The sequence below is a fragment of the Tigriopus californicus genome, chromosome 10 (genome assembly GCF_007210705.1).
Source record: "Tigriopus californicus strain San Diego chromosome 10, Tcal_SD_v2.1, whole genome shotgun sequence".
Taxonomy (NCBI): domain Eukaryota; kingdom Metazoa; phylum Arthropoda; class Copepoda; order Harpacticoida; family Harpacticidae; genus Tigriopus; species Tigriopus californicus.
This window is the reverse complement of record NC_081449.1, coordinates 6,087,451-6,159,539: the sequence shown is the minus strand read 5'-3', so window position 1 is coordinate 6,159,539 and position 72,089 is coordinate 6,087,451. Positions and strand designations below refer to the sequence as shown.

Below are 72,089 nucleotides of genomic sequence, written 5' to 3'. Positions count from 1 at the left end.
TTGTTACATGAGAGAGTGGTCAGTCTGTGCCTTGAAGTAGATACTTGAAACGAAGGTATTCGTCGGAGCACTTTTGCATGAAAAAGTAGAAAAAATAGGCGATGGTTGGTGGCTACGCCCTCCCATTTGACAGCGCTCTACACCCACTTAAATAGGGTCCAATTGTGTCATTTGCCTAGTTGGGATCTTTGTGGAAAATGAGACTGGTCTCACTTTTCCCAACCCCTTCACTCCTCTGCGAGTTTCACGCAGCCACGGATCCATTTTCCCCCTATCTTAGAACAGTTGGAGGTAACACTGGACTTCTAAAATACTCCTGTAATTGGAGCTTCTTCTAGCAATACCAAGAATGTTTCATATTTTGAAAACTGTCCAAGAGAAATTACTACTCATTGAAATGGGAGTCATGTTGTTTGAGTACCACATTTCATATTTAGGACCGGATACTGATGAATGTGATTGCTACCCCAAGATTCCTGTCCATCCAATCAAGCAGTCCCACGATCCGGGTTGGTATAGAAGCGGGAGATTTCGAAGGCTTTCAACGCTCTATCACAATGTTCCTGATCCACTATGGAACCAAATGGCAAGTAACCAGCACCCTTCAGGCTCTCACCCCTCAGTAATGCATAAGAGTGAAGGAGGAAGAGTTAACATCCACCCCTCCATTCCGTCACTCTCGCTCCTCGAACAAATGAATATTGGCTTCCTCAGAAGGATCCAAGTCAAAAAGAATCCCGCTTCAGCAGAAATCTAATGTGGCACCGAGCAATGGGCGGATATCCCCGTGAAGGGATGAAGAGGTCGAGGAACTGTGGAACGGTGGATGGGATCTCATTTGGCCTATAGGATTTTTGAGGACCTCTCAAAAAACGGAGGGGTGTGAGGAAACAAGAAAACGAAAGGGGGTTGTGGGGTGGGTAGGCTAATGGATCAAGTTTTCCACTTCTCCTATTCCCAAGTACAACTGTTTGGTTCTAAATTGAGATTGGATCATAACTCAGCTCACCTTCATGGCCCGATCCAAGATTTCTTCCCAGCTCTGCTTTTTGCGTTATAAATTAAGGTAAAAGGTGGAGCTAATCCCGATTTATGGGCCTCGAGGAATCCCATGGTTGGCCTTCCGTTTGTACCAAAGTGTAGAATCTCACCTCATTGAAAGGTGCACTTCCTTCTGTAATGCCCGTTAGAGAGCGTCCACGCTGCGGTTGCTCGGTTCTCAGCTCACTTGGTCGCTTGGGTTGGGTTGGTTGGTTGGTTGGTTGGTGGTCGGTGAATGGTCCTTTGGTCCAGCTGGATTTTATGGAACAAACACTACCGGATCCAGTTTTATATCCCGCAATATCTCAATCTAACGGCCCCCCCTTGGCGAGTTGATATTGCGGAAAGAAAAGGGAACCTGGATTGACCTTGAAGGTCACGAGCAATCCTGAGTTTGCATTTGCCTCATCATGCTTAGCCGTGAGACGAGAGAAGCTCCTATTTACTGCCTCAGCAATATGAATGAGTTACGAGGCGAATTGAGGCGAAAACGGAAAGGCATTTCATTACTGGAGAGACTCAGCGTTTTGTCATTCTTCTCTTCTCCACCCCAAGATCATTTATGCTGATTATACGACATGCTATAAGAGTGATGATTGCTAATAATCCAGCCATGAGTATTCGACAAGATTCGTAAATGAAGAGAAACGCCCCGACTGAGTTATTTCTTTTCACCCTAGCTCATTATTTCAAGAGGGACCTCGCTCTGGGTTAGTTCAAATGAAAGTTGCTTCATTATTCACTCTTCTGGGGTTGTGGAGCTTTCCTCGCAAGCATGGAAATGAGGACTTGACGTGTTTCTTATTCTCCCACGAGGTTCCCTTGGTCACCTCGAAACCTTGAAAGTTATCTCACCGACAACTTTCGTTGTCCAGCAGGACTATTTTTCCTCAGCTCTTAATAGACAGTGAGTGAGGGAAAGAACGGCCAAGAGAGAGTGAAGAAGAAGAGTCCCCCCTAGTTTAGTTCAATAGCCCTTCTCACGTTGCCGTTGGTATTGGTAGTTGGGTATTATCCTCACCTCGAAGTCGTTATGGCCCTAATGGTAATCATGAGGTTCCACGGCGACCTTGATTGCTGACAGAGATTCATATTCTTGAAACAATTTGGGAACGGAAGTGGAATTAGCCCAAAGGAAGTTATCCTTCATTGGCCTCGGTTCAGAACCCGAGGCTCTAAAAAGGACCTTAGAATGGTACCATGCTGTGTGTTCCAAAGTATCAATGCCAACCGAAATAGAGCACGAAACTTGATTGCGTTCTCCAATAAATCTCTATGATCATAAAAAGCGCTGCGGTTTTTCTGCCATTCGGGCGCAGGAAACGATTGCCTTGGCTGGGGTCTTAACCCAACCCAGGAGATCATCACGGAAATGAATATTTTTCCCCAAGTTCCTTCCAGGAAAGACACCGAGCAAGAAAATGCTCTTTGCTCGTCTTTTCATAAACCTTCTCGGCCTTTTTGTCCTTTCATTCCATAAGACGGGGAAGATAAAAGATCCCTTTCTTCCTGATTGACTTGGGGACTCTCGATTCGAAACGAGTCATTCCAGGCCAATTTGATGCCATTCGCGCCTTATTGATGGTTTGAAACGTAAACAAGGCCGAAAATGGAACAAGGACCATCAACACCCAACACCCTCCCAAATTCGGTTCTCAAGTCACTCACAAAAAGCATCCGTTAAGTTGCGGTGTTTTGTCCGTCCCTTATCGACATATCCGCACCTGCTTCTTGTTCCAGGTCCCTTCTCGCCATCTCGCTTGTTCCATTGAGCCACAGAGTAACATGGTCGGTCGGAACAAAAAACCCGTAGGAGTGAAGTCGCTGGAGGGGAATAGCTGAAGGAGGATCTTTTTACGGACATGGTGATTGAGGTATCTCGTTTTCTCCACAAAGTCTTTGGGCGGATTATTGGCAGATAGAAATGGGAAATGGCCCCGGTTGTTCAGTGGAGCTGAAAAATCATTCTTTCCTCAGGCTGATCTCATTAACTTAACTAACGAGCGAATATCGGACAAGGTTGGATCCCAATTCTCGCAACACATCACCAAGGATGAACTCGACTCCATGGGCAAGGAACCAAGGAGGAATGAGGCAGGATAAAAAAGGAAAAGTTTTCCCCGTCTCGAGATGTGCAATCCTATAATGAATTGGGATCAAACCAGAAAGTGGAACATGACCTCGATTCAATAAACAATTCATACTCTGGGAGGTGGAGGAGGAGAGGGGGGGGGGGTATTTCCTTTATTTTCCTTGTATTTTATCTTAGCAATCAACCCAAATGAGTTTAGTTTTCCAATCTAATTTTGAATGCAACAATTTTTCACGAGAGCAAGCACGAAAATTGAACCCTGAAAAATTCATTATTATTTGCCATACATTCAACACATCGAATTCTGGTGCCTTGCGATGTGATTCAGATTTATTCTGAAGTTCTTTGAGTTCGATTTGAATATTCGAATGGTGTGAATTCATTCGCCCGAGTAAAAACAAAGATGGGAAAATCTTTTCTCTCTCTCTCTGTCTCTCTCTTTCGGCATTTGCATCTGCGAGTAGTATATAGAACAAAGGAAGTGCTGAATATTTTTCCTCCTCTGTTGTTTGAGCTTGCTTCAGCTTCACCTTTATCCCATCATGTAACCTTCACGAGTGCTGCACCAAACTCGAGAAGTTCCACGTTCCAATTTCCATTTTTCTCTATTTTAAACTAGAGGCCGGGCTTGGCAGAATATCATGGTTGCATGTTCTCGCGGTGGTCCGCACAACATGATCATCCAAAATAATGTCAGCCGTTAGGGTAATGCTGACTTGGCCGTGTTCTCATAAGACCTCACTCATCCGTGTACATACAGCTTGATACAGCTTATGTATAGATAGATAAAGTGCGCAAGTGCGTTGAACGTATTTGTTGGTCGAGGACGAACAAAAGAGCTCGAGAGTATTTGTTCTTTCTGGGAGGTTGTAACCGCTCGTTCGTACATAGAATCAGTCCACCTACCCACCACTATCTTGAGTGTCCTTTGCATGGAAATGAGGGAGAGGCTGAGCCATTATTATTTGTATGAAGTCATTTTCCAGGGGCCTTTCAGCTCGTTTCCGGATTTCAGAATCTTTGGCATGACTAAGCATATATCCCACGGGCATCTACTAGACTAGCCTGACATGAAAAATGACTCAAATATTCCGTAGGGCTAGGGTTGGGGGTCGGTCGGTCAACTTGCGAATGGTGATAACTGCGAGGGTGGAATTATTCCGTGTTTGCTTTTCCCACCGACCACTTTGCTTGAGAAACAATGGAAAAACCACTTGAGATAGTCTGAAAGGCAAACGAGGCAGAGGAGTTCGCTTTCGTCACATTTGCATTTCCAGTTTTACACTCTCAAGTGTGTGTGTGTAAGTTATATCCATCCCACCCACTTCGTTGAAGGGCCCTCTTTACTTTGCGTTTTCACCTTTATCTTCGGCCTTTCATCTTATCGATAAAAGCGAGTATTATTTCCCCACAATATCGCCTTGAGCAAGATGATCTCTCCTGGGTGAAGCCTGACTGGCTTTGCCACACATAAAAGGGCTAATCATTAATGGGATCATTTGGATACGAACTCACTTGGCTGTTCTATACTCCAACTCTATGAATGTATTCAGAACAGAAGTAACAACGTCCGTTGTACCGGTACATTATACTACATACTACATGGCTGCAAGCTTGTCTGATGTGCCCGATAAATGACATTTTGTGGCCTCGTCCCGCACAAAATATCTGGCTTAAACCAACAATCAAGCTAATGATCCCAACGTCCCAACGAGTCATTACTACAAGTAGCTACTGTAGACTGTCGTATTATGTTTCAATACTTGTTCTTCTAATCCAAATTTGGGAAACGTACCTCTCACTGTTGCCTTTGTTTTTGATAGGAGATGTTATTACCCCAGCAGAACACATGGGTATTTGTTTGTGAATGAGATTGAACGAAGATCTATCAATGCCTCACAAGCAAGCAGTCGATGAAAGGGATTCTTTAAGTTGGCATGTAATTATCGCATTGTGCCCAATTTACTCTGTCCTCGCGAGACTTGATCGGGTTGGCTCACTCCGTTTCCTCGTCTTCGTGTATTCTTGTTTGGCCTTGTGGAGCATGATTATTGAACGGAGGTCTGCCATTGCGGTGGTGAAGTTGGCGGTGGCGTTGGCGGTGGCGGTGGTGGGTGCTCTGCTCTCAGAAGGTTCAAGGCTCTCACTCTCTATTCCGACTTATTCTCTGGCTCTCGTGTGCTAAGACCAAAAGTGGCCTTGGTGGCCCGGCTGGATTGGATCGCCCGTTTGGTCTCTGGTCTTGGTGGAATCATGTCTCGGTAGTAATTACGTTGTCTTTCATGACATCTGCATAACTGGAAAAAGTTGAGAATAGTTCCAGATGAGCTCGCTACTTATTTACCGAACCACTCTGAACTTTTCCTTTCGCCTCGCCTTCACTTGGACTAGGTGAAATTGGACGATCCACTTTGGTGGAACATGGAATTGGTTCAAGGATCAGGGTGGAGAGAATATCCTCGAGTAGCGAGGCGACCCCTCACTTTTCAATGTTCCATGTCCCTCCTTGGTCCACCTTTTCCATCCAATGGATCGAGTCGAGGGGAAAGGCTAGATGGACTGAACTAGGATGTCCTCGGTTGGATCGCAGTTCTCTCACTCACCATCCGTCTTGTTCCATAGTTTGACAATTGTTTTATTGCATGTTCCATGATTTGGTCCAAGTGAGGCTTTTGGGAGAAGCAAGACCGAATCTACAACGTCAGCCCTAGACTGTCGAGCATACAAACATTGAAGGGAGGGGACGCCATTTATCAAGGTTGAACATGCACTTGTGTTCACTCACCACTAGCACTTCCCGGCTAACGAGAAAATTGAGAATTGAGCTGAAATCCACATCCCGCCTCTTCGGTCCATATTTACACCCCTCCTCTTTACTCTCTGAATTTCCTGGAAGGGCTCTCAGTTCGAGGGCCAAAATTTCTAATAACACATCTCCTTCCACTTTCTTGCTCGCTTGCACGGTTGGACCGGCGCCATTGTTCCACAAAAGGAAAATACGGGTCCTTGGAACAAGGCCAGTTTTGGCTCAACATAAGGGAATACTCTTCAGTCTTTGCCTACTTGAAAATAATTGTCATACCAAAGTTCGCTCTTCAGCTTGGACAGGAAGCACCAGAAACCATCGAAGCCCTCGGAATAACCCACGAATCAGAGAGGGGGATTACTGGGTAAATTATTGCTTTTAGCAAGGCCCCCCTTTTCAACATCAAATACAGCCAAGTCTTGGAAAGGACACATATACAGTAACTACAAGCTAGTCAGCGTTTGAAAACGGTCACTGAATAAGAGTAACCCTGTGCTGGCCATTACTGAACCTGTAATTAAAGCATGAACAATGTTTATTCTATGCCAACATGGTGTTCCAACAACAGATGGCCGATGAACGTGAGGGAGCGCTCCTTTTGCACATTTACATTGTGGCACAGGCATGTATACCCCTTGAGGGAAGACTGAAGCGAACGAAAGGCTTGTAGGAAACGTGCCACGGGCTTTTGCTAAGGCTTTATGAGATTGCTTTCCACTGGTACAGCTTTCCCGGTCCATGCTAATGATTTTGTATCCTCCGCGAGGAACTTTTTTTTTCAAACTTACCTGTTAGATATGGGTCTTATTACTCTTCTTCTGTAAACTCCCTATAGGGTTGTGAATGGGATCCAGCTGTGCCTCGCGAAGTCAACAACCTTTAGCGACAATGTATGCCAAAGAATGGGACGAAGGATCTCCATTTCCTAATCTAGTCACATTTGCATTTGCTTCATAAATTACCCCTCAGAGACTTTCTATCATGTGAAACCGGGGCTCTTTGGTCTTCTTTTTCTTTTATCCACTCTCGGCCTTCGTGAGAAGGACCCGCACCATACAATTTGTCGATTCAATCGACTCTCTAACTACAAGTAGTAAACGAATATTCAAGACCTTGATGCTCACACAAGAGGTCGAGGATTTAATCAAAGCAGTGGATGGCCATTTCTTTGGAGAAAAGTAGAAGAGCTGGCTTTCCTGCTGAATTGTTCTTTACCCATTATGAGCCCGACTCACTCTCTCTTTCTCTTCCCCTTTTCGGGAAAGGAATTATTAGCCTGGCTTTTCTGCCAACCAACCATTTGGCCCTTTTTAAGGGGTTCAGGAGGGGATACTTCGGTCCTAATTTATTAATGGAGAGCAAAGTTCCTGACTCTCTTGCTTGAAAACGAATGGCTTAAATGGCACCTAGCACATCACAATCTCAGAATCACCGTAGATGTAGGTTGAAATTCTCAAATTAAATCTCGGCTCATCTTCATTTAAAAGAATATTTGACATTTGAAATAAGATCCTATCGGAGCGTGACTTACTAGCATACAAAACTTCAAACTTTATGAGAGAGTTCAACACAGGGAATGAGTAAGTGAGGCAAGGAAAAAAAAGAGAGCTCTGAATAATCTAAACGATCCCGAGAGGTCGCCCAACTTATTTCTTGCTTCCCACCACAAAAACGCTCTTAATTCCCACCTCTCCGGCAATTTGAGATGCTATGTCACGATAAAATTGTTGTGCCCTGACAAACTGCTCGTGAGCCCGTAGTTCAGTGTATGAGGTACCTCTAAAGCGGAGGCAAGACTTGCTAGTATGCATGATCTAAACTGGGAACTAGTTAGTAGTTACCAAAATGTCTATGTAGTTGCTGCAGCACTCGCATATAAGGTAGGGAGATATAGAGCTAGTGAGGCAATGCAGTAAGTTGCGGGTGAGAATAGGGCTTGAAAGATACTGATCTTGAAATATGTATAATATTCTCGAATGCTAACTACGTGGCACACACGTGAGGTCTCGTAATAGCTTCATGTATGAGAAATGGTCGGGTCACAAATTCAATATACTCTATCTGCCCTTAGTCCATGGGAATCTCCAACGTTTCAAATCTGGATAGGATTTTCTTATTGGAGTGTAACCCATTTAAATTTTCTTTATTTCGTGAAACATCAGCAATTTGAGTTTTAAGGCTGTTTGAAACAACGAAGCACAATTCTCTGATTGAGCACTTTTCATTTTGACTGTGATTTAACAAAAATGATAAGGAGGTTTCTCAATATCATCAAAATTCGGTGTTAGCAATAGTGAATAGAACCCCACCCATTTGTCAAATTGATTGACATCGAGCGATTCTCAATTGGGACAGAGCGAATTCACGCATTCGCTCGCGAGGCACTAATTAAAGGGGTGGAAAATCAGGTGCAGGGATCTGTCGTTTGCCTCATGAATCGTGATTGCCACCGTCCGGGATTGCATTTCAGTCCCCAATTTTCTTGGCTTTCAAGATGAGAAATTAACGAAGCGCATCGTGAAATAAAGCGACTCGCCCATTTCTACAGCAGTTCTTTCTCGTACTCTCTTAGTCAAGAAGAGGGTTTCATTTGAGTGACAGCAGGGGGAAGTAGTGGATCTCAAACCGTTCCGCTTTCATGCTTGCCAATGAGCGGGATGGGGTCTCCCGGCTCCCAAAATCTCCTCCCAACTTTTTTACATGTCATGGGAATTTTCAGACCACTTCATTGAGAGGATGTTGTCTTGCTTGCCGTTTGTACACACACCTAATTCAGTCAACTTCAGACAACTTTAAAGGCCACTTCGTCACCAAGTACGGATTCCTTTCGACCTCGAGGCAAATTCTCGGAAGTTGTCGACGTAACCGGTGAACAAGAATGAGATGGCCAAAGCAAAGGACAAGCACGCTTTAATCCCCTTGATCCCGAGGATAAGACGAGAGCGTTGCAAAAGATGAGTAAATCCGGGTATCTTCTCGCCCACGAAACGAAGAGCACGATATCGTAGAAGTACTTGGACCCTTAAACGCCCGTAGTTAGTTGGGCGCATATAAGCTGGCAAGTGAATTGTGTTTGAACTTGGAAGAAGTGAGGATTTAAATCCGACGGAATGTTGTTGGTTCAGGGCTGCCGTTTGATAGGGGATTGAGTTAACACTGTTCAGAGGTTACACCTGCTCCACCCAGCCATTCCAAGCTTGGCCTCGATGATTCTCTTTCCTCGTCGTGCAATTTCTCAGCTTAACTCGTAAACGAGGATTTATGGGCATTCTCCAAATCTTTGGGTTTAGTTTAGACCTGAAATATCGGGACTCACGGTAGCGGGAAAACTTTTTTCAGATTCCACTCATGTTTTGCCCCTCTTCAAAGGTGTATTTTTGCCTTTGGAAAAAGCAGTTCATCCAAGTCAAAAAAATTTGATTTAGATATCTCGACCTTGGTGACATTGACGTTTTAGTGCACATAACCCTCATGACTTCATTTTAGGGGTCATAAACGAGGATTAAATCGCGAAGGATGGGAAACATCTGCATATTTAAAACTGGCTCTCCAAAAATTTGGGCAGAGGAATGTGCTCTATTTAAATCATCTCTAGGGATCAGCAAAAGCATTGCTTCCAGCCTTGGAACAAAGGCCATTTAAAAAGCTCACTTGAAACTTTTATAGGCCTATTCCATGACGTCAACAGTGCCTACGGCTCATTTGTTTTGTTTTTATTTGGGCACCCTTGTGCATTGCCCACTAACAACCAGTTTCCGTAAAACCAATATACCATCCTCATTGCAGCTCTAGCTTTTTTCTTTTGAAAGAAATTGGATTTTTCCCACCAAAATCCAAAATTCCGGACCATCACCACCACTAGCACCAAGTTCTCCACCCCTAATCCGATCTTAATCCAATCTATCCAGCGCTAAAATCTGATTTCCCGATCCCATGACTTGATAATTCTCCGCCACTGTCCAAATGCCCAGAGGGTGACTGATAAATGAACAAAGGCGAACTTTCGCGATCAGCAGCAATGGCGCCCGGAAAACACACCTGGACTCGCATTTTCCCGTTTCACAGGAGGAGATTGACGAGGATGACACAAAAGAGATAAGTTCACGGGATTTTCCTGGATCTTCTGCTTCATGGGCAGATGTTGCACGAGGTTTAAGAGTTTGTTTATGGCTTCGTGTGGGGAAAAAAGCCGTGTAAACGAATCCGATGATGTGAAAAGTATGATCAAACCCGTAACAAACACGTAGACGACATGGGTAGAGACGTTGGAAATGTGAAAATCGGCGACTTGGCATCAAGCAAAGCCATGTATATCATCATCTACCGTTGACTAGTGTTACATGACAATGTGGTCTGGAAAACATTACTCTTCGAAACTGAGACAGAGAGATGACATTTCAGAAGTTCCGGGCCAATTCAAATGAATCCGAAATGGAAAAATTAAGAGCTTCCCCGAAGTTTGGGCTCGAGATTTGCCTATGTCTAGCTAAGCCTGCAGAGAGATCTCTTTACGCTTTGACGGTGATGATTTGAAGCAGAAAACAAGACGAACATGAGAGATCGACACGCGGTCATGAGAATCGAAAATGACTTCCAAATGTGAACTTGGAAGAGAAGGGAAGCCTCCCAAATCGACAACGATGATCACCGTGACTTCCATGTTGAATGATGACAATCAAAACGAAATTTGATTGGAATCTTCCCTCAACAAGCCTTGAATTAACCTCCTTGACCTCGACTGTGCTTAACAAATAGGCTTCTTCATTCTTCGTCGCCAACGACTGGGCGGTGCTTAATGCCCCCGTAGATCTCTACCAATTGTGAAATTAGCATTTTGATCAGCCCTTCCCCAGTGTTTGATCAACCCCCATTGTGTAACATGGCGAGCCCACTTCGCATCAACATGATGTTGCACGTAGTAGTGTACATAATAAAAATTCATGTCGCACCCTTTGAAGCTATAAATCCATTTTGTGATTATTCTTTCAGAGATTACTCAATCCCCCATATGCTTGAGCAACGTTGGATTGACAAAGATCGCAATTTTAAAAGCCTCCAATAAATTCCTTCAAGTGGCGACACGTGCTCGTCAGCGACAAAGGGGAAAGGAATTTTTTTATTGAAAACGGATCATTTTTCCGTCGAGTGGCTCTTCACATTGAAGTGGATATTGTGTGCCCTCCATTATTGTGTCTTGGTAATTGTAATTGAGACCGTTCCAAAAATGACTCTGTTATCGTAATGTGAAGTGATTAAACTAAGGAAAGGCCTCAGAGGTCACCGAAGTCATTCCGGGAGATCACCATCATATTCACATGCAAGAGTCGCTCTACGGAATGACTCACAGGGTATATGGACAAACGACGTATAATCAAGCTCTCAGAAGCCTAAGCTCACACGGAGAGAAAAAGAGCAATTATCAAAATTGCGCATTTAATTGTTTCAAAAGAATCGCGATTCTCTCCAAGAATAATGAGGCATACACATGCAAAGGAATGTCTTCCCCCTTTTCCCTTATATATATGTATTGTACCCACACATACTACCACCACCGGCTGTTCAATTCAGATCCCTTCCGGGCAACTCTCTCATTTCTTGCTTTGTGTACACTCGTATATTAGCTTGGCATGAAAGCGACGAGTAAACGGAGAAAAACGCGGATTTTACGGAGATGGATGGGATCACGCAAATGGTCCCATGGAACAATTTTGACTAAGCGGATTACAATACACCCACCGATGGCACATGGAAGATTAAATCTCGGATTAGGAGTGACTTCTGACACTTCCACGCCCAAATGCGATGCTGTTTGCCCGGATTTGGGGTCCACGCTCACGGCGCAAATTCGGAGCAGCAAACTCTCTTCGGAAACGCATTGACTAACAAAAGGAAATTAAGTTGTTCTCTCACGCCAGACATTGTCGTCATATCTGGTGGCCGGTGTCATACACGGGCACAGACTCTCGATTTTGCGAGATATTTTCTAAATGGATTGTGTCATGATTGAACTTTTTGGGTTGATTATGGACTTCATGAGGATATTTTTTGTTTTATACCTTTACCAAGTGCTTTGGCGACCTTTTTTTCAATTTTACGGATGAGGGTGTGACCAAATTTGACCCAAGGCATTAGCATATGAATGGTTGGTAAAGCTCTCATTCTTAATGAAATCTGGCTTTTCTGGAGAATCGTTCTAATTCAATTTACTGGTTCACTTATGCCAGTAGCTTAATTGAAAAAGCCAGCTTCTTAGTTAATGCCATATGCATATTTCAAATATCAACTTGCCAGCAGATTCAGACTCCATGCGGTTTACTTGGATAGTAAACGATGTACGTATCGAGATAAGTTAGCGATCTACAATAAACAACTATAATTTCTTTCAAATATTGATATTTTTGATACGAACCCCCTCTTCAGAGTTCTTCCGGTTGATTGATTTTCAAAGGGGTTAAAATCTCAGGCTAACCGACAACGAAACGAAACAGGTGGTCCATCCGAACATTGAATTTTCAATTCAAAAGGTCGATTGGCTACACCCAACAAATCGGACAATTTGATTGAACGTCAATGTTAAGCGGCAATGCTGGCAGGAAACATGCCTTTTCATGTACAATCAATTGGAAGAAATGAATCGGGATCAAATCGTACCGCATGTCTTGGGATAAGCATTCACCATTTTTCTGCATAAACCTACTGGGAGACCATGTTTTGCATAATAATTCCTGTGAAAGTAAAGTACGCATGGACAAAGCTTTACGTATTCAATGCTTATTCTAATGGAGTAGTTGGCTCCATTTCCTGCTTAGCTGACCTTAGCCAATATATTGCATTCATGTGTCAAGGCAAGGAGTGATTGATCCTTCATCTCCTCATTCCTTCCTCTACAATGGCATATATCACTCGAGCAATGAATGCTACACTCTTACCAACGTGATGCAATAGGTACTACCAACTACTGTAGTATTAGTCATGTGCGTGGCCACTTCTCCCTAAAAAGACTCGGGAGACCCAGTCAAGACAGATTGAAGCGGAGAGGTAATGTGAATGGGCCAGAGATTCTTTATTATGACAGAGGCCATCTTTCCGAATATGCCTTGTCATCATTGATTACGATTGCAATGATCGTCGTCACTTGCATGCAAATGGACCTACATGCACCTTGGCTCACTCTTTTGCCCTTCATCCAAGTTTGCATTCGACTTGTCTTTGGTAGATCGAGGATCAAGAACGATATCACCTTTTCAAATGGCCCTGGCACTCAGTACCCTTAAGTGCGTACAAACTTGGATTGGAAGCCCATTGGAATGAATGGCTTTCCCCTCCACCTCAAATTGAATCATTTTTGCCCTGGTGGCTGCCCGATTCCTGAGGCATAAAATCAATTCCAGGAAATGAACTTGCCTTCAAAGATGTTTGAGATTCGTGAAAATTGAATTTGCCGAGCATGCATTCGCCTTCTTCTTCTACATCGCACTCCCTATTTTCGGGCTGGATTGAGATATTTGGAGATGAATATGAATTCGATTCAATGGAGATTGCAAAGAAAAGGGACCCTTTCAAGCTCAAACGTCCATTTCGGGAAATCGGACCGCTTCACTGTCTGATTGAACAAAGAGAAATGGATAAACAATGAGCTCGGCCAGGATTTGTTTCATTGTTCTTGACTTGATTGCACTCTCAAGCATGGAAGAATGATCCACTCGAGAAAGTGCGTATTGCCAAACACCAAAAAAACCACAATCAAACCAGTCATTCCCACCTCTAACTCGCGTGTATTCCTCCTCTGAGAATTATTACTTTCTTTGAGATTCTTGTCGGAGTTCACGAGATTCATACTTTGGCAGATGGGGAAAACCGTCGGAGGAAGAAGACCCGAGGCATCTTTCTCATCACCACCTTCTTTAATCTACTTCTTCTTCAGAGCTCAATGAACCATGTGGGTGAAGAGTGAGGAAGCAAAGAGAGTCAAGGCTATTCTTGTGGCATGTGGAACATGTTCCGAGGAGACTAGGCACCTCAAAGTCCGACCTTAGTACTTTTGTAACAAGCCAAGACAGACCCCCACTCACGCAGACATACTACATGCTACATACTTACCTTAGGTACTCGCATCGTCTTAGATGTAGAATACCCAGGGAAATCATGAAAAATGCTTGCATGTCTTCCCTAAGCGAGTAAACAAGCCAAAATGGAGACATTTCAGACATGTTTTCTCATGAAAGGCTTGAATTCAAAGCCCTCTTTCCAAGATGAAGAGACAGAGAGGGCTTCGGAGAATTTCCATTTCTTGCCAAGGGTGTCGCATTACGATTTGCATATCGAGGTCATCGAATGCAACATAGACTCCACATTGAACTGTCTGTATAAGGCTTCTTGGCTTCGTCTTTCGGAGCATGATGATCATCACACCCCCGAATGAACCTCAATGCATTGGTTAAACCCTCTGATTTCAGTTTCAAAAACAACAGCTGCCCCAGCTATTCTTCAATCTTGACAGCTCTCAAGCATTCAGCTGTTCAAAATTCCCCAAACCAAATGCATTTGAGGGGGACTTTGAGGCCCGAAATATTTGGGCAGGGCCTTCCCACACATGGCCATTGAAATTGGCATGCCCATTCGCCATTTTGGTCATCGGCCCTTGTGATTGATATCGGACAGGGTAACTTCTAAGGGTACCTCTGGGATGTGAATGCCCTGATGCAGTGCAGCGTCACTGGGACGATAGATCGGAATTCGGAGGAGAATGACAAGAATGCATGTAAATTCTCATTCAGATATCACTATCAGACAACTCGTGATGTCATCTCAGCCTTTCGTTCAGGATCTTCAGGCTGGCAAGAGGCTGGATTTGAGGTCACTCTCGTTTGTTATATTTCATGGAGGCCCAAGACACCCAAGGGAGATGCGCCGAGACACCCGTGGATGGGTGGGTGGACGGACGGACGGACGTGAGCCAGTTTGAACGAGTGTGTGCTGGGAATGAGAGGGACGACAGAAATGAAATTTATTCCTAAGGACGAGTTGAAAGAAATTCAATTTTCTCTCCAACTGTCAAAGTTGTCGTGTTTGTCCGAGTCTTTGGCACTTGGTAGGCTTTTCATTTGAGAGCCTTTTTCTTCATCTAGAAGGCTATTTTCATTCGAGTGCCCTCCTCATCTCTCTCTCTCTCTCTCTCAATCTCTCGCACGAGGCGAAACCTTGCGAGTTTTTTCCCCAAAGGCCAAAGCCAAGAGTCTCGGGAATAAGATCTCCTAAAAATGCACTTGCTCAAATCAGAAACAGAAACCTCTTCAACTTGAAGCTCTCAATCTTCCATCTTCCATCTTCCCGGAAAGCCATAGAAGTGAAAGGGGTTATTATGAACTCCTTCCGGCAAGAGAAAGAATCTCTGAACGACAAAAAAAACCTCGGAGTTCTATATCCAGATCACATGGAACTGGCTCTCCCACAAATTCAAGAACTCCTTTTCATCTTGGAGGAACATCTTTGATCAGCTGAGGATATGGTATTGTGCCCATTTTCAGACCCATGTTTGAGGGTAGAAAGTATCGTGAGAACTTCGCTGTCCTTGGCATTCTACTGAAGAAGAAGAAATCTTGAAAACTCTTTTTTTGGCATGGCTGCCTCCACATTTTCAGACCAGAGAGCTGAACATTTTGCTCTTTAATTCGTAAAATGTGCATTCAAATAATTGCCAGCAAGTTTAAGCATCTTCCACGCAAACCAAAATATTGTCTAAAAGGCTTTCCTCGGCAATCCTAAGAAAACGATCGCTGCCGTAGCTGGAAACTTGCAAAATGGCTGCTCCGAGCCGCACATTACTTGAGACATTAGCCTAGCCTCCTTAATCCGTGGGAGAGAAATTTCCACCCTCAATATTTGTTTATAATGGAGAAGTCGAGGATCTCTACGTCGTATTTCATGGCATTTGGCTGCTGTTCCATTTTGTTTCTCACTTTAATAGCGGATTTCCGCTGAATGTGGATGGCCACACAACCAGAAGGGCCAGAGGAACTTGAGCGGCTGAAACTGAGGCAAAACAGAACACGAGTCAATAAAGCCTTCATTCAGGGTTGCCATGGGACGAAGAACTGATCCATGTCCACAATCTCTTCACATCTTGGACCGACTATTCACAAGAAAAGTGGTGACCTTTTTCCCGACACCAAAATAGACGCTATGAATTATTTTAAATGGAGGATGTACAGACCTATACAGCCGTTCATTCTATTCAAATAGAGATAGCCATAGCCATCAAAGCCAGATTAGTTGAGAATGTACGCGTATCCTAGGCAATCAATACACTATAAGCTAAACCGCATCCCTGAACAAGTCATCCACGTGTTCTCTGGTCTGAAGAGTGATAAAAATCGTCTGGGCTCCCTGCTTGTGTCTATTTGCACTCGAAAATGAACAGAATCCTTTCTATGGCAAGCCGAGGGCCCACTGGAACACATTGGTCCTCCTCCATGAGATTCATGCAAGGAACAGACTCCCTTCAGAGGGCCAGAAGACAAGAGCAGAATTTTAAAGACTCTCTCTCTCTCTCTCTTGACTTTTGCTTCAGTATGGCTGAACGTGCAGTGTATCAGTAGAGCACTACTGTACTGTATAGTTTGGCTTATGTACTATAACATTGTGCGCCTGTTGGTGTCGTTTTCGCCCTATGCTCCGCTTTGGTCATCGTTTTCCCGTGTTCCATGCAAAGGCCTATTTCGGCTCTGATACTCTCCAGAGATCCGCGTCTCTTTTACATTATGCATGTTTGTTGGATGGAAGCGAAGACCACCACCTTGCCAACCAACCCTTTGGTTCAATCCCACTCAGCCCAGTTATAAACTCGTCCTTGGACACTAAACCCACCACCAGGACAACTTTTTTGCCAACATGGTGGCTACTAGACGAAATGAAAACTTGGAAGTGCCCATTCTCCAGTGAAACCCGCATCAAATACGACGTACTAACCTGGGATTAGGAATGGACCATTTTTGACCTTTACTTTTGTTTTTCAATCTCACTGAAAGAGAGGTAAAATCAGGGAACAGATGGTTTACCTTACTTCCTCGGAGACTCGGACATTATCTATTAATGAGATGCCCTACGTTTACTTTAGGTTCAAGTTTAGATAGTGGTGGACATACATGCTCGTTTATTTATACCAACCTTGACCATTGGACCATTTGGAGCCAACTGGGATTGAAAATTTATAGACTTGTGTGTCAAGACCATAAACTTACAGATATGACGCGACATTTGAAAAATGTCCTCTATGAACAAAAAAGAGAGCTCCCCGTGTTAGTTCCCGATTCTTCGTCATTAAACCCAACTGCACTCCATTTTTCATGGAGAGGGCCAGACTTGCGACTTTCCTTGACGTTGAAAAAACATCATCGTACCCCACTGTGACTCCAAGTGGAGCCATCAGAATTTGAGACGAGCTCTCCAGGATCACATCAGCCCATTCCTGTCTTTGTGTATGTACATGTTTTGCTCACAGAGAGAGTGTTAGAGAGGACCAAAACCAAGACTGATATGAACTACGGATAGAAAAGGTACCTAGGCTCTAAACTTGTAACGAGAATTAGTTTTCCTACATCAATTTTGTCAACAACAATTTATTGGGGCACTATATATCATAAAATTACCATAGGATTATTATAAATGACTTTTTTCCTTTACATAATCTTCAAGTCATGTTCTATGCAACAATATCAAATACAAGTTTTAAAAGTTTGACACAAATTTAACCCATTTTGTTGCTTGTTTCCATCTTAAGACAAGGGATCTGAAATGGGACCTGCAAATAGTAATTGGTAAGTAAGATATGTATTCTAAGCATAAGGCAATCCGATCCAAAAGAAAAGAAATATGGGTCATCACTCTAGCCGTCTCTCTGTGCTCAGCTATGTCTTCATAGGTTCAGAGCGGATCGCGTTTTGGAACTCAAAAGAGAAAAGAGAAAGAAAAAGGAGTGCTGTCGTGGGTGCGGTGTGTACCGTAGGTTTTCCATAGCAAGGGTATAGTGATAGTGGTGGTGGTGGTGATGGTGGGCTCTTCGCTCAAAATCCTGACAGTTTTTGTCATTTCGATCGAGAGAGAGAGATTGTCCTCGACCGAATATCGGGGAAATTCTTTTTTGGAGCACGCTTGGATGCTGTAGTCGTTGGTTCCTCACAAGAGATTCTGAATAATAATCAGAAGAAAGAAAATTTCCGAATGGATGAGGAACAATCAAGACACATCTATTCCAGCTGCGAATCCGGTAGAAACTCTTTTGTATATTCAATCATGGCAAATCTAGGTCGGAACACTAGGATATAGTAGTTGTTGTTGTTGCTGTTGCGTTGTAGAAAGAAAGAATGAAAGGATTTGATGAGGAGAGACGAAGCAAGAAAGATGGACGAGCGACTTTCAAATGCCATCTGAGTGGATGTGATATTTACCCCCGTAAACAGTTGTGCAAATAATTAAATCCCTCCTGCCTACGGAGTAGTCAGGACAACGGCGGGTACGAAATCATTCCAAATGTCAGGCGTCTTTCTCCAATATGACCTTTTCGCCACCCTCACCTTTGGAACCAACATGAAGGCTCACAGCTCTCTAAAGAGTTGGATGACGGCCACTACCAACAAAAAAGGTCAGCCAGCCAACAATCTGAGTTGAAGGACTCTGGTAAGGAAGTTCTGGTTGACTTTTTTCGGGCACAGCAAAAAATGATAGTGTAGAAGATACGTAATGTAAATTGGAATAATAAACCAGATTAGTTGTTAGTTCGATTGGGAATGGAAAGAGACAAGGCCACCACAAACTTCGGTCCAAGTCATTTCTAAATCACCGGGAATGGCACCCATGGACCATTTTAGTGGAACACACGATTCCAGCTTCTTTTGTTTGTTTTTGAAATGTCGAAGAAGTTGGACATGAACCACTCAATCTGGCTCCAAATCGTCCTCGAACGTCCAAAAGTTCAGCCCGAACCATCAATACCAGGCGACGCTTCAACTGGCATCGACATATGCGTGCCATTAAGATGGTCTATTCGGTTAGAAAGAGGGCCTTTCCTTCGTCTTTGGAGATTTTATTATCTTTTTTGAAGTACTTTCTTAATTATCGCTATTTCACGTTCCGGAACCCAATCAAACTTGATTATTGTGTTTTTAATGAAAACTTTTCTTTCTCTCAAGACAAGTTGCGATGAAAGAGCTTCTGCAGTACTTGGTCCCTCCAATCTTTGGATATTTCCCTGGTGCACTTTCACTTGTGCACTACCGAAAGTGGGCACAACTTTTTTGAGGATCATATTTCCTTCATTTCTGCCACTCCACAGACAACTAATCTTGGTTTGTTTCTGACTGAGCCAAAAAAAGGCTAGCAATGGGAATCTCTCCCAATCAACATGTCTCGCTCAAAAACAAATGATTGCTAGGCCATTACATTGGCCAAACAGTCCCTGAAAAAAAAACATGTAGGGTGACGTCAACAAGCATGGGGTCAACGAGACCAGCTTCTTTTTTTACTTATGGTCCTTTTAGACCCCCCAACAACAAAAGCCAATGTTGGTATTACATTCCCATTGCCGTCTTGTGTTGCAGTGTTGTTGTTACTACTTCCTCCTCCTTCTCCTCCTTTTTCTTTCGTCTTTCTTCCCCTTTTTCTTGCTTTTCGTTGTTTAAACCCTCCCTTAGTTTTCGTACCCTGAACAGAGTCAGACTCACTAGGGGACCCCCGCACACACACACACACTCACTTACTGAGTCACTCAGAGAACCAGAAAAGGGCCAGTCAGGCAAAGTTTTGTTTTCCCCGTCTTTCATGGAAGTTCGCCAAAGTTTACAGGTTTTTGAAAACGGATCCTCGTCACTTCATTCAATCTGACTTGTCGCTTTTTAAAGGCACTATTTTGGGGATGACACGTTTGACCTAAAAAACAACACAACGGAGGCAACCATGTCAGGAATGGAAGGGGAATCCATGTTGTGTGTTTTGTTTTTTTTTCAATGTACATGTTACAGCTCACCAAGAATCGTGAGAGACATAAATCTTGGTCTGCTCTGTGACAATGTGGACAAAGTGTGACACTCCTTGTGCAAATCTATTCACACACTGACAATAATCAACTCGTGTCTCTTGCTTGGCTTCATACTACATTTCCAAACCTCGTGGCCCTGATTGACGCCTGGAAGGCAAAGTAAACACCCTGGGAATATGACTGGTTTTAAATGGTTTTGGTACAAGGTACCGCAGTCTTTGGTTTTGTCAGTGATCCAGCACGAGAGGTAGAAAACCATGCATGTCAATTGTCGTGAGATCCCCTGCAATTCTCGGGGCTGACACCTCACCAATTGGCTCTCTTTCGCCGTTTAAAACAGGGCCTTCCTTATCTTTGACAGTGATTCATCTGTCGGAGTGCATCTGTTCCAAGAAACAAAAGGCTTGAGCATCGAAAGTCTGAAAGTATAAGCCACAAAAATGGCAATGAACATGGATATGGAATTCATTGGGTGAGATCGAGTGAGGTATGAGGATGCATGGATTCAGGTTCTTAGGATTTCCCCATGAAAAAGAGAGAGAGAGAGATCGTAAAGGACTCGGTCTCTGGTTGGAAAAGCCTCCTTATCTTTGAACTGACTTCAGGGGCCGCAGAAAATATATACGTGGCTTAGGCCAAGATATATAGGCAGTTTTGCATAATTTCAAGTGCGCCATTAGCATAGCTTTCCTGCTTCGGCTTTTACATATCTAGGACTGAGTCGCAGAGCCTCTTCACTAGCACTAGTATATAAATATAGGATCGAGTTTTGGGACGATCCATGTTATAGAAAGTGTGAGTCTATTTGCTTCTTTCTTCCCTGAAGGTTCTAAGTTCCCACGAGGCAATGAGAGGCTTTTTCTTCATTGCTGTGCTTCCTCGTCCCCTTGAAGAAGGGAATAGTGAAATGTTTGTGTTATGTGATAAATCTCGGTCATATCTCAAGATTACGTTCCATCACACTCCATTGTACCCATTGTCATTTAGTAAATGGATCTATGAGGGAAGACAAAAGCCCATTTTGAATCCACATTGTTCCAACGAGACTCTATTAAGGAATGGAATAATGGTGCTTGCTCGCGAAGAACCCAAGTTCGCCTCTGCCTCCATTCCACGACGTCCAGACGACATGAGGACCAGGATTATATAATATTTCTATTGCTGAGGGCCATGGCTAGGGACGGGTCCTAGATTTCTTCAGAACTCTTATTGTTTCAAACCTACATTATTCATATTAGGGACTTTCGCTCTGGCTCGTTTTCTTCTCTCCCTTCTCACTGGTTCTTGCTTCTCTCCCTATATATAAGGAACGATAGAGGTATTGGTTCTAGATGGCGAATGAATAACTTCAATGTCAATGAAGTCAAATCAGACGATGATCATCGTATCGACCATATACTTACTGTACTTCCGAGGAACATTGACTCTCTAGACTTAAAATCTCTATACGTATCTGTTCCTTTAGTTCTCTTCCACCAAAGACACTGTTGTGACTAACATATTTTGGTACCCTGAGTGAAGATATTTGGCTCGAAATTTCTTGGATTGTAGAACAAAACGACCCTCTGTACGTCGTCTGGGTCCTCTCCTGGCTATTAAGGGCTCTGTTCTATTTTCCTCCTGGGCTACAATGGGTCCAAAGAGGGAGGAAATGGGTTAAATGGAGAGAAGAGTCACCACATCTTGGGGGGGCTTGGGTTTACACACCATCGACAACATAAAAACAAAAGGTCCATACAACACACAGATCTGTTTGGGTTTGCCAAGCTAAAGAATGAACCGAGGTAGCCAAAGCTACGAGGTAGTCCGGACATTAATTCTGATATTTTCCACCGTATTAACTCGAGTCGTCATTTGAATTGTAAAGGGGAGACTCCTTGTTTCGATATGTAGTACGTGTTCCTTTCTAGACATGCCACCACATTTGAAGGGTTTACTCAACTTTTAAAGAAAATCCTCTAACCACGGCTCATTTTGAGCTTTATCTAAGGGTCCATAAGACAATTTGGAACCTCGGTTTTGTAGTTTTGAATCCCGTTACTTGCCCAAGCACAAAAGGGACATAAATCACCATATAACCATTGGCGGGATTCATTTATAAAAGACTTGATCTTGCTTATATTATTGATATACTTATGTATTGATCGAGGTTCCCCACCCAATAGAGTTGTTCCGAATTTCTTGGAAGGTTGGAAGTTGGCAAGTGCCATCAATTATCAAGTTATGACACCTTGTTCCCAACTCAATGTAGTCGTCGTCCCGACGAAAGGAACCATTCATGGCTTTTTCCCTCGTTACCAACTTTGTTCTCGATTCACGTACACAAGAGAAGAAAGGCAATATACCATAGACCGAGTGCATACAAGTACACACGGATGTGCGTGGAACCTGGGTTCCTTTTTTTGCCCCTGAACCCTGAACACAGCCTAGAGCGATATGTTTCGTCTTGCCTATGCTCGAGATCTTGTACAAATGACTCGGACCAAGCGGTTCGTTTTGGAACTAGAATTCGAGCCAAAAGGTCCTTGATTTGAGGGCAAATTGAAAAGGCCATTGCGAACACAAATTAGTGGCTTTTGGAGTAGGTACGAAAGGTAGTGGATGCTGTGCGTTCATAAAAGCTTATACTTTAGGGCCCATCCAGGCTTTAGAGTCAATTCTAGTGACCACAACGCTCTTGCATCAAGTTTTGAGAGCACTTTCAAGCCCTCAAGAATCCCTGCCTTTTTGAACAAGGATGACCTCTCTTTTTTCTTGGGTTCCTTGATTGTTTCATTTGCAACCCTCTAATATGTGAATCTAGTTTGTAGACCAAACTGAAGTGTTGGGAAACGTGAGAATTTAATACGTCATTTCTGAGTGACATGTTTCCTGTCTTTCTTTATCCGGGTCAAGAATTAAGTCATATTCATGCTTCAAGATTATATTTGTCTCTGCTTCACTTGGTTGAAATGGGCTAATGTTGTCCGTTTTGATCAGATGGGAAAAAAGCGCCAGAGGTCTCTGTTTGCTTTCGTTCCTATGTATCGAGGGTGCCTCCTCGGTCTTCACTCGCTCTACCATCTTTCCCCAATTTGTTCCAACTTTTTTTGTCCCTCTCTTTCTTTCCCTTCGGTGTTCCGTGGAAGTTAAGAGACCAGCAGTGTCTCTGCTACTTTTCACTTGATATTCCAGACCAGTAGTCGTTTCTTCAGGTCTCCTGATCATATTTGGTCGTCCTTAGACTGGTCGTTGACAGAAATAAGCATCATTATCAGCATTGATTTCTGACCTCCTCACTGGCAGGCGGTGGAAGGATAATCTCGTTAATGAACCAGTGTGGAACAATGTGAGAGAAGAATGAATCATCTCTTCGTCATCACTTGCGTTGAGAGCTTGGGGCTCCCAAAATTGTCGGGATCCATCGTCCCTAGTCAGAGATTCGAGGGAGCGAGATAAATGATGTGCATAAAAACTTTTTGAGTGGTTCCATGGCAAAGGAGGGCCTGTTTTTCTTGAGTGGAACATCAATAAATAACAGACTCGGAGATCCTTTTCAAGTCACCTTGTTCAACTCAAAATGACAACTCAAGGTAGTAAGTAGGTGGAGAAGGAGAACACGAGGAGCTCTCCTTCTGGCGGTTCCAAGTTCCAACTCTCAAGTTTTCCATCATTTTTGTCTCCTCCAGAAGTTGGTCATAACAAGTTGATCTTGGAACACTCAAAGAACCAATATGGAACATGCCACATCCTCCCCCCTCCTCCCCAAGCAAACCAATGCAAGGGTTGCTTTGCATATGGAATTGTTAATATCCCAAAATGGAGCCCTAACAACTTTCAGGCCAGTGTTCCATATGAACGTTCCATTCCGGAGAGTGGTGATTAAACCCCATTTTCCTAGTGCTTGAGTGCCATTGTTATACGTATACCAAGGGTGATGAGGACAGGTTGAGATGTTCCACTTTTTTTGCGGGGGAAGGTCTAATAAGTTAGGCACCACAAGATCTGGTGGTCTCTCATACTAGTTAGTTTACTAGATAGCTTGGGAGAGACATTTCCTTGGAGAAGGAAAAGAAATAAAAGCAGGGATAGAGCAAGACACAGGCCAGCTAAGAAATGAAGGAGACGAGGAATCCTTTTCACCACTCTTGTCTGTCTGTCTGTCTTGCTTTCTCTCGCTGACTGTTTAAGGACCTCAAAAAGAGACCCTCAGGCCAAACACATCTACAGGAGTTCCTCTTCCACACCCATTGGAACCACACCAGACCATAAAAGCCCCAATGACTCTGTCTGGAGCACAATGAAGGACACTATTTCTCATCTCACTGAAGATTCCTGAGTCAGAATCCACATGAAACACCGTTTGCGCTACATATGTAGTTTAATAAGAAACCCACGCCTCACTCACAGGCATTGTTCCATTTGAAACGGAACTGCGGCTTCCCTCGATAATCCCTCATGGCTTATATCGACACAAAAACGAGCCTGCCGAGAACATTCCTCCGTTTTTTTCCCTCCAGTCTCTCGCTCCACCAGGCCAAAAAAGAGATATCTGGCTTTTTTTTCTTTATCTCCCAAAAGCTTTTGAGATTGAAAATGCAATTAAGGAAACCAAAATCCCCTCAAATTAATTACATTAGAAGAGCTGTGGCACACCAACCCGAGAGAAGGTGCAGAGGTAGCAGCTACCCCATCTATTTCCTTCCCTTATTAGATGGAACAGAGCGACGCGTTCTCCGAGGTAACACCATCCATTCCACGTGCTCCACTCCTTACAACCTTCTTCGTCAATGAGGAACTCGCCGAGAAGATTTGAAATTCTTCAAAGAAAGGCTGAAATAACAAGGAGCGAGAGCGAGAGCTTGAGCTCTTTGTGAACCACTGAAGATGGTCTGAAACGAGTATGACACCCTTCTCGTCGCTCAAATACATAAATCAGTTGATAAAAAAGTGAACCCAGGCAGAATTTCTCCTCTCACCCATGAGTCTTGCTCCGATGCAGTCATGTTCCCTGGGTTGACAGTTTTTGCTGATAAGGCTCTGGTTCATCAAAGGAACCTGGCGGTACCTACATTTCACCAGTGGTTCTCTGCACCCCACGACTCAACCATTCCGATGATTAAATCATACCAAAAAACTGCCTTCTGGCTTGATATAGTAGATTCTTGATTTTGAACCTTTCCTTGGAACAACGTCACGGATCCGTTATTTTGTCATCAGGAATATAAACTCGGGAAATATGGTCGGCCAAACGCCGCTCCCCCCAAAAAAGTCCTTGCTCACTCAAGTGAGACTTTATCTTTTGTGGGCACAAAAAACAGCGGAATAAAAAGCCCAGCCAGCAGCAACGTTGCTAAACAGGAAAGCAGGGACTTTTTTTCCATATTTGGAGGAACAAAACAAAGGCTGTCCGGGTTCTCAGATCCCTTGACAGAAATTCAATCATGTGTGAACAACCGATTCAACCCGCGAGATCTGATCTTCAAGGCTATATGATGCATCAATCTTGGAACTTGGATTACGCCTAACTGAGAGGTAAATGAATGAAGGAGGCCGTTTCAAATCGTAAATCGTCTGGTTGTAACTCATTTCCTCCCTCTCGTTCAAGTTATCGCTTATTTTAGGTGCGCCTATTTGGTAATTCCGCTATCCCCCCTCCTCCTTTTCTTTCTCCCCATTCTTGTCGTTCCCCGTCAAGTCTTCAATAATAACGGCGACACCAAAGAATGACGGCTTACTCGTACTCCTCACTTCTTGCTAAGTTGGCAATCATGGCTGTTGACGGATCTAAGAGCATTCTGGACATTTTTATCACCCAACGGTAGAGTCGAGAGGTTTTTTATTCTTACTTTCATCCTCTGTCTCAAGTCACCAGTTATGTTGTAAGCACGATCAAGTGGACATAGGAACAGTACGAGTTCATACAATCGAGACCTGATTCTATTGAGAGAGGCCAGAAGTTGGTGGGGTGAAAAAGTCCTGAGCACTTGAATCGAGTTGGTGGATGAGCGCTATAAAGTTTTAATCAGGCACTGAGAGCAATTAACATTTATGGCTCATGTCGCTTCGTCCAGAGTTCGTTAGGTCCCATAAAGAGAGTTGTCTCCAGAGAGAAACCCGCTCGACCTCGTTGGCGGCGACTATTTTGAGTGCAAACAGACACTTTTCCACTTCAGGAGATCGGGAGGTTTTGGGTCCACATCCAACAAGTTTATTCACTTTACAAAAGCGGATGGGGACGAATGAGCCGGGCCTGGAGATTTATGGCACTTCTTAGGACTGTGGAAACTCACTCCAGGGTATGTTATAATACTCAATGGGATAGATTAACACTCCTAAGGCTCATCCGTTACACATCTGGAAGTCCACAGCCTCTTTAAACGTCCCTTTGCGTCCTAGTTCTTCAAACTGTCAAAATATGCTCCCACCATGTCGCATTTCAAGTCAGAGAGAGGGGAAAGCTCAACTAAACTGGGCTGAGTTTCATTTCTTTGGGAAAAGCATGAAATAATAGCGGTGTTTTTTCGAGGGGTATGCAGGGAATTAAGAGTGAACAAAGAGGCCAACCAGAATAGCTGGAAGAGCAAAAAGTGGGGCTGTTGGGCTGTTGGGCTTTCTAAGTCTCTTCATGTTTGCTAATGGCCTCCACAGACGTTCAAGAGAGGAAAAAATTTAATTGGTGGCTGCCTCAGCACAACAACCCAAAGAAGGGCCTCGTGAATGGCTGACTTGGACAACCCATTGACCAAACCGTGGCCTTCGGGGACTGAGAAAGAAAAATGATGTCGGACATTACCACATATTACGAGGGAGTCTCAGTCAAACAACAAATAACATTTCTCAGCTCGGTTCTATTACGTACGGTACACAACCGGCGTTACTACTCGATAGAGCGTCGAGAATGAAATATGATAATCAACCCCTGGCCATAATTAAAAAAAATCTCAGTGAGTCACTGTCCAGACTCAGCTAGATTTGTATTTTATTATAGATTTATTTTATCAGCCCAGAGTCCAATTATGTGCCCCTTTTTCGCGTCAATTAATACAAATTACGGTCGTATGTACGACAAGGAAAAGAAGAACGAGGGAAAACTAAGTAGCTTGTCTAGTAGTGATGAAATGTCTATTGATAGTTTTAAGAATGATTGTATACTTTTCCGAGCAATCTTGAAGTGTTAAAGCTTTGTTTATTTTCTTTAATTTCATGGTTGTAATCGGATGATGGACTAGAGATAGAGAAGGAGTGTCAGAGCAACTTTGCAATAATAGAAAGACACTTTACATTGCATTTCTCAGTGGACAAAACGTTGCTGCTGGTGTTGAACTATTGTGATTGAACGGATACAGGAGAACAAATGGAAAAAATACGTAGTAGATATCACAGCCTAAAGGGAGGGGGGGGGGGAGGGGTGAGGGGGTATATCCTTTGCTCGAACCAAAGACTAGTGGATCTCCATGTTTGCATGTCAAACAAATTGTCTGGGTATCCTGCGGGAGTGATTGGTGGCTCGGCCAGTTTTGGAAGCTCCGTTCTCCAAGAGATTGGCCTCGGGAGGACTCATGTTTTTGCGGTCTCTTTGCGACGGCATTGGGCTGCCATGATGACCACTCCCCATGCCTGCTCCTTGGGCCAAGGGGGGCATGGTTTGTGAGTTCACGTCGACAAAAGGCACAACACGCCCATTGATATTGCTTCGAACGAGGGTGGCTGGAACAAACTGACCATTGGGCAGCATCACATCCAATTTCCCCAATGTATCATACATTTGTGGCGGAAAAGGGTCAGTCGCCGATGATCCACCCGAGGGTGACCGCGTCCCATTATTCCCAATGGACCGGGCCACGTCTGGGTCCAAGGTGTGGTAGATGTGTTGGTCATTGGGGTGGTGCATGTTATTCTGGCCGACTGGTTGAAACACATCCCCAATGGTCTGATACATATGATGGTCGAAGAATTGGTCCGAGGCCAGAGGGTTGGCGAGTACATTACCATGCGAGGCACGACTCGAATCAGAGCTCCCATTTCCCCCTGCCAATGTGTGTGGTGAACCCGTGGATCGAGTGGACTCGGAATGAGAAGAGTTGTTTGAATGCAAAAGCCCATCATAATGCTGCCAAGTATTGTTCCCAACTCCTCCAACTCCTCCAGCTCCTCCTCCCGGCTCCCCATTATATTTGTTGTGACCGGAGCCAAGAGGCACTGGCGAGCCATTCTCGGCCTTCAGACTGGAACTGCGAAGTGCCATGGTGTTGCTATTGGTGATCCTTTTGGCTGGCGACACATTTAGGTTCCTTTTATAGGCTTTGGTGGTTGATTTGCCGGTATCGGGCAAGTAGAATCGCAACTTGTTCCAAAAACCAGCCTCATTCCACCGAATGATGGGACCGGTTTTCAGGAGCATATTGATCTCAGGCGAGGATGCCAGGTCCAATGGGGAGGGTTCCTCCAATATGACTATCACAGGCTTCAGTTTCTTCATTAGCCCTGGTTGTTGCTGAAGGGCCAACCTCATCTGTCTCCAATCCGACTCCAAATAGGCTCTTGACACGATCAGCACGTGTTTCGCACAAAGCTGAGCGATCCCTGGAAACGTGTCGGAAATGGAACTCGTATTGGGAAGATCCCTGTGCTGAAGGCAAAGTTTGTAAGCGGGATTTTTCCCTTGGCAATAGGCCTGAGTGGAACTTTGCAACCCTGGCTCGGTGGGCTCCAATTGAGGGAGAAGGATTTGTTGGACAAAGTCCTCATCTTTCAGTGAATAGCTAATGAAGGCATCATACAGTTTATCCTGAGCACACTTGCCACAAGGGTCCATGACACGCACTCCGTATTTGGAGTGAAGCCAAACTCGAAGCGGAGTGCGGAAGACAAAGACAACCAAGGAGGTGCAAAGCAGGATGACACTAATGGCGATTATGAGCGATAAGATGGGAATGAACCCAGGGATGGCAGCCCGCCCATGGGCAGTGCCGCTCTTTTGATACGTCACTGCGAGTGCATCCAAGCAAGTGACGTTTTCACTTAACTTCACGACATGATCCTCACTTTGGCAATAGACATCCGCGAGATCCTCCAGAAGTTGGCTGGAGCGTGAAAATTCTTGAAATTGTTGCACAAAACTGCACTCGCAACTCCATGGGTTTTGACTCAAGCTGATGTCCGAGATGGAGGGTAGAATCTGGAGCTCCCACACCGGGTAGGTTGTGAGTAAATTGCCATGCAGATGAAGAACCTCTAACGAGACCAAAGCCGAGAACGTGGCCTCATGAATGAATATGAGTCGATTGTCCTGCAAGTGGAGTTCCACCAGTGAGGTGAGATTGGTGAACTCGAAGCCACCCAAGGTTTGAATCAAGTTATCCTCCAAATGTAGCACTTCCAACTCGGTCAGACCATTGAAGGTCTGATTGTTGATGGCCTCAATCAAGCTGTGATTCAGGTAGAGGGCCTGCACTCGTTTACGGCCAATAAAAGCCTGGCTTTCGAGAGTGCCCGTAAAATTGTTCCCGTCCAAATAGATCGAGGTAGCATCCATAGGGATTAGAGGTGGAATGTCCTTGTGACCTCTCATCGAGCACTGGATGATATTTGCCGACCAAGTCGAGTCATGGAAGCATGAACATCCCTCAGGACATTGCATGCGACAATCACAGGCAAAGAAATCACAACATAGGCACAAAGCAAAGCAATGAGCCTGATACTGACACACGAATTGATCGGGATGCACTTGCTGGATATGAACCGTGCTCGTTGAGCTCTGATTGGGATGGTTGTTGTTCAAGCGACATTGGATTTGAGCCAAATCCGCGATTTCAGGATATTGGCCACGATGATCCATGTCATTGATGTTCTGGAGCCATTCCATCTCACAATCGCACAGAAACGGGTTGTCCTCGAGATAAAATCGAGGTACGGACTCTGGAAGACCAATTGAAACACATGCTCTTATTTGAACTATCGATTTGGACAAGGGGGGGGGGGGGGGGGGGTAAGGGGGGCTTCAATTGAGCAGCGTCAATTTGTCAACGTCAAAAAGCGGCTTCGACCATTCCGCTCATTTGCAAATCAAACATTTATGAAAACCTCGTCCTCTGTCGTCCTTTGTGTTCTTTTCATTTAGACTCGATGAGGAGAATTTCAAAAGGAATGAGCGCAAGTATACCAAGTCGAAGACTTTGAAGATTTCAAGTCCCGGTGTACATGTATGTATGGTCGTATGTTTTAGTTCATTCATTATACTCCGTTGAAATAATGAAAAGAGCGAACGGGTGTGTGTGTGTGTACGAGGGGGAGAGGGGGGCTAAACGTAGAAAGATCCACGCACGTGGTTGTGGTTGGAAGAGCACGGAAGACATGACGGAAGAAGGACATGCTTGCTTACCTGAACTGGTGGACAGGTTGATGGCCAAGGCTGGTAATTGAAATTGCTTGATTAGATTAGAAGTCAAGTCCACTTTCCTCAAATTGGATTTATTCTGGAAAGTTCCAGGCATCACATGCTTGATCCGGTTGTGGTCGAGAGCGGCGAATTCGATACTTGAGGGTAGAGAGAGTGGCTCCAGTTTCCTAATTCGATTGGAACTGGCATCCAGCGTTTTGAGGTTGAAGCCCTCAATCAGTTCAAAATAGTTGCCCAGATCTTCAATCTGATTGGCATGGATGTCGAGCCATTCCAAGTTCTTGGGAATGAAGGCATAGTCGAACCATTGGAGGCGATTGGCGGACATGTTAAGCCACTTGAGCTCTCCCAAAGCGGCCATGATCCCATTAATATCTTTGAGTTTGTTATTGTCCAGGCGGAGCATCCTGAGATGCTTGAGAGAATTGAAAACACCTTGCTCAAGCTCTTGGATCTCATTATGAGCCAAATTGAGCACTTTAATGTTTGGCACAGGGCCAAAGATGGCATCCGAGATGTTAGCTATTCCATTGCCAGATAATCGAAGAGCATCAATGTTTTGGAGACCACTCAAAGAATCGTTCCGAAGGACCGAAATGGAGTTCTCCCCGAGGTCTAATGTCTTCAACTTAGCCAAATGGGATAAGGCTCGAGTTGGAACTTGGGTAAAACCATTGTCACTCAACTCAAGGTCAATGAGGCCCGAGCAATTCTGTAGAAGATCTGGCTGCAGATTCTCAATTCGGTTGTGATGAAGAGACAATGAGCTCAACACGGACAATCCTGCAAAAGCCTTGGGATCCAACGAGTCCAGTTGATTATGTGACAGGCGCAGGATATGAAGATTGTACTGGGATAAGAATGTGTTCCCATCGACTGCGTACAGCTGATTGTGGCTCAGATCAAGGAGTTGGAGGGAAGTCAACGGGCTCAGTAGGCTCTGATCCAATTTTGTGAGCCGATTGTGGGAGAGATCAAGGGCCACCAATCTCATCATTGACTGGAAAGTATTGGGTGTCAGCCATTCATTGGTGATGTCGTTCAGTGACAGATTCAGCACCACGAGATGCTCCATTCCGACAAAGAGACCGTGAGGCAGTCCCGCGAGCGAGTTGTTTTGCAGCTGAAGCTCCTGAATAAAGCGGCAGCAGGTGGAAAAGAGCTGTGGAGGAAGTGCCACGAGCTGATTATGTGCCAGATTGAGCCTTGTCAGCGAGCTCAGTTCCGCCAAGGCCAAGTCGTCAATCACATTCAAGTTATTATTGGCCAAGTTGAGAGACTCGAGTTTTCTCAGCTGTCCAAATGTGCGGGGCGGTAATCGAGAAAAACTGTTGTGAGATAAATCCAGGGCTCGCAAGGGCAACTTGCACGAGTGGATGTCGGAGGAGCCAAAGCCAAAGTGGGCCGTGTCTTGGAGGAAGTTCGTGGACAGATTGAGGACAGTCAGGGAGCTCAAGGAGCAGAACATGACCGGAGGAATCACCCACAGATTATTGCGGCTCAAATTCAGAGATCGGAGACTGTTGAGTCCAGTGAAGGCGTCCTCTTCCACTTGCATGCCCGTGCCCGACCATTCCGACTCCTGTGAGGACAAAGTCAGAGCCGTGAGGCCGCTCAGACCCGAAAAGGCCAAGGATGGGACACGCCGCACGGGGCAAGACTCCACGCTCAGCTGACGAAGGTCGGACAAGTATCCAAAATGGTTTGTTTTCAGAATGGAAGTGGGCTCGGACTCGCCTCCAAAACACTGGATCCGAACGTTTTGGGCTCGAGAAGCCGAGGCTAAAGACACATTGGGAGCATTCAAGCTCTCGAGAGAGCATCTCAGGGTCTCGGAAACCGCCTGGAATGAGCAATTCTGCTCAGAGTGGACAGCTGTCACAAAGAGGCACACAATTAACTGTCTCACCAATGACACGGCGAACCCCTCCCCACCACCACCGCCGCCACGATCCCTCACTCTCATATTAAGTTTCTTGAACTCATTATTCTCCACTGGACTTTTTTAAAGGGACTCCTCCCTTTTCATTAGCTCTTCGAGTCTGACTAGAGCTGGCACAAGAGGGGAACAAACAACCAGGACTCGCTCGGGTTGGTTGGTCTTCAGTTCTCACGTTGACAAGCTCACCGTTGCACCACTCAAATTTAACTGGCTTGAATGAACAAGGTCCGATCCGAACCAACGCTCACCGGCTTCTCTCTCTTGCTCTCTCTCTCTGTCTCTCCAGCATACAAAACAAGAGGGAGGGAGGACGAGGCCAGTGGCACGGCCACCATCGAGATCATCATCATCTTTCCCCCGGTCTGCACAGCTCTCCTTCTCTTACTCACTCACTTCCCCGGTCTCCACGGACTCCATGAACAACGGATGCGCCTCCATATTTGCCCGGCTTTTCAGACAGCTCAAGCCTGTTCAAGCCCGTCGATGTCTGGATTCCGTACAGCGAAAAGCATGGCTAAAGTATGACGATGATAGAGGAAAAATCAAACCGCGAGACGCAATGCACTCAGCGGTTTGAGATCGTTTTTTTGCACTCAAGCCTATCAAACTACTATACTGGGGCAGGAAGTACTTGGATCAGTGTGGAGTTTAGGGTAGAATAGAAGGTAACGGAGAGGGTTGGGATGATTGGCCAGCTGCACTTCTAGTGCTGAACAACAATTGTCGGTTTTGCCTGGTTGAGTACACAGTCGGAAAACCAGCATGTTCCATCGACCATTGCATTTCCCAACAGGAATTTTAAACAGTTGGAAACGGAATTGACCTGTTTCGTTAAAACCGCGACGTGACTCATAAATAAATGACTTAATGATCTATTCGCCAGGTTCCGAATTGGTCAATTAGTCTGACCTGATTTGACAAAGACTCCTCTTCTTTTTTATCCGTCTCATTGTGTCCGTAAACTGGGCAAAAGAGCAAACATAACATCGTGTCTCAAGGATCGACGATGGATCGATGATCTTTCCTCCAGACTGGAGGAACTACCTGCGTAGGTTTGAAAAAAGAATCCCAGCTGTTTTGTTACCCTTCGAGGATGAGAATCTTATCTTGACAAGGTGTGAACAAGTGGGGTTCTCTGCATTCTTGCGACAACTTTCCCTCGGATACTTTGCATATCGGAGCTCTCGGCAATTGCTCGGATTTCATTCATAAATTTTGCTTAGACGCGGAGAATGCCAGCCCAGGCTTGTTTACTGAGACCTCGGTTTCGTTCCTCTTGGAGGCTCCAACAAATTGAGGACTCAAGGAGATTTTTTGTTCATTAAGACAACGCTGAAAGCTCTCCATCAACAAAGGCATATTTTGAAAACACCTTTGCTGGTAAAGGAAAAGAAGACAGACGGACAGCCAGGTCAATTGTGGAACCTGAACAGGACGGATAACGGGAACAAATGAGAACATGGAGAACGTCGCTCGTTTCCAAGCCCGTCCTAAATGCGAACGAGTGAGTGGCTTGAAGTACTTGGCTGCACTCAAAAGCGTGCTTGCTCCTGTATTGTTGACAGATAATCAAGGGGTCCCTGTCAGTTTGGGGCCATTGAATATTGACACATGAGACAGATACGCATGATAAAATGGCAACAATTTGGTTCTTAATTAAAAGATATCCATCTAATGGACATGAAGTGGTTGCTTGTGAGGGAAGTAGTGGGCTTCATACCCCAGACTGAAGTGTGGCGTTTCTTTCCCCACTTTGAAGTCGGATTATCATCGTTCATTTTGCGTATTTCTCGCCGTTTTATTTCACAGATAATGATCAAAGCTAGGATTCGGTGGGTGAGAGTTGCTGGATCTCATTTCGACTTCGAAGCGGAACTCCTGGACTTTCTCGACCAACTTTTTCGGGTTTCCCTTCACAAACAACGAAGTCATCAAAGTGGGACATGTTCCACTAATTTCCTCCTCTGGTTCAACTTCAATTCCCCTAATTGGAACCGCAAAGCGCGAAGAAGGTTCAATGTTCCATCTTCACTAGAAAATGAAAAAAAAAGTAACTAGAACACATTGATGCGTTCCAATGGCCACGAAACACACCATGGACCATGGATCGGTCATTGGCGACCGATTACAGATCAGACCCCAAAACCACAGACATGCGGGAATCTGGGATAATGTTCCATCAACAAATTGTCCGCCTAAAATCACTGTAAATGAACATAAACACAAAACCAAATAAATGCCAATGGATTTTTTTCTTTATTACACTTTTATTCTAAATAATCATGATAACTTGACCCTATGACACAGAACTAATGAATATATTTCACAGTGTTTGAGGAGAAACACGTGGCAGAAACAAATGGAAATCCAATGAGCAGATGTGCCATTCTGAAAGAAACAAAATCAGCCAAGCTCCCAATTCCAGAAAATCAAAATCGATACCCTTGGCCGGAACGGAAAACGAAACGAAACGAAAGCCGATATATTGGAGAACAATTTTTCTCCGGCAAATTCGTGCAATGAAAATGCATTTGAAGAATGATGTTATGCAAATGGAGGAAGCCTGCACAACAATGGCCTTTTTCGGCATGTGTATGCTGAATTCAGTCTTGAACCATTCTTGTGATTAGTGGACTTGAAGAGATCTTGACGGGATCCAGTTTGACGGGAGAAAGAGATGCGTCTTTGTTTTCTCGTCTACGTTTAAGGGATCAAGTCTGAATCGAGGGATCACCCCAGACTGAGGAAACTGAGTAAACAGATTTAACTCCGTAATTCATGGAAATCCTTAAGGCAAACAATGTCGGAAGTTCCCTAATTCGGAGCCTGTCTCCAATCCGGAAATTATCGGTTCTCAGATGGACGGCCATTAGATTGGTCAATGCAAGACGAACGAGTATCTACTTCCACAGAACAAAGGAAATAAAAAAAAACATTTTGGTTGGATCTTGTCAATGTGTTCATAAGGGAAAGTGAAAAGACCCGACCTCTCCGGGTGTGATTTCGTGTCCCAACTGTTGAAATAATGGAATTCCCCCATTCCCTTTGATCATTGGAGCTTTAATTTGATATACTGTGAAATCAGCGAAGGGGGTGCTTCTAAGCTTCGCCGACTCACGTTTGGGTCCCTCCGAACCCCGAATCAGTGGATTTCATCTCTATTTCAATTCACATTGTGCATTGATATCAAGATTTCCCTTTGCCCTTTTAGTTCGCCAGTGAATAGAGGAACGACTTCTAGAGTTACTAAAAGAATTGAAAAGCGGAGGGAAAATAACGAGCCCCAACGATCCATAGTACCCAAAGGAACCACGCACCCGTGGCATCCCATTACTCTTGTCCCGTATTCGTTGGCTATCAGAAAAGGTGTGAGTCATACGACTCATTCCCAACTCTCTCTCAAATCGATGGGAGGAGGGGGGGGGCTAGGAGGATATCAGAAATCGGATTGTTGGCCTTTTGGAATAGTCTTCGAGTTCGGGGTCTAAATTGAAATTTATGTACATTACACTTCTTCGACGCTAGATCTGATCAGTTTGCTCTTCCATTTAGAGGGCAAATCTTGAAAACAAAAAAGCATCGAACTCATGAGTTTTTGGACTCGCTGTCGTTGTGTTTGGAGCCCAATACAGTTTCCAATCTACTTGGCACCTTCTAGAGACACCAACTCATTTATATCCATTGAATCTCATTTTGGGGTGACTGGCGCCATTCTCTGGATTCAAGTCCGCACAAGCAATGTCGGAAAATGACCGAAAGTTACAAATGGGAGGAAATCATTTGGTGGGCTAAGCCATCCCGAGGACGGGAGTGAATCATCTTCCTTAATGGCCTCTCCAGTTTCCAACCCTCCTCAGTTTGGCACACTCACCAACTCGACCACTGTGTGTTACAATAGCCTCACCACTGGACCCACGAGGGTTTTTTTTCCGAGCTGATTATGAGCCCAGGAGACCACGAGAATATAGTACTAGGTTTGGGACAGAAATGGAGTAATTCCGAGGGATTTGCACCCAAGATTGGAACAAGTGAGGGTGCGGATCAGAGAGACAATGGTGTTTGTCTTCTAGATAGAGGGGGAAGCACAGTGGTAGCTGGGATTTACGGCGAATGAATCAAAAGAATAAAAAACTCCGAGGGATTATTCCCAATCTCGCCGGGAACGGAATGAAAATACTCTCGCTATACTCAGAATGGCACCTCATCCACATGCACAAATTGGCCCATTACATAGGTTGTATTGAGAGTGATTTCGAATTGGGATTCGTTCACCAAGTTGGGCACTGTGGTTGAAATCTCAAACACCTCATTGTGTTGAGACTCGAAACGGGCGAGACACGACTGAAATGAATGACTTTTTTGCTTGGGATTGGCAGATGGAATCACTTTCATGAATACCAAATTGGGTGGGGCATAGCAAATTCCAAATGTGAGACATATGCACAGCCCCCAAGCACGTCTGAATGTGACACTATTTTGACTGAAAGCTGAGCGCTCTCCGCTCTTTTATGTACATTCAATTGTCATGGGAGAGCAGGATGAGCAACTTGAATGGCCGACCAATCTCCTCCAACCAACCAACCAACCAACCGAGTGAGCGAGTGAGCGAGCCACCAACTCTCGATAATAAATAACCACTGACTGCACGGGAGAATCGAAACCCATCGTGACATCCTTTTATTATGAGGTGGTTGAACAACATATGGTATGTCACTGGATTCCCATTGATTTTGTCATACAACACTCGTTAGACACAGTCTGACACCGAACGATTACGCGGTCTACGCGAAAAGAGCCCATCTTAAACTACGTGGATACTACAGCATTGCTTTAGGAGAAGCACTCCCCACCTGTATTTCATGATGTGCTTAGAGAGGGGTAATGAAACACATTATAGATCCTATCTGATGACGCGGAGAGGAAAGGTGCCCGCTCAACCCCGGGATTTGTGAATTGTGTGCCTTAACAGACTGTATAATCATCTCATAAAGTCTGGCGAATCTTCCCAACACCTCCCCAGCGGATTGGCTCGGGCCTCCTGTGGGTATTAACGATGCAAAACTTTTCGAGGACCCACTTCAACCCGCAATTGTGCGTGCTCACATGTGTGTTGGAGAGGACCAGCTTTTGGAAATCTGTTCAAAATCGTCGAGGGGGAACACACGGTTCTTGAAGCAGTCCAATTGAATTGATCTAGTTGGGGACCAAGGGCCAGAGGCCAGGGGCTAGCTAGCTACTGAGTTAACTGGAAGAGTGAAGTGGTTTGGCGATATTCGAGGGTTTCGCCTCCAAGAGCCAGAAACCGCAATAGATTCTGGATGACTCGAAAGAAGGTGGGTGTGAGGAATTGCACCTCGCTCGACTTGGAATGGAACGACGTGTTCTGTTGTGTAAAGCATGAAGACCGAATTGCATTTTCCACATAATTTATGAGTCTGTCAACGGGAGCGAAAGCTTCAACATGGGCAAATAAGGAATTTATATACATGCGCGTACATAGTGTAGTAATATGGGCAATATGGCGTGTCCCAAGTTTGTGCAATCCCATCATGCTTTATGACCCAATAGAAATGCTATCTGATCTGCAATATTTTGACGGGATTTAACAAAAAGAGAAGCCTCCGAGTCGTCCAAGCATCCTTCTCATCAGACATCCATACGTCAAGAGCCTCTTAAGCTGATGGTATCTTGGCTTTTGTTTCGATATTGGCTCGGTAGAGCGAGCAAAAACCACTAAGTAAGTGAAGGCATGATTCCAATTTACTCTTCAATCGAACCCTTCATCAGATAACACCACCAAACCATTTTGTCGGCATGATTCCTTTACCTGGGCAATTGAGGTCCGAGACGACCAAGACGGACTTGAAACTACAGACCAAAACCCTCCAGATCAGGGAGAAAGAACGAGGAGAAGAGGAAGAAGAAGAAGAAGATGAGTCTTCCAAGATCCAGAGGCAAATTGGCCTCACCAAAATGGTTGAAGAGAAAGAGAAAGAGGAGTAGGCGGAGTATCGTCATCTCGTCTTGCGACTCTCTCTCTTCTTGTCCAAGAGCGATAATGAGTGTTGGCCTAACCAACCATTCACCCTTTTTGTTTTTCGAGATCGTAACAACTGGGTTAAGTCGGTGATCGTGGTATGCTCAATTAACTTGAAGGCTCTGACCCTCTAATTAATGATTTCTTATCCTTGTTCGAACGAGAAGAAACAGCCGATTCTTGAGGGTCCTTGATCAATGGTTCGAATGTAATGAATTTCACCGTCTTAACTGCCATAGGTTACGGCCAGTCCTGATTCTTGATTGGAACTACGTGTAGAAGCGAGTTTCTCCTTCAGCACCCGTCAGCAGAAATGCCAATTGGCATTACGAATTCGGCTCAAATAGAACAAAGCGACTGGAAAAACCTTTGCATTAAAAATCCATTGACAAACGGGTTTCCACATCCTGCTGATCGGCGAATTTGATTATAAATCAAAACACTGAGATCGAAGCAGGCACGATGGTTGTTGAATTGAATCGAAGGCATTGGCCAATATTTGGAGCCAGTAGTCGAATCACATCCGCGAGGGGAAATCGATATTGCATCTGGATAGTGAGAAACGGGCTCCTAAAATCGTGAAGACCACCATTCTTTCCAATGGATGTTACTAATCTTGGGTGCCGAGTAATTGGATTAGTACCCGCTGGTTCGCTTCGCTCAACTGTATCGTCCGCACCCAAATTCAAGGATCAACCCCATGGCTATGGAAACCAACAACCACTGACAGGATTGGCCCAACCCCAAGTGCATATCGAGGCGTGGTGTCTTGCCTGAATGGCATCGGAATAAAGTTCGCAGTGGGCTGGAAAAAGGTGTCGAAAGATTAGTTAAGATTTATGGGGGAATATCACTGCCATAGAGGAGATATATGAGATTAAATTGCAACTGGCCATTTGTTGTGACAAATGTCCATAACGACCTTGCACCTCATGTTTGGGAGCATGGATGCTGAGATTTCTAATGAATCGCACTCTCGTCGACCTGCATTCATGATACTCTGAACAAGATTTTTATGAACGGATCTATCTATTGCTCTCACCCAACCAAGGGAAGGTCTAACATCTTCGGAGATGGAAAGTAATATGCCCGCGTGAGACCTGATTATGGGACAAAAGGCGAAATAATAAGCTTTTAAGCGCTCTTAAGGTTATCAAGATTGTGTTTAGCATACAAATGAAGTTTGACTTTCCTGCTCCAAGAGGTGAAGTGAGCTCAGAGGGTGGATGGGTCTTAACTTGTGCATTTCCACCGTCTCTCTTTCTGCCAGCATGCTGCTCCTGTTGAAGAGGAGAAGCGCTCTTTGTTGGAGATCGAGTGTCCCTTTGGGATGGATATATCGGAGAGAGTAGACAGCAGGAACAAAAGTGCAATAATCTATTGGTCGACATTATCTCAAGGAAAATGAGATCTTCTTTCACTTCCAATTCGACCATTGTAACAGTAACAGGTTTTCCCGACCAGTCAACAAGGCCCTTCGATTTCCAGAAAAGGGGGGCTGCATATAGGCTGTAAATGGTTGGTCCTACTTTAATGCCAAATTTGATTTGAAATCGCGGAGAAACCATGCGGTCAACTGGAGGAGGACGAAGACGAGGATTGTATTTCCACAACGAAATTGGTACGCGCCGAAAATGGCTCATAATTATTTTTAACACCTCTCCCACATGAGCGACCTGGCGTTTTGAACATTCCGAAGGTGTTTTTTCGTCTTTCCAGCTCCTCCTCTCAACACGTGGTAATGATACACCCTGATTTCCTCCACCCTCTCATAAACTATTCAGAGAGCTTAGAGTTGGCTGTCCAAGGAAATTCACAATCCTAAAAATATTTTAGCCCCTTCGCCCAACGCCCCATCAAGTACCAACGAATTGTTCGAAGACGACTGTTTGTGTGGCTGGTTGGATGGAGGCTGGGTCTCGTTGGGTCTTTCATGTGTGAAAGAGGTACTTGAAGCAACACCCCCTTGGACACAAAAAGCAAGGTAGTCAGTTGTCTCTGGTCCACCCTTCTATTGTGAGTGGTGCATTTACAAAGGTGCCTTTCATGCACATCTATTAAGACAGAGGGCTGATTTCCCTTTTTCCTTTTGTGGCTGAATATTCATTGGAATATTCATGGACTCCCAGATCCGTCATCTTCGAGCTTCCAAGCTGAGGCAAAATCACGCAACCTCGGGTCCAATTCTCCCCTGGCCATTGACCTCCGAACTAGATACTCTGGATAGATATTTGTTTCAATCCGAGGTTTCTTCTGGGTTTGCGTATTGTTGTTCTTTTCCTATTGATGACTTGGACTCACGAGAATCTGAGAGAATGAATGTTCATTGAACTTTGAGTGACAAGCCCTGAGACAATGGTGATGACAATCACAATCCTTTGGAAACGACTCAAATACTAATCAGTGTGGCCATCAGAGACAAAAGTGGCAAAAATAGAACATCATCCTTTGGCCCTCCCGGTGCCCGGCTGTGAAACATCTACCTAGAGCTTTTTCCACCGTATCAATCCTCGCATCAATGATTCGGAGACGATGGTTATCAATGAACATGGGACATGGCATCTGCCTTGAGTGGATTTTCCTCTACTTACTCATACATCACACACATCTTTAGGTGGAGAATGGATTGGTTGAGCTGGTGAGAGATGGTTTGAATTCAAATTCCCAATTTAACTGCACAGGGTTCCTGGTGGGCTCACCGACAGATGCTGGTAGATTGATGCCTTATAAATGTAGATTGCTGGAATATCCTGATGGTTGGAGAGACCCAAGACGTCCCAATTTGAGATGCTGTTGGTTTTTCTCGCCGACCTCGACTGTGAAACCAATTCATCAGACGGGAAGCACCAACGGAAACACACAAAAAAGATGCTCAACTCTAACCCGATTTTTTTATCTCAAACAAAGAAGAGCTTTAGAGTCCTTTAGTAGTGCTCACACAAACAGGTACCTTAAAATCTCAACAATTGCACTGATTTTGATTTCATTTCTCACGTTGTAATTATGCCCAACCGGGCCTAATGAGCCGCCATAAGAACTGGTTCGTTATGAAATGTCTAGGTTGATAGATATTAAAGATAGATCGACTGCCAAATTCAGACCCAACCCAGTGCACAAAAAGTGCTCAAGTCACATGCAAACTAATCAAAGGCAACCTTTCTTGTCACTCCTCCCGCGATTTCCAAGCACATGCAGGCGCACCACTGAATTATCTTGTATATCGTAGATGGCATCACTTTAGGGTGTATTTGGTGACTTGCAACTTTTTTCCTCCTTTAACTCCGAGATTAATTAGGCAACAAGGGCAGGGTGTCACTTGGCTTAATGGTCGAAGGCGGAGGAGAACCACGACCACAACTTTACCCACTAGTACATTTTGGGTGGTGAGAAAGAGTCTCGGGTAATTTGAGGAGACATTCGAGATCCTATGGAAGGCAAAGCCAATCGCCGTTGCTTGGCTTGGTTGCTCGTATGTGGACCAGGATTATCCGAGCCACGTGGGTGTAAAAGTTAATTTAGTTCAATATAGCCAGCAATTTGGTAGCCCATTGATGGAGAACTGCCTAGAAGCTCTTGGTGGTGGCGACACTTGCATCGCTTCACTCTCAAAATGCAGACCCAGAGTCCAACTCCTTTCAAGATCTAGTGTACAGTACGAGCGGTACGAGCACAGTAGAACGGTGTACTTGCTCTCAAAAACGTCTCCGTTGAAAAAGTGTTCTGTTCAGCCGAGAGCTGGGGCCAAGTTTTCAGAGTGCTTTCAAAAGATGACGTAAACTTTCATTGTCCAAAGGGATTTTTTCAATTTAGACCCAACCTGAAAAGGAAGGGAAACAGGATTTATTCACGATCCCAGTCGAGCTATTACCACTTGGCCGAACTGATCTCAGTCTTGGATGATGCGTTGGAGTTTAGAGCCACGAGTTCTCTCTAGTCAAAGCATTTTTCACAAGGACACTTCGGCCATCTTGTTTTGGATTGTTCTCCAGACGTGATTTACACTTAATGAGCGAATCTACAATCATCTGTAAATCCAATCAAGTGTCCCTCTTCTTTCCAGCACTGCCTGTCTCATTAATAGACATCCAAGTTATTTATGGCCTTTTGTTCAAACCGTCCAGTTCACAGGGGCCTAGACTCTGTATTTGGAAGGCGGAGGAGCCGGAGAATTGTATTTAACTGTGCTTTGATTGTATTGATTCAGTCATAGCTCATTTCGCTCTTTATTTATCGTGTAGCATGGCACAGTAATACAAATATGGTTCTACGTCAGAAATGACCAGAACAATGCAATCCAACTCCCAAGAGGTGAGATCTGCTCGAGTAATTGAGAAGAAAGCGAATTGACCTTGGTTTTGGTTCCCTCCATGGCACCTGGCTTTGTGTAATGACCTTTCCTAAAGGCCGGCAGGCGAGAAACGAGAGTGCTTTCAAAGGGGACCTTTTCTGATGTTGGTAAAAAGGGGAGGGGAAGGGGGGGGAAGGAAGTACGTACTACCGTGTGACTGGGCTAGCCAAATGGAGAGAGAAATGAGGTTCTTTCACATGCTAATCATTATGGGCCCCTCTGTCATTTAGCTCCCTTCTCTCTCCATCCTGTTCAGAGAGGGAACTTAAGGAGATTGAATTACCACCACGGAATTGGATACGGGGATCTTTGTATTTCATCTTCTACGCACTGGGTTCAAGGGTTCAAGGGGAATGCAATGGCTATTCTGCTTATCGATATATGCCTGAAATGAGAAGGCCGTAGTTCTCAAGGACGGCGTGGCGTTTGAGTTTCATGGTGGGACCGAGCTCTCCACCAGGAATGCTGAAGTCCTTGGTGATGAGTTTCCACTTCTGGATGCGTTGAGCGTTAGAAATGGCCTCTTCATTGGCCCGATTGATGCCCTCTTGAATGGCTCGCCGAACCGTGTCATCATCAGCGGCCTCAATCGTGGTCTTGGCCTTGCTGCCCAAGCTCTCCAACCATTCCAGAACGGGGGGGATCAACGTGTTCAAAGGCTCCATAGACTCCGCGTCCACTTCGACCTTCAGCGTCAAGACACACGAGAGGAACTTGCGTTGATCGCCAATCACCATAACATTGCTCACGGCGGGTAGATGCTTCTTGATAGCATTTTCGATGAGAATTGGGGCAACATTCTCGCCGCCAGCCGTGATCAAGATCTCCTTCAAGCGACCCGTGATGAAAAAGAATCCATCTTGATCTTCTCTCCCAATGTCACCGGACTTTAACCATCCGTCTTGGTCGAAGGTGGCCTCGGTCTTCTCTTCGTCGCCCAGGTATCCCATCATAATGTTGCGGCCTTTCAATCGGATCTCCCCCTCTGTGGGATCGATTTTGGTGTGGAACCCGACAATGTCTTTGCCGATGCTCCCGACGCGTTGCTGGTTCTTCAAGTTCGTCGTTTGTGGACCACTGCATTCGCTCATGCCGTAGATTTCCATGATCCTCATATCCAGACTCATAAAGTATTCAATGACATCAGGGGCTAGAGGAGCTGCGGCAGAATAAAAGACTTCGCAGTTCTGGAGTCCCAGTGCGGCTTTAACCTTTTGGAACACCAGCTTCTCAGCCAACTTGTACTGAAGAGATTTGGCATTGGTATTATTGTTGATCACGTTCTGGTTATGGGTGAAACCCTGGTGCTTGGCCCATGTGCCAATGGTTTTCTTCAGGCCTGAATTGGCTTTCCCAATCTCGATCATCTTGTCGTGGATCTTCTCCCAAACTCTGGGCACGCCCAATAACAACGTCGGAGCGACTTCTTTCAGGGTATTAGTGAGCGTCCCCTTTAAGGCATCTTTGTCCGCAAAGTAGGTGGTTCCTTTGAGAGTGATCATGAGGAAAATATCCGTCACATTGGCAGCCACATGACTGAGCGGCAAATAACTGACGATGGTCTCATGGCCAATCCTCAAACCAAAACCATCTACCATCACAGATGCCGTGTACGTCACGTTGTCATGAGATAACATGACCCCTTTGGGCGGGCCAGTGGTTCCAGATGTGTACACCAGATGGCAACACTGATTTACGTAGATGTCTTCCAATCTGTCGTTCAAAGCCTTGTCCGGTTCTTGGTCACCCATTTCGAGCAATTGCTTCCAACTCAAAACTCCTTCCACCGTAGGAGTACCCATGTATTGAACAATAGCTTTGAGCTCGTCCAGCTCTCCTCGGACAGCCAGGAATTTGTCCAACTGCTTCTGATCCTCAACCACGACGATGTTCATCTTGGAGTCATTGGTGATATACTTGCAAGCTTCGATGCTGTTGGTGGGATAGATCCCGGTGGCGATTCCATTGGCACAAACTGCAGCCAAATCCGTGATAAACCACTCCGGAGAATTGAAGCCAATGATGCCCACCGCCTTTCGAGGCTCAAGGCCGAGCTTGATAAAGGCCTTGGCCACCGAGCGGACCTCTTTTTGATACTCGCTATAGGTCCAGCTCTTCCAAATGCCATCGCGTTTCACGGACATAGCCACCTTATCCGGGGCCTCCTTGGCCGCATTCTCAATCAGTTCGGGTATGGTGATGGGTGCCTGGCTATCCGGTTGGGCGTCTCCGATATGAAGCTTGACGCCCTCATCTCTCTTGGTAGCAGTGAAAGTATTGGCCTCAAAGATCTTTGAAGACGAGGAACTCATGGCTGATAGATCCCCAAACAACTGGAAAAAGGTATGCTCGTGAATTGTGATCTAACACAACGAGAACGAGACACACAGAGAGGTGCACGGAACCGGTCTTTTGGGGAATGTGTATCAAGTGTAATATGCCCCTTGGCGTGCGGCGTGCACGTATGTGTGTGTGTGTGTCCAAGTTTAGTCTCCGATTATTCTATCCTTATCTTATCACTCCCGGCTTTTGACTGACTCACTCACTGACAAGCACCAAGTGAAACATGAGCAAGTTCAGAGGCGCATTAACAAAATGGGAGAAACATTCACTTGTTGCTGGCCCACTTGTTCATGATCATGCTCTGTGGATGGACTCACTCACTGACTGACTAACTGACTGACTACCTACCTAGAGAAATTGCATGCACAAACCCGGCCCACACGGCAGAAACACAACTCTTGGCCGGCATAAATACAAGACAGGTGAATGAATACTGTACCTCGTTCCGTGCTTCTTGGACGACCAGCGTCTTGGTCTTGCTCGCAATGACTGCTTGGAAACTCGGGCTCCAAATCACCGCAATTAGGGCACTCGCTCCGATTCCAGAAGCTATTGATCGGAACGGTTCATGGCTCTGTACTTGAGTTAGTATTATATCCTATGAGCTACAGTACGTACAACAATCAGTACTGTAGTACGGCCAATGTTCAAGATTAGAGATTTCCTCGAGTGAACTTCCTCTTCTCCAGGATTTCTGGATGGTGATCACTTGATGAATCACCTTCGCACTTCAGGATAGGGGGTCAAGAATCTGGATTATTAGCGCTCGCTCCTTTGGGAATTGTTGTTTTCGACACAAGGCTTTTTTCTGTAGTTATGCTCTCTAAATGTGGATTAACTGTGTACACTCGATAGAGAACAGGTGATTTTTATTCCTGCAAGGGAGCACACGCCATGATTTGGAAATCATACCTGGCTTCTCATTAATATTGTATTCCTATGTTCGACCTTCCTCCTTTTTGCCTCTTTAATCTGCAGAGAGAATCTCGTCGAAAAGTTCCAATCGCTTCCTAGACCATTCAAGTTCAACCGTCTTTTCCATGTTGAAATGAAGTTTGGATTGAGTGAAAGGGGTGCATACATTAGTCATTTTTTATCAGCAATTATGGTGTTATGTTTCAATTGCACTTCTAGAAAGGAGTCGAATGAATTATTTCGCAACTAGATCTGTTATCTTGAATGTGCAAAGTCGAGTGTTGCATTTACAGAATCGATTTAGCTTAAAAGGGCTTTCTAAAAAGGGTTTAGATAGAGTCAAAGAAAAGGGCAGAATTGACAGTGAACTATGTACATTAAGTTCAATCAAACAAGTCAAAACTAAATGATTTGTTTGCCCTCGTAAAAGGGCGCATTAGGAATAGGCGGGAATAGGCCTCGATGTTAAGCTAGACCGATGCACAATTACCTCCTAGTCCATGTATAGTTCAGAGGTCCAAAGTCCGACAGATTCAATGTGAACCCCAAATTGTTAGCATGTGCTTGCCATGTTCTCAACTTGGATTTTTATTCATTATGACATAACTGTCAGATGACTTTTTTTTCTCTCCGTCTTTAACTCAAGAATTTGTTTTGTTTGAGATTTTTCACTGCTTTGTCAAACACACCAAATCGTGTGTGAATGCATTTTTTGCTCATTTTTATACCTGCGCGAACAATTTAGTACTCTCACTAGAGCCATTTCACATTTACGACTTTCAGAGAGCAAATTAAATCCCTTTAAAATTCCTTTACCAATCCTCCTCATGGCTCCTTCCACATTTCATTCGTCTCGAGTTGCTCTGATTTCCATGGGCAAATAATAATAATAAGTTAGCCAGCCATCCAACCAGCCCTTCCTCCCCCATTCTTGTCAACCGCATTACTTCGTCTCACACCCGAATCTCGGTGAATCGGGTTTATTGCTCCGATTAGTTCAGATCGGATTACGACCTGGATACGATCCAAGGATCGATCGTCTCAAACCCGAACACAAGGTTTGGCCGCTCTCTCGAAAATTGCGAACAAAAAAGTTCTTGTTGGCAGAGAGGATTCGTGGTAATGGTAATGGTCGTGGTGGTGCCATGGATCGATGATATTTGTCTAATTTTTGACACAATTCTCGTTATAAATGGCCAATTTGACGCCCGAGCAGCACCCGTATCTACCAACTCCAACTTACCCCATCATTTTAGCCACAACCCGGGATCGACTTAATCCCAGGGTTCAGCCCTCCTGGTTATATTCGGCATTGGATAGTAACTAGCAAAGCTCAGGGCTTCTACTTTAGGTGGACAAAGTCAGTCGTAGTTCCCAGCAAACAAATAAGGGAAAGTTCGGGCCAAATTGCTTTCCAGGATTAGAGCTCGACCTATTAGTGGCAGGGCCAAGTCAAATTAGCTCAACCCATTCCCATTGTCCGAATTCGATGACCCTTTGGGGAGCTGGACCTCGACTCGTTGCAATCCTTGTGTAAGCTCATATTCCCACTTTCTGCAACTCTTTGACACTTGACCGCAGATTTCGAATTCAACTCGGCAAACAAAGCCCGCTTCCATTTTGGCTGGCTTTCCCGGTCGATTCTATTTCGGTCGGTTTCGTTGTGAGAGTAAACTGATGCCCACTCCATCATGGCCATTGTGGAACATGCCACGATTACATGAGGATTGGATATTGGCCGACTTTCTTCAGTTCAAAATGAAGCTGTGCTCACAAGAGAGATTGGGAGATCGAGAACGAGAACGAATAATCATTAACATTTGCGGCTGTGGGAAAACTCACAGGTGAAAAGGTCTGTCTTTTCCTTACTCTGTCTCTTTTGTGCGAGTCTAATTGCATTTGTTGTGAAGTGAAGATGGACAAGATGAGCAGGAGAGTCATCCAGCAATTTGAGACAAAAGCCAAGAGCAACGAATTAGTATCGTGCTGACTCTACCTCATCTGGGATTCTCAGTCAGACAAGAGAGAGACACTCTCAAAACTCAAGTGGAATCCATGTCCCATTGCGGTGACCAGATAAGAGTCATTGAGTCAATACTCTGCTCTGCTCGTCATCCAAATCACGTTTCAAGTTCGGCACATTTCTTATCAAGTTCCGGCGTAAACCCCTCGCAAATTCACTTTTATAGTGAACGAGGATCGTCTAAATACTCTTGACAGTAGAGATGAAAGGGACGGAATATAGGAGGATAGGGAGACCAATCTCGTTTCGATCCTCGTCCTCGTAGTAACACCAGGAGATCATCGTACCTCACTGCACAGGGAGTGCAATTTGGACCAAGTTGCTCATCCTTTCAAGTTCAGAGTTCGTCAGTTTGAGGGACTAGAAACAACGCAGTGAGTGATCAGTCTTGGTCACACAAATAAACTTCAAACTCATCACAGTTGAGCACAATCGTAATTAGAGGAGGCTATGGATCGGCGCCTTGACCAGAGCGTTGGATAAGACCGTAGAGGCTTCTCTGGCTGCGACCAGATCTGTCCGTCACTTTCAATTGAAGTGGGCAGGGTTGACAGCTTAGGATATCGGTTAGATTGATTGAAGTCAATGCTCTTTGAGTTTGTGGAATTCTGGTAATGAGCAAAAGATTTACTGGACAATTTCAGAGAACACACATTCAAAATAGTTGGAAAAGTAAAGAGTGAGTGTCACAAGAAAAACCTTTATTTAGCGTTCTCACCTCTTGATTGTTCCGAAAACAAAAGGGGATTGCTTCATTTCTAATTGGTCTAGCTTCGAGTGAAGTACCTGATTTCGCACTCACTCACTCACTCACTCGCTCACTTGCAATTCCCGTCCACTCCTCCGTTATCTAGCATTGGACATATCCCTACCCTCTTTGTTCGCCTCCAGACACAATGTAATAACTTTCCTTCAAAGCCTTTCGACGCTTTCCCGGAGTGGTCCATGAACTACTTATGAATTCAACCCGAGCTAGTAGTTCTGCCTCTCGTCTTGTTGCAGATAAACATCTATATAAAAAAGAATATTCCAGTGTTGCCCTCTCACTTAAACTTCAGTTTACTCCCGAGTCATTACTGTCAGAGTTTACTTGCAGCCTCCTTGAGGCTAAAACGAAGGCAGAAGCCAAAACAAGAAGCTTCATTGTGCTCCAATGTGCTGGTTAACCGGCTCACGGCAACGATGTCAGTTCATGTCAGTTGGTGTAAAAACAAGATGCCAAAGGTACGTGATGAAGAAAGGGTGCAATAGACGCTCCTTGGAGGACCCCTATTTCTCTGTACGTTGCCAACAACAAACTTGGCAAGAACATAATCTGAGAGAGCGGCGGGGATGAGCATCTCCGTATTTTCTACCCCCTGGCCTCAGTCAAATATGGGTATAACCGGGTGTCGAAGCAGAGTGAACATATCACTCATCACCGCCAGAGAGGGTTTATGGTTGGAGATTAAGTAATTTTTCGTGGGGAGGGGATGAACTCTTCGCTCGACGACTGCACTTGTTTGTAGCTATGTGTGTGTGAGGATGTGCATATACGCTGGCGGTGATTGAGAGTTCTCGAAGAGCAAGCTCCCAGCAGGAGAAGGTGATCTAACGAAATCACTTTATTTTGTCACACACTTTCTCCTGAAGTGTCCTTCCTAGTGAACATACGTACACTCTATACAACACAGTACATGATTCGTCTTGACCCTACTGCACGTCCATGCAATACGTCACCCACCCGCTTGATGTTTGGATGGTTCCTTGGTACAGCTTCTACACCGACCGATACCAAAGAAACCATCACAACTACCGTCACCACCACCACCACCACCACCGGGTTTTTAAGTTTTTCCAACGGGCAAGTTCGACGACGATCTTGCTTCTCTGAATGATGATGGGTCAGGTTGGCAAGGGTTTGAGTGCCCCTCTTAAAAATGGAGAATGCAATCCTTACCTTCCCCTTACCTTCCCTCTTGCCTCTCTCGTTCTCCGTTTCCCCCTTTTCAAATGCACCATCAGATCGGCGCCATCAAGGTTCGGGCAAGCGGCGACCAGTCGCAAACCTGGAGTACCTTCCAGTCTTCGGCGCCACCACCACCAAGAGGTAGACGAGCTCAGGCACTTGAGAGGTCCAAAGCAAAGACTGCAAGTCGCGGTGGGTCGACGATTGACGAGGTGAGGGAGCTCGATCCAAAGGAGAAGCTCAAGGCGATTAGAGTGGAGAATAACAAAATCTCAGACTCAGTTGCCGTCAAGACTTAAGAGTGTAGAGATGTTCCGCCGTGATCTCTCCCTCCAAGAACAAAAGCTGCAAGAGACAAGTGTTTGATGGTACGATTCGGTGCAGTGTTGTCACTCCCCCTCCCCTTTATTGGAATTGAAGCCACCTCCTCCTCCTCCTCACTTTGGTATTGACACTTTTCTTGGGGGCGTTGCAACGGTACCAATGCCTTGAGGAATTGGAACTCTAGTTTTGGGCATACCTGTGATTACTTTCTGAGATTGATGTGTTTTTCGAATAGTGATGAGTGCCTTTTACGGCCATGGGCTCCAATCCAATAAATTGGGAGTGTGGTCCAGTGTGCGCCGATCGGTTGTTTAGGGCACCCAAAAACACTCGCAGAATCAGATAGGAAACAATGCGATTGAAATAATCGCCGCCTTGTTTTGATCTCCGATCAGTTGAAGTTCGGCCATGGCATCGTTCAACAAATGGAGGAGGTTCATGGGTGTGGCATTCATCCTAGGGGCTCTATCTTCGCTCGCCATCCGCTCTGCCCATGCCTCCCGATGTGATTATGAGGCTTCGGAATCCTCACTCGATTGTCAGATTCGTGTCCTACAAAACGTAGCACAATTGGAAACAGAAGATATCTTCTTCGAACAAAATGACAAGCGAGTCCATCATTTACGAGTGAAATGCTCGGATATCTTCTTCTCGGAAAGCATAGTGGGTCCTGAGATGTTCAAAAGTGAAGTGACCCGAAGTCTGGTATCGCTGGACATTGAATACTGCAAGATCAAGGAGCTTCCCAACAATCTGTTTGCCCATCTCCAAGATCTGAAAAGCCTCTCTATCCATAGCCACAATGAAGAATGGGCTTCGACCATCATGGAGGTGGATCCACATGCTTTGCATACCTTGTCTGAGCTTGAGGAAGTGAATCTGTCGTTCAACAATATCTGGACATTGCCCAATGGAATGCTTTGCGACCTGCCCAAACTGAAGACGGTCAATTTTTCTCATAATCATTTGGTCGAGGTCTCGGATCTTGGTTTGTCACCAGTTCACTCATGTGATACGGGATTGACCATCTTGGATCTCACTTCCAATGCCATAGCCTCATTAAGGGACAGTGATTTGAAACTGGCCTCCCAATTGGTGGTCTTAAATCTGAGCAAGAATCGTATTACCATCTTGGGGGACAATGTCTTGGCCACCTTGTCCCATTTGGAGGAGCTCAACCTGGCCGACAACCAATTGGCTGCTCTACCTCCGACCCTGTTCAATGAGAGCGAGTCGCTTCAGAAGATTTGGTTACAAAACAACTCTTTATCGTTGCTACCGGCTGGTGTCTTTGAGGGTCTAAGTAACCTGATTGTGCTCAACTTATCTCGGAACGCTATCGCCAATCATCTCCTTGTCGAGGGCACTTTCTCGGGTCTGAGGAATCTTCGAGTGCTTGACCTCTCTTGGAATCAAATCACTCAAATCGACAGTCGGACTTTTCATTCACACCTCCCCAACCTGGAGAGTCTCCTAGTCCACCATAATCAGATCCATTCCGTGGATGGTTCCACGTTTGGGCATCAGGCCCTTTTGAGAGTGTTGGTGCTCTCCCACAATAAGATCGAGAGTCTCGCTCCCGATGCCTTTCGAGGACTAGACGGGAATCTGACTTCTCTCTCATTGGATCACAACGAGCTTGTAAAAGTGCCTGATAACATCTTCAGTCTGACGCCTGACCTGGAGGATCTATCTTTAGACAATAACCATCTCGTGGAAGTGCCCTCGTCCATCGGTCATCTCCAGAAATTGAAGACGCTCGACTTGGGCGAGAATGCCATTTTAGAGCTGAGAGATAGTGACTTCAACGGCTTGGAGAGCTTGTACGGCCTCCGTCTGGCGGGAAATCGTCTCACGAACATCTCTCGCCATTTTCTTGCCAATGCATCCCAATTACATGTGCTCAACCTCGCCCGCAATCATCTGGTTCAAATTGAACGCAAGGCCTTCGATCACCTTCAAGAGCTTCGGGCACTTCGGCTAGATAATAACCGATTGACAGATATCAATGGGGTCCTATCATCTCTTGCCCACCTCCAATGGTTCAATTTGTCCTCCAACCAATTGGCGTGGTTCGACTTCGCTTTCATCCCGATGAGCTTGGAGATGTTGGATTTGCACGACAATCGGATCGAAGAACTTGGCAACTACTACAAGCTCAAGAGTGGCTTCAGCCTCAAGACCTTGGATGCCAGTGCTAATAAGATTAAAAGCCTGAACAAGCTGTCACTGCCCTCCAGCCTCGAGAGCATTGTTCTGAACGACAATTTGATTGAGACCATCCCCCTTCGACTCTTCGAAGACAAGCCAAATTTGGCAAGAGTTGATCTCGCATCCAATTTGATCAGCCATCTCGCCTTGGATTCGTTGTTTATCAGCAAAGTGCCCATCAAAGGTAAGCTCTTCGGTCGAGTCAGCATTCACCTTTCCGAGTAAATACCTATGTTCGAGTGTGCCACGTACGAACCACTGATTGAATAGAGGCTACCTTTTAAAAAGATGTTGTTGAGCTTTGAACAAACTAAGTTGGGGAGTCCAGAAGTTGGGAGAGGGCTCCTGGTTAGAATTAATTCTTGGCAACTCGCTCCCATTCTCATTGTACATGTGATGAATTCCCAAATGGATGGGATGGAATGCGGATTGTTCGCCATTCAGTGCGGCCCACCACTTGGGAATATTTGACATGTGGGATGTTTGCTCATGTTTTGTGAGATTAGATCTGGATTTCAAAAAAAAAAATGATTGATTGCACCCAATGTGACACTCGCTCAAGCAGACACACACACACATATACATACACAAATGTAAAGTATTGGTCTATGAGGAATGGCGGTGTTTTTTTCTTTCTCCGATTCATCTCATGAGAACCTTTGATCGCGTTCTTGCATCTGATGTCAATTTGAATTTGAATGAAGCAATATCGACCACGTCGTCATAGTAAAGAAGCCAAGATGCAGGTGGTTGGTAGCCCGTCTAATTTATGAGATGGCTCTATCTATTCTGTGCTAAGTATTGCCTACAAGCAGTAATTTGAAAGTCATCTGACGGCCTCGCACTCAGATGTATATAGCCTGGCATTCCAATTTTCCCGTAAAAATTGCCCGATTCATCCCATTTGTACATGTAGGCATACCGTTATGCCATCCATCATCCATTCGTACGTACTCACCCAACAACTATCCATCCACTTATCTACACATCCAAGCATTTCCCGCATTTTCCAAAAGATGATGAACGAAAGGGATCCTCTGCTTCTTCATCTTCTAATGTCACTTTTTCTCGTATTCCCTTCTAGCACGTCCCAAATTCCTTTTGAGTGGCAATCCATTCAGTTGTGATTGTGAAATGGAATGGCTTCAACAAATCAACGATATCTCCTTAAACGGAAATCACCCCCAAGTCACGGATTTGGAGACCATCACTTGCCAGCTTCCCAATCAGAGCCAGAACGCGTCCATGGCAGCCATTCCCATTTCCGAATTGGCCCAAGACGAGTTTCTTTGCCAATACAAGACTCATTGCTTCCCCTTGTGCATGTGTTGTGACTTCTTCGCCTGTGACTGTCGGATGCAATGCCCAGAAGGATGCACATGTTTTCACGATTCGGATTGGTCCGTGAATCGCATTCAGTGCTCACATCGAAATCATAGCGATGTCCCTTTGCTCATTCCGATGGACGCCACCCATATTCATTTGGATGGGAACGAGATGGGCGATGTGGATACGCAGAGCTTCATTGGTAGGAGACGGGTAACCACGCTATTCATGAACTCCTCCAAGATCACGTCCATCTCGCAGGAGACCTTCGGCGGTCTTGCCAGTCTGGAGATTCTTCATCTCGAGGACAACCAGCTGAAGGAGCTCATTGGACACGAATTCGAGTCGCTCTCGGGTCTAAGGGAGCTCTATTTACAGAATAACGACCTGATACATATCCGAGAGTCGGTGTTTGGATTTCTGACTTCCTTAACCACACTGAGACTGGATGGCAATCTGCTAACAAGTTTCCCAGTGTGGGATCTGATGGGCACTCATCGTCATCCATTCTTAATGAGCTTGTCTTTGGGTGAGAATATGTGGTCTTGTGAATGTGAATTCCTCACACCGTTCGTCACATTCTTGCGCACCTTCACCGAGAGCATTCCAGACGTTGATACTATCAATTGTGTCACCAATGAGCTCACCGTCGAGTCGCTTCATAACAAGAAGAACCAATTGTCACTTTGTTCTACATCTTCCGAATCATCCGGATCCGGGGGTGATCAGAAGACCAAGCAACAGCAAGCGCTACTGAAGCTCAACGAGGGCGACAACAGCGATTTCCTGCCTATTCTGATCGGCACTATTGTGGCTTTGGTAGTCATCGTGGTCGCCTTCATGTTGGTCTGCCTATTCAGAGTCAAGATCCAGACCTGGTTGTACAGCAAAACCTCCGAGATCTATGATAGTCGGAGCGGATCTTCAATTCACTCGGGTGGGTCCTGCTATGCTCAAAACAAGTTGTTTGACGTCTACATCAGCTACTCGATCAAGGATGCAGATTTTGTCGACCAAAGTCTGGCCCCAACTCTGGAGCATGGAGCCACATCCTACAAGCTTTGCCTTCATCAGCGAGATTTTCCTCCCAGTGCCTCACTTTATGACACGGTGTCTGTGGCCACAGAATCGAGTTCACGGGTCGTACTTGTCTTGTCGCGATCCTATTTGGAGACCGAGTGGCCACATGTCAAGATCCCCTTGAGAAATGCCCTCTTGAAAGAAAACAGCAAATTAATCATCCTCTTGTTGCAAGATCTAACCGAAGATGACCTCCAGGCGCATCAGGAGTTGAGACACTACCTTCAGACTTGCGCATCGGTGAAATGGGGTTCTCCCGGGTTCCTGAACAAGTTACGCTTCTTCCTGCCTGAGCCAGCATTCCTCACTTTCCATAGGAATGTCACGCTAAGGACATTGCAGCCTGCATCCCCGGTTGCACCCAATGGGGGTGTTGGTAATGGGTCCATGGGTCCTGGAGGCCCTGTCAAGTCAAATTCCTTGGTCCAAGTTGACCAAGTGAGTGGAGTGTGGACATACGCCATAAATAACTCACCAGTGGGTTCTGTGGCCACACAGAGCACGACAGCGGATGGGTTTCCGGCCTCCAAGTATCTAACATCCAATGGTCAGCAGATGATGGTTTCGGCCACCTCCCAAAGTGGAACTCCTATCCGGAACGCCCCTTCGGTAGTGTCCTCGGTTTACTCTCATCACACCTATCAGAGTATCCCTGAGAGTCACCACATCTATCACACTTTGGAGCCCAGCCTCTTACCTTTGGGCGTGGGGTTCAATAAGGACGTGCGACACCATCTTCAACAGCAAGTTCAGAAGAGGAATAACAGTGGGCGTCACCGCCACCACCATCCCGAGCAAGGAGTTGACCCGGTCAATGCTGTCTACATCAATCGCAATTTGGATCTTGTGCTCAAGCCCTCTCCAACACCAACCGTGCCTTCCGGTAGTTTGGGAGATCAGTCATCCACCTCAGCCGTGTCCGAGGTCTCGAATTCTCCCCAAACGACCACACCCTCATCAAGTCCGAATTCATCCACTTCGTGCGCCTCATCCGTGGCTTCTTCTGCCGAAGAGGAATTGTGCCATCATGCCCATACACATTCCACCCTGAGTGGGCAGCAATTACTTCCATCCCATACGTCTTCTTCCTTGGCCCAAAATGAAGATGAATACATTGTCTAAAAGGAATTAGCATAGGAATCCAAACCAAATCTCAAACAATTCCTTGCCATATGGACGCGAGAGACTTCTTCACGCTCGGTCACACATGGAACCATTTCCTATCCAACATTTGCAATGATGGCTGTGATGAAATAATTTATTTCGCTTTCAATTCGATGCAGAGAAAATAAAAGCTCATTAGAAAATCATTTTCGGCTTCGGCTCCATCATTGTCTCTCAGTTGAGCCTTTCGTTGTTGTTCAGCACACGCATCTATTACTCCTGGACGTGGACGCGTTAGGCCATGACTGGCTGTATCATACACCTTGATTAGGATGGCGAAAGGCAATTTGAAACTCTCAACCGAATAATGACGCTCCGAGCCTCCGAGAGACTCCGCGAGAGACTCCGCGAGAGAAGCTCGCTCCTAGAGTAGACGCGACGGGCAATAGGAGATCCTGGAGATAGTTAGCTATCCGCTCCCGTCAGTTTGATGCATAGTCAGACTAATCATCATTGCATGAATAATGAGAGAAAGGGTATCAATAAGCTCATCCACTCAGTAATTCCAACCTCAAAAAATCAACGGTGCGTTGCCAAGTTTTTTTAAGGCACGTGGGTGGATTTCCACCTGCCCGTCAAGAATTCATGATGCCCCGATTTCACCATTCCAGAGCATCCATCTCTCCATAGTTGTAGCGTTCGGTGTGACATGTCCTCGGAAACGGGAATTACTCCGCTCACTAACCATGCTGGTTTTGACACGAGATTTTGCAATGTATGATTTAGTTTTTCACATCATTGCACTGCCACAGCCTTCGCCATTCCTGAGTCAAGAAACCTGGAGGATCAACCACTGTTTTCTTCGCCTTGGGCAAATGTCGGCGTTCAAGTCACTCCTGGCCGAATCACCGCAGAGTACCTTCCATCTAGTTGTGTACCGGGTTCACGCCTTGTGTTCACTTGTTCGTGTCCATCCAGATCTTCTCTGATGATGATGATCACCATCATCAGCTTTGACTTTAACCCATGGATCTTTCTTTCCAAGAAGACACAGTAAGATCTTAAAAAGTCCTTTGTATCAACAATAATCTGGTCACTAGAACTAACCACTAATACTCAGGGAGTCTCCTTGTTTAAAATACGGGACAAATTGGACCGATTAGATCAATCCGGATTTTGGGGCGGATAATCCTTTTCAAAAGCCCGTAAGATCAATTACTCACGTCATATGAAGGTCACACCTCTGCTTGAATATGGGCGTCGGATTTGTGGATTCTATAGGATATCTTCCGAGGAAAGGATGAGGCATTAAAAACATTAGGGGATAGGGTTTACGGAGAGGATCATGATGATCAAGCACCATTTGTCGTTATCGAAAAAACTTTCAAGTCCGAAATGCGTGGCTTGAAAAATTGGCTAGTCTGGGCTGCTCCAGTGGATAATGGGTGAAGATCTTTGAACTAAGAAGTGGGAGGGATGGTGTAGTGTTTAATCCATTTCATGGTGGACAGCAGCCAAAACATATGGCGTCTCGTGCGAGCAAAATGTCCAAATATTTGAAGGAAGACCAACCTGCCACCTAACCGACCAAAGCTCGTGGTTCAAAAACCTGACTAATTACTCACCGATCTGAAGGCAGCTTCGACTTGTCATCCACAAAAAATCATCCACCATCCACCATCAACCATCAACCACCCATCCTCCCATTTCCTAAGTGAATAATTCGATGGAAATATTTCACCCTCGGGCTTTTATCCCTAAGCTGTCAGCTGAATCAGTTGCAAGACAGTTGGAATCAGCGACCAACATTCAGAACGCTAGGGAAAATTCCACTTATAAATCGATGAATTATACTCAAAAACAAACGAACTTGTGCATATTGTGGTTGAGTGAGGTAGGTTTGGGTCAATGTCCTTGGTTATGACGGATGAGAACTCAGCGCTTTGGAGCGATTCGTGCTCATGTTTTTTTCGCTCTCAACACCCAATCAACCTGTTGTGGTCAATTATTTCTCCAACCCCATCACCAAAAAACTCCTCAGACTTCCTCTCTGATTGTTCATCAATTCAAATTCTAATTGACAGTTCATTAACTCGGGTGGACACGGTGGTTGGTGGTTGGTGGTTGGACGCTCGAGCTGATCCACAAACCGGCTCCGCTTGACTCGAACCAGATCATCGATATCGCTGAGAGATCTTGATAACTCGATCCGGCCGTGGCCACGGATTTCCTACAACAATCGGGACAAAGAAGAAGAAGGACTTGCGGCCCACAGTCTGTTTTAGCAGATGATCTCCAATTTCTAGTATGGAGAAATTGCTGTACGTAAGTTCCCTGGTTTTCTTTAGAGGCTCGGTGACAGAGACCAAAGTGCATCAAGAGGCATTTTAAGCCACCTCTTTTCAGCCTACGCCTACCGACTGACAACCATTCCCGACCACGAGCTGCCATACCGTCATCATACTCTTAGAAGTAACCTACATTCTATCTTAAAATAATCGGGGACCCAAATCTAGTTTGAGATTTAATTTATTGCCTTCCACTTTTCGCAACACATGATGTGCTTCTCATTTCTCAAAGTATATATCCATCCACCCGAGGATTGAGATGTAAGAGTAGGCATTGGAGAAAGTGCTGTTGAGCTAAATGGATCCACCTGGGAAGAAAGGCGATATATGACCAATTGAGGAGCAGCCCAACCACTTGAAAATTGGGAGAAAATCATCCAAACCCAACCATTTGCAATTGAGGAGCAGCCCAACCACTTGAAAATTGGGAGAAAATCATCCAAACCCAACCATTTGCCTCCTTACGCCGTAAGCGAAAGAGGGGACTACCCATTCATTTGAAGGGCTTTTCAGGTAACCCCATCTCCAGGATGGCTGGTTACACTACAGTTGTTGTTCTTCGGATACTGGCGGGACTAGAATTAGGCTTCAGAACCAAAAATGCGTGGGGACAAGTGAAAACTGGAAATCAGCTAGAAATAAATAACACGACGACAAAGAATATTCGTGTGAGACGTCATATGAACCCTTTCAAATGGGAGGTTCCAGAGGCCAAAGTTCAAGCTGCGTACACAGGCGGAGAGTGAATTCATGTCTAATAAAATAGTTACCTTATTCATTACTAGACAACCCTAAGACCTTCTATCCTGAGCTATTCACTAATTCGAAGTGAACAAGCAAGGACTCTCACAAGTGCTCAGAGAGATACTGTGGAATATGAATCTGTAATCATTTTTGTGCATTGCCATATGCCGTAGATCTTCCAAACCAATTCCAATTACTTATCTATAAGGGGGCCTCAGGATATTGAAGTACAAAAATACAGTAGATTTCGTCATCCAACCAGGAAATATCTCATTGGAGGAACCATGAGTTTGAGGGAAAGTCAAGATGAGACAGACGACGAGTGTAGATGTACACACATACACACACACTCACAAAATCTACCTACACAATACCTATGGAGCCTGTGTAATACACCTGTAGCATGACCAGGAGAAATGTGCTACATTTTGTCTCATGATTCTTAAGAGTTCGGTTTCCTTTCGTGGAATCAGTGCACGAGCCGCGCTTTTTTCGGAGGTACCACCTTAAATGGACTGGGTTCATATCCATTTGAAAAGCCAAAAGTCCTTTCTTTCCTCCTCGATCCACCAACGGCCATTTCGTCCTTCCTTGTGGGATTTGCACGCTTGAAAATGCAAATGATCCCAAATGAGGCATAATGGGCTAGCTGCCCGGACTCCATTCGATTCGCGTCTGACCAAATTGAAGCAGCCAAAGGAAGCTATAGAAGGATCAGAAGCCACAGAGAAGGTGTGTTTCTTCGACATGACTTGACACAGTAGTGCAATTAAATGGTGAAAGTTTGCCTTCAGTCTTTACGACACCTGCATGAGGCTCACGACCAATAGAAATAAAAATGGTAGACCCAAGCGATATCCAGGGTTTTCATTCAAACTTTACCTGGTTAAGAATGAAGTTGACACAAGGATTTTGTGAGCAATTGTTTTTGTTTGATGCGATGTTTATGTTCATAAATGCTAACCAGGTTGCTCGAAACACATATACGTAGTCTTTGAAATCCAAAAAAAACCATCAGCATTGAAACACACCGCTTAAAGTTAAAATCAAAACGATTTCGAGAAATGCAATGTTTGCTGATGTTTATGTAAAATGTCAATTCAAATGAAAGCAAAACAAAACAATAAGACGTTTAAAGCCCAAATGTGCACACAGACTAAAAAGTTGGGAAACGCTGCGATGAGAGGGTGCACATTCATGAAATCTGGAATCTTACACATCCCTCTTAACTTGATGAATTGGACCATGAACCGGACGTTTATTTTATGAACACATTTTACACAAGCCATACACGAAATCGTGGCCAATGTAACTCCGTTTAATCACAATGGCAGACATTCAAATCATTCCCATCAATAACATTTCACAGACACGCATTTCAGATTCTTGCTCCAAGAAATCTTGTCAAGTATCAATTACCACGGATTTCCCGTATCGCAATGGCCTAAACCGTTCTCGAGACAGTTCACAATGACGCCAAAGTCATGGATGGCTTGGTGGACATGGACCACGTGGTGTGGGAGAATGTGTCTCGATATTGGATGTATCATGTGTTATGTCATGCTGAGAGATTCCCCATACAAAGAGCTAGTAGAAGAAGATGGCACAAAAGATCATTTCCCTCTTTTCAGAAGAGCTGTGTGTACAGTGTGTAATGTATGGTATGTATGGTCATAAATTTGATCATTTCACGGAAGAAGCCGCCGAAGGGAGACAAAGTGTTTTTGGGACGAATTCTCGACCATGTGATAATTCTGGCAGCAACCAGTTCCGTATCAGTGGAAAACTAGGAGGAGTCGCCTTTTGTGTCCATCTTTGTAGAATTGACTGCATGGGGACTGCCCCTTAGATTTCCAATCTGCGTCTGAACCGTGATTTATAGTTGGTTCTATCTTCGGTGTCATGTGCATTAGTGAACTGGGCTCTTCCTCCCCCCACTCACATCCATAAAATTCTACTTTGGTCAGATGCAGTTATCGTAGTAGGTATCTGCGTAGAATTGAGAATTGTATTAGCTTCTATTATGACGTTGTCTGAGTTGGGAATCCTAGGAATAACGGGATGGTCTCAATCTTCGATTCTCGGTCCTCAATGAGCTTGAATTGGCCAAATGGTTTGTGGAGATGAGTTGATATTACCTAGAAGAAATGAGCCACATTTCCAATCTCATCGGATCTGCAGATAATTTTGCACAGGAAATTAGATCCGGAGAAACCAGGGTAGGAGAAGAAGGGGGTCGGTAATTTCCTTTAAATGCACCTGTCCGTCCTAAACGACCTCAAAAATTGGCATTTTTTTCGTGCAAACCTTGGGAGACCTGAAATTAGATTAGAACCTTCGCAGAAGGACGCCCATGCATTTAACTTGGGAACTCCGTAATGCCAATCATGAAGCAAATGAAGACGACAGAGGACAGCGAATGCCGTCATGGCCTCACTCACTGGCTTGACTCCTGGATAATCCTCGTCCAAGAGCACTTCTTATACTGCACAAGCTCATCAAACGTAATGCGTACATACAGATACGTACATGCGTACGAGTACATACGGTGTACGTATATTCGTTTGAATGTGTGTGTGTGTATGGAGAATCTATCCTCACTGTTGGGGGTAGCATTCAAGACATAGGGACAATTGTCAAGAATGTTAAGCAAATCAGAGGGACACGGGGAACCAAGCAGAATCAAGAAGGATTACTGAATGAATAACTCACACGTAGGCAGGGATGCCATCACGAATGATCAGTCACCAATGATTCGACTCTCTGCTTCCTCAGAGACGCTTGTTTTCAAGTGGCTTGATAATGGATATTATCTGAGATATTTTGGGTGCTCGCTGAATTGGGAAACCACTTTGGTATTTGGTCAAAGATCTCTGAGCACGACTCAGGATAAAGAGATCTTGTCCATTTGAGAACGAGAATCGCGTCATAGTGCTTCTCTTCCGGCAGGATATTAGCCCAATCAACCTCGGGATGCATTACAATCTCCTTGCCCACATATCTTGGCTGATTACGTCTTTAGATGGCATTCCCCGTACAAGGGGAATGAGCCCATTAGTGTCACTGGCAACCCTGAAGTCCTTGAGGGTTCTCAATACCACGTGATGTTGCCAATGATAGCCGGTGACTTTGAAAATAGCAGCAGCCGAATCGTCCCGTCGGGATGACTCGTGAGAGGATTTTGATTTCCCGAAAGCATTAGCGTGACACTTGACTTTGTGAGGTCTTGAGTCCCTGATCGTTTGTCACTTATCCGCCAACCAGCCATTGCACCTCGCACTATCAAGCTGTCATTGGCATTCCACAAGAAAGAGAGAGAGAAAGAAAGATGGTCTGCATAATGGAGACAATCATCCCAAGAATCCAAGCGTCGTGCGATGGGCTTATGTGGAAACGGAAACGATATCATCGATTGATCATCCTAATTTGAATTTTGTCCCAAAACGTGCAAATGGATTCATGAAATTCTATCCTGAGACCTTTCTTGAAACTATCGAAATCCGGCCCAACCATGACGCGAATGTTCTACCCAAGGACATCAAACATTTGCAATTCCCGCTCTTTGGGTTTGATGACGACCCGGAGTCGCGAAGAGGCTGTTTGGTCTCCCAGAACGCATGCGACAAGGTTTAAAATCGATGTGACATCTTGCATGTGGAAATCAAACCCGAACAACAATGAAACTAATCTCCAATCCTTGATTGAGAGCCATTAGTGCTCAGAAGAAATACGAGAAACCCTTCGTTACAAGGACATGTCAACGGCGGGATTGGATCATCGTGCTTCACTAGGATTTCTGTCTTATTCCTCAAACTTATTAGCGATGACGAAGGCATACCGCAGGTACACTACAATGTCTTGCACCCTGAAGTACCCCGGATCCAAGGTGGGCTCTTTATTTACTTGAAGAAGTGCTTCAACCACGTTTTAATGTTCAATTAGAGTTCAATCAAGATGTGCATCTGGTACCTACCGCAAGTTGTTGCTCGTTGATTACCTGGAGGAGGCTTTCAAAGGTTACCTAGATTGACAACTTTAGATCCAAGGCCACCCAAAGCGATCCCAAAGCTTTGTTCTAGGAACAAAAAGTGTGGTTCATTGTGCTTTACAGTGTACACAAGCGTTCGACATTGAAGATTGCAACTTGTCTTGAAGGATCAACGGGGTGCCAATTAATAGCTGTTCATTGATTTGTCGTCCGTTGTGGACGACTCTTGTCTCGTAACCACCAAAGTACTCAACATTGATTATGGAATGGCCCATGTTCGAGCTGGTTGTTGATTCTACCGTTCTTTTAGCGTCAAGATCACTTTGACTTTTGAAGGGATTCTTTTTTTTCTCTCTCTCTCTCTCTCTCTCTCTCACTCTCTCTCTCACTCGGTCTCTCTCTCTCTCTCCTTCGGTCAGAAGTTGCAAGTCATGTNTTTAGCGTCAAGATCACTTTGACTTTTGAAGGGATTCTTTTTTCTCTCTCTCTCTCTCTCTCTCTCTCTCTCTCTCTCTCTCACTCTGTGTCATTCTCTCTCTCCTTCGGTCAGAAGTTGCAAGTCATGTTTACAGGTTTGGCATGGATGATACCTTCCCAATAGGGAGAAAAGGAATTACGATGATGAATTATTGCTATTCTTACATACTCCATGGAGTGAGTCCTGGCTTGGGTTGGAACAGCGAGACATGTTTGTCGTCACTTTGGCAGTTTCCAAACGTCATGATTTTGGTATCAGCTTGACAGAAACAAAAATATCCTCAAGGTCAGTTTGACTGGGGTGTTTTGGTGTACTCGTACAAGAGCAAGCAGTCAACTCGATGTGGGGATTTTAAGGAAGTGCGACAATCACAAAGCTCTTTGAACATGTCATCATCGTCGTCGTCGTCTTCGTCCGTCGTGGTTCTTCTCGTCTCGGTTAACTTTCTTGTATTGTCCGATGTTTTTGAGTCCGTTTTGGAAGTCCTTACTTACACTTGCGGAAGGAACAGTGGACAAAAGTCATGTTATGGCCGTTTAAAGAATATGGTCACATGGCTCATCAATGGCGTTTGGATATCTGATCTGAAAGATCATATCCGCTCTCTAAAAGCTTACCTATAAAAGGACTACTTGTTTGTGGGCACTCCTGTTTCTCGTTTTGATTTTCCCGGGGACGACCCGAAAGTTGAGGCTCTTCAGAATGAGAATGGTTTCCCTCTCTCATAAGCGAGAACGCGCCACGAAATGGTTTAACTGGCCTATAAACCACGTGCATTAAGAGATGAAGAAATTCAGAACCAGGTTGTTATTAAGACGTTTCACAATAGCAGCATTTTGAAGGGGCCCCCAAAATGGTCGGAACACCCTAGGGCTGAATTACTGGGAGAAACACACAATCCTGTTATGGGCTGCTGGAGGATTAGATGAAGAGGAAGATAGGCGAATGGGAAGACGAAAAGTAGAAGTCAAAGAAGTGGTAGAAGTGGCATTCACTTAAGGCTTGGTCGCCTAACGACTAGTTGTTGACTGGCTGACGGGCGAAACATGTACACTAGTTGGATGGACGCTCGCTTGGTTGGTTGGTTGGTTGGTTGGTTGTTGGTTGGAAAGATGGTTTCTTAGTTGGTTAAGAGAGAGAGAGAGAGGGAGGGAGGGAAGGAAATCTGGAAACCTGCAGATTTGTATCAGGGATAGAAATGATTTATCGCCTTTCCGTCTATTTTTGAATTTAGGTACATTGGCAAGACACAAAAGACACAAAGAGTCTCTAAAACAGTTCCAATTCTTAAGCAAACCTGGTCGGTAGATGATTCATAATATCTGATATTTGATATATGTGAACGAATGTGAGATTTTCTCTATACCCAGAATCATCGGGCCATTTTGATTTTTTAACTACAATAGCCTGTGCAACATGGATTAGCCCATAACAATTAAATGGAGACACCACATGAAACTCGAAAAGTGCAAGAACACATTCTACATATCAATATTTCATTTCGGCTATCTTAATGGCATCTGCCTAACAGTTCACGTTTAGTGGTAATTTAGACTGCTGAGAGGCTCAGAGAACGGAACAAACATAACTTCCCCGACTCGTTAAGAATTCGGGCTGAATCATGTCTTCATTCTGGCATTCTGGCCCAACGTCCGTCAGAAACCACCAATCTCGAGCATCGTGGATGTACAATATAATAACTCAAACCAGGAGTATGTCATTATGGGGCTCATGCCCTCAGCTTCACCTGGCCCGGGACCAAGACCAGCAGCAGCTTGCCGTCGAGGCTCCAGGGTTGGCTATCAAGTCAGGAATTCATCAAGACATCTTTCTATTTTGTACGGAAATCCAAAACGACCGATCATTATTTTTCAATTCAAACACTCGTCCATTTTGAAGAGGATGGGCAATACCATGCCAAAGGTGGTTGGAGGGGGAGGTATCGAAAAAGAGACTGAATCCCACTTGTGTTTCCATCAATCATGTCCAAATTGATCTCATGTGCAAAGCCTTGGCTGAATTCAATTTCCCTTGTCCACCACCGATACCGATTGAATAAGAAATGATACCCAATTCGTTAACAAAACGTGGAGGGTACTTACTGTACGTAGATGTCTAATTCGTAGAAGGTCGACAATGTTTCGGAGAGTGACATCATAGGAACAGTGTCAAATTGCCCTCGCATGATGCTCTTTTCAAACAACCTTATCGATTGACATCAACCCTGAAGACGTTCGGGACATTTGTGTGGACGGAATTTAGCTACAAGAATCTCAATCAAGGCCTATGGCCATTCGCCCAGATGTAAGTCAATTCAAGCCGAAGGGGCCTCTTTCTTGCTCCCCTTTATGTAAACGACAACTTTAAGCTGGCATTGACATCACTTCCAGTGTCTTAAAGTTAGCGCTAATTGAATGAGATACTACACGGACTTGTTTCTCGTCATCTCCAACTTTTTTCGGCAATGCAGTTTGACGAATCTTCTTGTTCAATAAGTTTGCTTGTCAATGATGTCTCTCTGATTGGGTTCTGAGTTGATAGTTGGCTTGATTGGCTATGGGCCTAGGGCCAAGATGCATTGTCGTGGGCATCGACTCGATGGAAGACAGGAAAAAAGCCTTTCAAGCTTGATTGCTTCATCGGAAGGTGGTTGCAAATCCCCTTATTGGCAACAAGTTGGCCAGGGCCTTGCCACTCGTTTCTCAACACGAGGCCCAACAACCATGATGGCGTGTCAATCCACGACGATTTCCGTCTCAAGATCGAACAAGAGTCAAAAAAGGGCCCTTGAGGATAATGCCAAGTATACTCAAAATTCAGTCGCTGGAATCAAGACGTGTTAGATGACGGGATGAATCATCGCTTCTTCTGTATTGCTGACATTTTCCGCTCATCAAGGTAATACACACATTTTGCCTTAAGTAGTATGTAGTAGTAGAGTAAAGAGCAAGGGAGGATGGATGGTTCTCACACCAAGGTTTACCACTGTTACAGCATGTGGCTAAATTGGGGCGGGGCTCCGTTTAGTTTCCAACAAGATAATCCGAGGAGATCGACCTTGTACATACATGACGAAATACTAGTCAAGTTTGTGAATCGATCTGCCATTTATGTCTAAATGCTATTGATTGACAACTAGACGCGTGTTTGCAGATGCAGATCGACTAGTGCGAGGAAAAAGGGCCTCATGTGACGAATGCATCGCCAATCAGGTCTGACAGGAGCTTAAGTGGGCCAGATTCCGGTCTTAAAGCGGGCCTAGTCAATGAAACCTTGCGATGTCATCAGATTCAAACGCGTGCCGAAAAAAAAACGAGCTAAATCAAGCTTTCTTGGTGCATCAGCATGCATACGTTAAAACAGTCAAAGGAGCATGCATGCATGCATGCATGCATGCATGCGCCTCGAGATTACTATTATGATGATTGGGATTGGGACGGCCCGTCTAAATTACCCGTGGAGAGCCGTAATAACTTTGGTTGAGATCATCGTTTATGACCCTTTTGAAGAGAGAAATAAATCTAGGGGGGTGATTCAGCGGGACGTGTAGTTAAACCGACTCTTTAAAACTCTACGGCCTTTTATTTCAAGGCAAATAAGGCGAGTTTTCAAAATCGGGCTCGGGATGTGCAATTTGATCAGATTGGTCGGATAATCGTCCAAATATCAATCTGTCCATTTGAAACATCGATTCTGGGCAATCTTATTCCCATTCATCGACCTGAAAAAGACACTTCTAGGTTTGTGGAAAAACTCAACAGGAAAGACATGCTTTGCGTTTTCAATGTCAGACAGCAAAGGAGCAGACTCGAGAGTGTTGATATCAGATATAACAAATTGTCCCAAGGACTTTTCGCCTTCACTGTCTGACTGACTTGCTCGAGAGTGAGTGGTGAGTGTTTTTTTTGGGGGGGGGGGGGGATGACAACGAGGGGAAAGAAGAAGCAGTAAAGACATAATCCCGATTTTGAAGGGACCTAAGGACGACGCATGGGGCTTGAAAACACGTAAGCTCATAAAACTTGGAATTGAATGGCACAACTGGGAGCAATTCAGACCAGGTTCTCAAATCACAAGTTACCGGCTGCCATACAAGTCAGTCCGGCCACCAGCCCAAGGATGTCTAAAAGGTTCAGGGGTTTAGTTATTTGTGGGGGAGCATGGCACATGCACTACACTGTGCTCACGTTCTGTTGAAACTTGTCTGTACCAAAGAACGCCGAGCCACGAGAATCCTATCCCCATGTTTAGGGAGGGTAATTGAGGAATTAGTTTCATTTTAGCGATCCTTCAGTGTCGGGACAAACGAACCGGTGTGTGTGTGTATGTCTCTTTCTGTCGGAATGATTCAAGTTAAGCTGGGAATCAATTAACGGTTTGTGTTGGTTGGCATTATTTATTGCACTATTTGTCTTTATCAGCCCATCAATCTTCAATAGGATTCCAACCCGAACACCAGGAACCACTTCTAGTTCTAGTGCGCCATCATCAACCACCGACCATCCAACCATCCAACCATCCCACCTTCACCTATCGCTAATGACTGCCAAAATATTGGTTTTAATATCAATTTCGTGAGCTCAGCATCCTCCCCAGGCTTAACCAATGACGTGCCAACCCAACTCAGATGCTTCACTCTAACTGTAGAACATTACTAGTGAACGATCAATTACCGCCTAATAAATCCGCCCTTTTTCATCGAAATGTTGTTATTTCCCTACCGAGATGCACCTCACTCTGCATAAAACAACCAGAACAACAAGTACAAGAAATTTGAAAAATAAAAAAAAATCGATCGTACACTGCAAATTGCCTCTAATATTTCCCGTCAGCAAAATTGAGTTGTTGGGGCCCGGATTCGGATGGATTGAGCGAGTAGTAATGACGACGAGGACACCATCTGTGTACGAGCGTTCGTAAGTCGGGGGGATTTATGGGTATCCTGAAACACGAGGATGATCTTCAAGCAACAACAGATGAACAGATCAAGTGCATGATGCTCCTAATAGGCAGAGCTGTAAGTGTATGAACAATGTACGAGTACGTACGTGCAACGTTGCCTCGATTCGCAGAATGTACATCTCCCAACGCCAAACTTTGGATTCGAGGAAATCAAGGCTCCGATTTTTGTTTTGCATTCGCACACGCGTTCAATTTGAATGTCATCTGTTGAGGGCCAGATTCGCGAGAATAAATCTTTTTTTTAGGCTTGGCAGCTTCTTGGCACCCGAGCCTTGACTCGTATTAGAGGGTTAGCACTGCATTGTGTCCGTGATAAAACACCTTCTAGCCTGGTTTACGAGGCATTTGAGACGTACAGTACAGTGTACATAAGTACGCGTACATGGCAATGTCCTGCTCAGTTTTATCGACTCTGATCAGGTTCAGATTTCGTCTTGCAGTCGTCGCTTTATGAGGGTCTAGGCTTCGACACCCTTCAAATCGCCAACAAGATAAGAGGTTTTGATCAAATCAGCTCAATTTCCACCACTTACATCAAACACTGCTGCACGCAAACACAACTGCACCAATGGGAAGACGTCAAAGACAAGCGAAAAAGTGAGCATGCCCTCAACTGTCTATTTACCGTAGTTGTAGATGGATGCAGGTTCAACATCATATATATGGGACGAAATCCCCCTGTTCTTGTCTGAAATATTGTGAGGCTTGGAAGGTGGGAAAATGATGAATGAAGTCTAGGGTGCTCCACATGTATGACAATTGTCTACTAGATTTTGATTCTAAATTTGATGACACACACACGATCAACTTCCATACATACAAAGTTGATAATTTGATCTAAAGTGTTTTTTTTTACATTATCCATCAATAAAACGCCCATCTAATCCCAAGTTATATCACAACCTAATACAAGTTTTGCGTTTACCAAGCATCATTAATCCGAGTCATTCATTTTGAGGAGGCTCCCTATATTATATTGAAAACAGAATAGATTGGGCATTTAAATCTTTGTTCAAGAACAATAGGTGGGAGTACCGGAATTCGAGCTCTTGGGTGTCCTCCGCTAAATAACCTTTTTCAACTGTCCATCGCAAAGATGCTAATCTAGGGCGTCTAATGATAGGAAATGGTCACTGGTTTGTTTCAGGCGTCAATTGGCCATTGGTTCGGCCAACCAACCAACCAACTAACCAGCCAACACAGTGCGGTCAGTGTGAAGATAAATGATCCCAGAGATTGCAATTGCGCCTCTCGAAACCCATATTAATAAGCCTAGGTAACACCTTCTTCCATCCACAATCTGTGGATATGATATTGGATCGATAACGTTTCGCTCAGCTGATGGAAAAGTAGATGTCCTCACTTCCTACAAGGTCCAATAAAGGCATGATATCTAGATCTTTTTTCATCGGTCGTGAAAAGCCAAAACCTTTCATGGAAAGTCTCAAGAGGCAAGGAACATTTTCCTCATTCTAAATTCTTATCTGTGAGCATCTTTTATATCCCCCAAGACATTCAGTGATTAACTTGTACACATGTTTGCTTATTCTCCATATCCGATCTCCAGTCATTGGAGCGATTCTCCCTCAAAAATAATAATATGTACCAGAGGAACAACAATTCCGTGTAGACGGAATGTACCCACATTATTGTTCATGTCAACGATATAAACGCAAGACAAAATCAAAATGTAATTGCCGTGGCTCCTAGACTACACGTGTCTTATTTTTTTCGTATCTTCCAGAGAAGGTAGCTGTTATGTATTGCATTGGCGGAATCATACTGATAATGGGTGCTACTGATTTGAAACATGATTTCTTATTTTCCTTCTCTATATCTACTAGGCCTTTTTTTGGATTTTGAGCCTCCACGAGTGCTTCAGACTTGAGTGAATACCCACCCAACCCCCGCTCATGCTTGGTTTTGATAACGTGTCTGTCCTGTGTAAACATAACCATTCATAGACGGAGAGTGCTTGATAGTAGTGTACATAGCATTGAATTGAGGAATGAATCTCCATCTGTTGAATCCGGCCTCACCATTACCGTCGACATGTTTCATCGAAGGTAGGTGCTTGGGGTTATCCATTGTATTGGCAACCTTGCCTGTCCTTATCTAAATGAAACCCCTAGATTTCATTTCATTCTCATGGCGTGTGAGGTGCTAAAGCCAAAGGATCTCTTGTCACTCCAAATGGAATTGCTATTGAAATCTCATCAGGGCATTATCCCATTGATAGCACCTCAAAAGCTTCAGGAAGAACGCCGAGCCATGAGAGCGTAGGGATGAGACTGGGCCAGCCCACCCCAGCCTCCACCAGCCTCCCTTGCCATTATTGAGGTTCCAGCTGGTGCCCAACTCACCATTGTTACCTTAATCCATCCAACTCGGAAGGGTTGTGGCTACAATTTGTTTGATGGCATGACAACGAGGTACAAATCTGCCAATTTCTTCAGGATCAAGGCTGCAATGGACGGCGTTTTTCTCCCTCTCACTGGCTCCAAATCATAAGCGTGAGTTAGGGCTTACAAAAGTGAATTGGCCTGCTTAGTGTCTTGTACACATTGCAGTATATTCGTAAACATTCTTGGACGATGGACAGACGGGGAGCGAGGCCTTATGCAGGCAGCATCCTGAGCTGCCTTGGCCAGGCATGCGGTGCGAAGGAAACGCAATCCACATTAAGTAGCATGCCTTTCTTACATGCAAACTCATTGTGGAGCCACTCTTAAAAATTGGGCTAGAGCGTTAGTATGAAATTCATCTAATAAATTTGAAGATTGTAATTTGCCACTTGGATCAAGATGGTTTCTTTCAATGGCTTTGAGAACAATGAACAGTATTGAAAGCCGCCTAACAAACCCTGTCAGTGTTTTGAGGCCAACTAATCCTGGAGGTGGGTTGGATATCGAGAAAGATTCTCGGGAATGACAGGGATGATGATATACGATATTGACAAGGCCTTGTTATGTCCGTGAGTGAGAAGAAATTTAGATCAGATTTGCAAATGCGAGTAAGGAACGCTGGGAATGGACCTTGATGGGGCAATTTGCAATGAATAGTCATCATCACGTAGTCGGATGGTCGAATGGTTGGTTGGTTGGTTGGTTGGCCGTTTGAGGAAGCCAGTAAGAACCTTTAGGATGAAGTTCCAACGGATCGAGTTGGTAGGGTGTATTTGAGGAAAAAGCAAATTCTTGATGGATCTCCTTTTTTTCCTATTGTGCTGACTCATAAATTATGTCCGGTCGATTATTAATGAGCATCGTGGACATTCATCAAAGCTCTAAACATCTGTTTTGGCCTTGAGAGTGAAGCTCAATGAGCAATATATCCTGCTTCTTGATTGTATAATTGACATCAGTTCCACCTTGAAAAGGCACCAATGTGCATGAATAAACATGACATCACAACATGGACTCCCGACTTTGAACGTGGAACCCATGAAATTTGATCTTGTCTTCTTCATGGAATACAAACTGCAGCACACTGGCAAATTATCCTCCGACTGGAACACCATGTCCAATTATAAATTACCAACCTCGATATCGACCCCATCCTCAACTCAGTAACATCGCCAACCTCGAGAAGACAACGAAGAAGAGTTCCTTGATGT

General features: G+C 44.8%; 3 protein-coding genes and 1 long non-coding RNA gene across 4 annotated transcripts; 2 read left to right on the top strand and 2 right to left on the bottom strand.

Moving 5' to 3' along the window:
• Window positions 1–27,117: 27,117 nt before the first annotated feature.
• Window positions 27,118–32,562, bottom strand: LOC131888687 (toll-like receptor Tollo). Its single transcript, XM_059237606.1, has 2 exons — window positions 30,335–32,562; window positions 27,118–29,871 (listed from the first exon to the last, which is right to left on the bottom strand). The coding sequence occupies exons 1-2, from the start codon at window positions 32,316–32,318 to the stop codon at window positions 27,419–27,421; spliced, it is 4,437 nt and encodes a 1,478-aa protein (XP_059093589.1). The 5' UTR covers window positions 32,319–32,562; the 3' UTR covers window positions 27,118–27,418.
• A 10,410-nt stretch (window positions 32,563–42,972) lies between these two features.
• Window positions 42,973–45,655, bottom strand: LOC131888691 (long-chain-fatty-acid--CoA ligase ACSBG2-like). Its single transcript, XM_059237610.1, has 3 exons — window positions 45,641–45,655; window positions 45,462–45,571; window positions 42,973–45,012 (listed from the first exon to the last, which is right to left on the bottom strand). Exon 3 carries the CDS (start codon window positions 44,989–44,991, stop codon window positions 43,051–43,053), a length of 1,941 nt encoding a protein of 646 aa, XP_059093593.1. The 5' UTR covers window positions 44,992–45,012; window positions 45,462–45,571; window positions 45,641–45,655; the 3' UTR covers window positions 42,973–43,050.
• A 4,535-nt stretch (window positions 45,656–50,190) lies between these two features.
• Window positions 50,191–56,271, top strand: LOC131888688 (toll-like receptor Tollo). The gene is made up of 2 exons (XM_059237607.1): window positions 50,191–52,627; window positions 53,528–56,271. The coding sequence occupies exons 1-2, from the start codon at window positions 50,641–50,643 to the stop codon at window positions 55,969–55,971; spliced, it is 4,431 nt and encodes a 1,476-aa protein (XP_059093590.1). The 5' UTR covers window positions 50,191–50,640; the 3' UTR covers window positions 55,972–56,271.
• Window positions 56,272–57,756: 1,485 nt separating this feature from the next.
• On the top strand, window positions 57,757–58,690 carry LOC131888693 (uncharacterized). Its single transcript, XR_009374146.1, has 3 exons — window positions 57,757–57,847; window positions 58,038–58,278; window positions 58,360–58,690. It is a non-coding gene; the product is annotated as an uncharacterized LOC131888693 (long non-coding RNA).
• Window positions 58,691–72,089: the final 13,399 nt, after the last annotated feature.

Coding starts and splice junctions, on each gene's coding strand:
- LOC131888687 (XM_059237606.1), bottom strand. CDS start 32,318: ATGAGAGTGAGGGATCGTGGCGGCGGTGGTGGTGGGGAGGGGTTCGCC. Junction 29,872..30,334: donor CAACCTGTCCACCAGTTCAG/GTAAGCAAGCAT, acceptor TTGGTCTTCCAG/AGTCCGTACCTCGATTTTAT.
- LOC131888691 (XM_059237610.1), bottom strand. CDS start 44,991: ATGAGTTCCTCGTCTTCAAAGATCTTTGAGGCCAATACTTTCACTGCT.
- LOC131888688 (XM_059237607.1), top strand. CDS start 50,641: ATGGCATCGTTCAACAAATGGAGGAGGTTCATGGGTGTGGCATTCATC. Junction 52,628..53,527: donor CAGCAAAGTGCCCATCAAAG/GTAAGCTCTTCG, acceptor ATTCCCTTCTAG/CACGTCCCAAATTCCTTTTG.